This window comes from Dendropsophus ebraccatus, chromosome 2, assembly GCF_027789765.1.
Source record: "Dendropsophus ebraccatus isolate aDenEbr1 chromosome 2, aDenEbr1.pat, whole genome shotgun sequence".
Lineage (NCBI taxonomy): Eukaryota > Metazoa > Chordata > Amphibia > Anura > Hylidae > Dendropsophus > Dendropsophus ebraccatus.
Genome location: NC_091455.1, coordinates 6,066,104 through 6,137,886, shown reverse-complemented (window position 1 = coordinate 6,137,886; position 71,783 = coordinate 6,066,104). Strand labels below are relative to the sequence as shown.

At 50.3% G+C, this 71,783-nt stretch overlaps 2 protein-coding genes and 1 pseudogene across 3 annotated transcripts; 2 read left to right on the top strand and 1 right to left on the bottom strand.

Moving 5' to 3' along the window:
* Positions 1-14,836: 14,836 nt before the first annotated feature.
* On the bottom strand, positions 14,837-32,958 carry C2H8orf82 (chromosome 2 C8orf82 homolog). The gene is made up of 3 exons (XM_069956986.1): positions 32,542-32,958; positions 31,500-31,548; positions 14,837-15,965 (listed from the first exon to the last, which is right to left on the bottom strand). The coding sequence occupies exons 1-3, from the start codon at positions 32,707-32,709 to the stop codon at positions 15,532-15,534; spliced, it is 651 nt and encodes a 216-aa protein (XP_069813087.1). The 5' UTR covers positions 32,710-32,958; the 3' UTR covers positions 14,837-15,531.
* Positions 32,959-39,961: 7,003 nt separating this feature from the next.
* LOC138782943 (zinc finger protein ZFP2-like) lies at positions 39,962-62,357 on the top strand. 2 transcript variants are annotated; one of them, XM_069956959.1, is made up of 12 exons: positions 39,962-40,076; positions 42,716-42,880; positions 44,528-44,719; positions 47,567-47,690; positions 51,475-51,575; positions 52,178-52,256; positions 52,340-52,437; positions 52,590-52,746; positions 55,178-55,296; positions 55,562-55,703; positions 56,132-56,285; positions 56,373-57,046. In XM_069956959.1, the coding sequence occupies exons 2-12, from the start codon at positions 42,773-42,775 to the stop codon at positions 56,992-56,994; spliced, it is 1,896 nt and encodes a 631-aa protein (XP_069813060.1). In that variant the 5' UTR covers positions 39,962-40,076; positions 42,716-42,772; the 3' UTR covers positions 56,995-57,046. The 2 variants fall into 2 exon arrangements, with proteins under 2 accessions (XP_069813060.1, XP_069813059.1); XM_069956958.1 differs by lacking the exons at positions 55,178-55,296; positions 55,562-55,703; positions 56,132-56,285; positions 56,373-57,046 and adding an exon at positions 60,340-62,357.
* On the top strand, positions 47,845-48,017 carry LOC138784998 (U2 spliceosomal RNA; annotated as a pseudogene).
* Positions 62,358-71,783: the final 9,426 nt, after the last annotated feature.

Genomic DNA, 71,783 nt, shown 5'->3' with positions numbered 1-71,783 from the left:
TACTCCACCGACCAACCACCACAGTAGTGGAGTCACACTAAGAGTGGTGAGAAGTAAGCGATCAGTGTAAGGCCGGGGTCACACTGTCTAACATCAGGAAAGGTGAGAAGTAAGCGATCAGTGTAAGGCCGGGGTCACACTGTCTAACATCAAAAGCGCTGAGAAGTAGGTGATGAGTGTAAGGCCGGGGTCACACTGTCTGACATCAGGAGTGCTGAGAAGTAAGCGATCAGTGTAAGGCCGGGGTCACACTGTCTGACATCAGGAGTGCTGAGAAGTAAGCGATCAGTGTAAGGCCGGGGTCACACTGTCTGACATCAGCAGTGCTGAGAAGTAAGCGATCAGTGTAAGGCCGGGGTCACACTATCTGACATCAGGAGTGGTGAGAAGTAAGCGATCAGTGTAAGGCCGAGGTCACACTGTCTGACATCAGGAGTGGTGAGAAGTAAGCGATCAGTGTAAGGCCGGGGTCACACTGTCTGACATCAGGAGTGGTGAGAAGTAAGCGATCAGTGTAAGGCCGAGGTCACACTGTCTGACATCAGGAGTGCTGACAAGTAAGCGATGAGTGTAAGGCCGGGGTCACACTGTCTGACATCAGGAGTGCTGAGAAGTAAGCGATGAGTGTAAGGCCGGGGTCACACTGTCTGACATCAGGAGTGGTGAGAAGTAAGCGATCAGTGTAAGGCCGGGGTCACACTGTCTGACATCAGGAGTGCTGACAAGTAAGCGATGAGTGTAAGGCCGGGGTCACACTGTCTGACATCAGGAGTGGTGAGAAGTAAGTGATCAGTGTAAGGCCGGGGTCACACTGTCTGACATCAGGAGTGCTGAGAAGTAAGTGATCAGTGTAAGGCCGGGGTCACACTGTCTGACATCAGGAGTGCTGAGAAGTAAGCGATCAGTGTAAGGCCGGGGTCACACTGTCTGACATCAGGAGTGCTGAGAAGTAAGTGATCAGTGTAAGGCCGGGGTCACACTGTCTGACATCAGGAGTGCTGAGAAGTAAGCGATCAGTGTAAGGCCGGGGTCACACTGTCTGACATCAGGAGTGCTGAGAAGTAAGCGATCAGTGTAAGGCCGGGGTCACACTGTCTGTGTTAGGAACCGGACAGCAGGACAAGACAAGGCAGTAAGCCCTAAGCTCAGCCCCGCCCACTGTCCTCTACCTATTTACCACAATCCGCCCTAAGATGGCGGCGAGCAACTGGGCGGCAGTCCCTGCTCTGGCTAGGTGGGACACAAAGGCAAGACAGATAGACAAAACACAATGAAGAATAGTCGACAGTCCGGGTCACAACAATCGGGCAGCAAAAGTACAAAATCACAATCCAATAAGCAGAGTCAAAAAAAAAAGCAATATGGTCAGGGGCAGGCGGCTAGCAAAGATGGTCAGAACACAAGGCAGAAGGGTCAGAGAAACGACAGATAATAGCAGAACTCAAGCAGGCAGAGACTAAGTCAATAACCAGCCATGATATCCCAGACTGAGGAAGTTATATAGGAGGTCAGGGCTCTGATCCAGAACATCATTGGACCATTCCCCTGATCTCCAAGCACAGACAGCTGAGAACAAAACAGATCCACTGGCAGGAAGACCTGTCAGTCACAGCAGAACCAAAACAGAGATTAACCATGACATGGCCAGACAGAACTCAGCAGGTGAAGTCGGGTGTGTCTCTCAAGGTGAGCAAATAAACCAGTGTTCAGACACTACAAAACAAAACACAGAAAAAGAATGGCAAGAAAATCAGCGCCTTCTCGGCCGCACAGCACGAGCCGAGGGGCGCATAATGCTCCACAAAGATACAGTCCTGACAGTACCCCCCCTTTTATGAGGGGCCTCAGGACCCTCACAGGACTCAACCTCACTTAGAAAATTGCCATCTGACTCCCATTCATCAGAAGAAGAGTCCATGGCATGGAGAACAGGCTTACTGACAGGACGAGCAGAAGAACATGATAAATTCACATCAGATACAGGCAAATAAGGTACAGCAGAACTAGAAACATTTATTTCGCCGGAGGGTACCTGTGCGCCCAAGTGACCTTCCTGGGAGTCACCTGGACGCCGATGATCTGGGTGCAGGTTTTCTTGCCGCTTGGGACGCTTGTGGCAGAAACTGATGTAATGGCCGCTGTCACCACAGTAGTAACATAGACCATTGTGTCTCCGGTGTTCTCGCCTGGTCCTGGTGTCCAATTGTCCCAGCTGCATGGGCTCGTCCTCATGAATATCAGGGATAGCAACAGAGTTTTTGACAGAGCAGGGAACAGAGGTCTAAAGGCCCTATTCCACCAACAGATCTGATGACAGATTATCTGCCAAAGATTTGCAGCCAAACCCAGGAGTGGATTTGAAAAGAGGAGAAATCCAGTCTTTCCTTTATGACCTGTTCTCTGATTATAGTCCGTTCCTGGGTTTGGCTTCAAATCTTTGGCAGATAATCTGTCGTCAGATCTGTTGGTGGAATAGGGCCTTTAGAAGGGTCAGAGCCTACTCTCTCCCTATGTCTGTCACAGAGTCTACGGTCTATGCGAATAGCTAAATTCATGGCCTGCTTAAGGGTGGAGGGATCTGGGTGTCCTGTCCAGGCATCCTTAATGCCATCAGACAACCCCTGCTTAAACTTGCACCTAAGTGCAGGATCATTCCATCCGGATGGAACGCACCACTGGCGGAACTCAGCACAATACTCCTCCTCCGGTTGCTTGCCCTGTCTCAAAACTGTCAACTGCCTCTCAGCTGCTGCTGCCCTGTCAGGGTCATCATAGAGTAACTCCAATGCAGAGAAAAACTGATCCACAGAAGACAATTCCGTGGCATCTGGAGGCAAAGAAAAGGCCCACTCCTGCGGAGGTCCTTGTAAGAGTGACATAATAATACCCACTCCTGCGGAGGTCCTTGTAAGAGTGACATAATAATGCCCACTCCTGCGGAGGTCCTTGTAAGAGTGACATAATAATGCCTACTCTCTGGCTCTCATCCCCAGAGGACCGGGGACAAAGTCTGAAAAACAACTTACATCCCTCTCTGAAGATTCGAAAGGCCCTTCTCTCGCCTTTGAACCTATCAGGAAGCTGCACTGGAGGTTCTGGGGGAGCAGCAGCAGATAGCATGGCATTTTGGCACAGGAAAGACTCTACCTGCTGCACCCGTTGCGTAAGGTCCAGAACAAGCTGGTTGAGACTTTGCATTTGCTCAACCAGAGCTTTCATGGGGTCCATAGCAAGGTAGAGAAAAAAAAAAAGTAGGGCTGGTTATTCTGTTAGGAACCGGACAGCAGGACAAGACAAGGCAGTGAGCCCTAAGCTCAGCCCCGCCCACTGTCCTCTACCTACTTGCCACAATCTGCCCTAAGATGGCGGCGAGCAACTGGGCGGCAGTCCCTGCACTGGCTAGGTGGGACACAAAGGCAAGACAGACAGACAAAACACAATAAAGAATAGTCGACAGTCCGGGTCACAACAATCGGGCAGCAAAAGTACAAAATCACAATCTAATAAGCAGAGTCAAAAAAACAAGCAATATGGTCAGGGGCAGGCGGCTAGCAAGGATGGTCAGAACACAAGGCAGAAGGGTCAGAGAAAAGACAGATAATAGCAGAACTCAAGCGGGCAGAGACAAGTCAATAACCAGCCATGATATCCCAGACTGAGGAAGTTATATAGGAGGTCAGGGCTCTGATCCAGAACATCATTGGACCATTCCCCTGATCTCCAAGCACAGACACCTGAGAACAAAACAGATCCACTGGCAGGAAGACCTGTCAGTCACAGCAGAACCAAAACACAGATTAACCCTGACATGGCCAGACAGAACACAGCAGGTGAAGTCGGGTGTGTCTCTCAAGGTGAGCAAATAAACCCGAGTTCACACACAGCAAAACAAAACACAGAAACAGAATGGCAAGAAAATCAGCGCCTTCTCGGCTGCACGGCATGAGCCGAGGGGCGCATAATGCTCCGCAAAGATACAGTCCTGACAGTCTGACATCAGGAGTGGTGAGAAGTAAGCGATCAGTGTAAGGCCGGGGTCACACTGTCTGACATCAGGAGTGCTGAGAAGTAAGAGATCAGTGTAAGGCCGGGGTCACACTGTCTGACATGAGGAGTGCTGAGAAGTAAGCGATCAGTGTAAGGCCGGGGTCACACTGTCTGACATCAGGAGTGGTGAGAAGTAAGCGATGAGTGTAAGGCCGGGGTCACACTGTCTGACATCAGGAGTGCTGAGAAGTAAGCGATCAGTGTAAGGCCGGGGTCACACTGTCTGACATCAGGAGTGGTGAGAAGTAAGCGATGAGTGTAAGGCCGGGGTCACACTGTCTGACATCAGGAGTGGTGAGAAGTAAGCGATGAGTGTAAGGCCGGGGTCACACTGTCTGACATCAGGAGTGGTGAGAAGTAAGCGATGAGTGTAAGGCCGGGGTCACACTGTCTGACATCAGGAGTGCTGAGAAGTAAGCGATCAGTGTAAGGCCGGGGTCACACTGTCTGACATCAGGAGTGCTGAGAAGTAAGCGATCAGTGTAAGGCCGGGGTCACACTGTCTGACATCAGGAGTGGTGAGAAGTAAGCGATCAGTGTAAGGCTGGGGTCACACTGTCTGACATCAGGAGTGCTGAGAAGTAAGCGATCAGTGTAAGGCCGGGGTCACACTGTCTGACATCAGGAGTGGTGAGAAGTAAGCGATCAGTGTAAGGCTGGGGTCACACTGTCTGACATCAGGAGTGCTGAGAAGTAAGCGATCAGTGTAAGGCCGGGATCACACTGCGTCTTTGCAGTTCGTTTTATGAAAGTAAAAAAACTGAGATGCAAGTGTGTGGAATCTGTTTGGATCCGTCTTTCCGTTGACTTTCATTATAAAGAAAAACGGATCAAAACAGATTTTCTTCTTCTTTTTTAGTGTACGGACAAATGTGGTCGACCACGTACGTTAAAAGTAACCATTTAAAAACGTATACGTTAAAGGGACTGCAAAAACACAGTGTGCACCCGGCCTCAGCCACTTGGTCATGTCTGTGTTTTTTCTTTATGGAATTAGTTAGTATACTCTGTCCCCTTCTATTTTATTTTGCCTTGCCCGGGGCTCGTCCCACACCCAGATGTTAGATGTTCTATAAGATCTGTACCTAGCTCTATCCAGTCTCTTGGCTGAGAGCGTGGAGACCTATTCAATCTGCTACTGTTTAGTGCGGCGGCCATTGTGGTGGCTTATACACTTTGATAAATTGTCACTAACTCCTAATGTTATTAACATTGCTGAGAAGCAGATAATCAGTAATAGCCATTTACATCTGCAACCACGTCTGTTTTTCCTCTTTATGGAATTACATGTTAGTGGTTACTTCAAGTTACAAATGTTGCATTAAAGGACAACTCCCGTGAAAAGCTTTTTCCCAGTAACTGAAACATGTTACAAAGTTATATAACTCTGTAATACGCTTCAATCACCTATCTGCCCCTCTTCATTATCTTTTCCCACCTCAACCAGGAAGTGAAGTAAACTCATTCGTATCTGATGACTGTTGTCACCAGGCTGCTCCGTTGCAGCCATTTTGTGACAATGTCATCAAGAGGGAGGCTGGTATAAGCCCTGTTAGGCCAGCCTCCCTTGTCAGATGACTCAGCTTGCTTAGCTCTGATTGGCTGAGCAAGCTGCAAGCCATCTAACAGTTCTACAGAGTCAGTGAATCCTGTTATCTCCTCTTTCCTCGGTGCAGATAAGCTCTTCTCTCTCCCGGAGATCAGGCAGTGAGTCATTGCTCTTTCCTCTGTCACTGCTGCCTGTCTCCCCTCCTCTCTCCCTCAGCCCTGCAGCAGGGCCGTTTTAATACATTAGTGGGCCCAGTGCACAGCCCTCAAGAGTGGGCCCCCCCTTCCCTTTCGGCACATTGTATAATGTACTGAATTTGCCCCCACACTGTATCAAGAGCCCCAATACATACAGTAGTTACCTTATAACACTATTTCCACCATACAGTGATTACATATTACATAAAAACTGCACTAAACAAAACAGAAAGATATCACCAATGATACCATTACATAATACCGCCACATCATGACCCCTAACACTACAAGCCTATAACAGAGTGCAGTTACATCCAGTGACTCACCAGGGGCGTCTTCTCCGATCAGAGTCTGTCACCTTTTCTTTTTCTCTCCATCCAGCCTGGGCCACCTTGAAGTCTTCTCCTGGCTGTGAATCTTCTCTTCAGAATCTGCCAGACAAATATTTTAGGCTGAAACACATACAGTAGTTAGGTCCCTTGTACCCCTATACAGTAGTTACACCCCTCTGTACTCCTACATAGTTACACCCCTCTGTGCCTCCATAGTTTTAAGGTGTCCCTGTAGTATATAGCCCCTCATGTGCTCCTCCAGTTATATACAGCCCTCCTGTGCGCTCCCCCATTAGTATATAGCCCCCCTGTGCACTCTCCCCAGCAGTATATAGCCCCCCTGTGCTCTCCCACAATAGTATATAGCCCCCCTGTGCTCTCCCACAATAGTATATAGCCCCCCTGTGCTCTCCCCCATAGTATATAGCCCCCCTGTGCTCTCCAATAGTATATAGACCCCTATGCTCTCCCACAATAGTATATAGCCCCCCTGTGCTCTCCCCCAATAGTATATAGACCCCCTGTGCTCCCCCCCAATAGTATATAGCCCCCTGTGCTCTCCCCAATAGTATATAGCCCCCCTGTGCTCTCCATAATATATAGCCCCCCTGTGCTCTCCCCCATAGTATATAGCTCCCCTGTGCTCCCCAATAGTATATAGACACCTGTGCTCCCCAATAGTATATAGCTCCCCTGTGCTCCCCAATAGTATATAGCCCCCTGTGCTCCCCAATAGTATATAGCTCCCCTGTGCTCCCCCATAGTATATAGCCCCCTGTGCTCCCCCATAGTATATAGCCCCCTGTGCTCCCCCATAGTATATAGCTCCCCTGTGCTCCCCAGTAGTATATAGCCCCCTGTGCTCCCCAGTAGTATATAGCTCCCCTGTGCTCCCCAGTAGTATATAGCTCCCCTGTGCTTCCCCATAGTATATAGCTTCACTGTGCTCCCCATAGTATATAGACCCCTGTGCTCCCCAGTAGTATATAGTCCCCTGTGCTCCCCCATAGTATATAGCTCCCCTGTGCTCCCCCATAGTATATAGCCCCCTGTGCTCCCCCATAGTATATAGCCCCCTGTGCTCCCCAGTAGTATATAGCCCCCTGTGCTCCTCCATAGTTTATAGCCCCCTGTGCTCCCCCATAGTATATAGACCCCTGTGCTCCCCATAGTATATAGACCCCTGTGTTCCCCAGTAGTATATAGCCCTGTGCTCCCCCATAGTATATAGCCCCCTGTGCTACCCCACAGTATATAGCTCCCCTGTGCTCCCCCACAGTATATAGCTCCCCTGTGCTCCCCCATAGTATATAGCTCCCCTGTGCTCCCCCATAGTATATAGCTCCCCTGTGCTGCCCTATAGTATACAGCCCCCTGTGCTCCCCCATAGTCTATAGCTCCCCTGTGCTCCCCCATAGTATATAGCCCCCTGTGCTCCCCATTGTATATAGCTCCCCTGTGTTCCCCAGTAGTATATAGCCCCCTGTGCTCCCCCATAGTATATAGCCCCCTATCCTCCCCCATAGTATATAGCTTCCCTGTGCTCCCCAATAGTATATAGCTGTCCCCCCCCCAAAGTATATAGCTCCCCTGTGCTCCCCCATAGTATATAGCTCCCCTGTGCACCCCCATAGTATATAGCTCCCCTGTGCTCCCCCATAGTATATAGCCCCCTGTGCTCCCCCATAGTATATAGCCCCCTGTGCTCCCCCATAGTATATAGACCCCTGTGCTCCCCAGTAGTATATAGCCCCCTGTGCCCCCCCCATAGTATATAGCTCCCCTGTGCTCCCCCATAGTATATAGCCCCCTGTGCTCCCCAATAGTATATAGCCCTCTGTGCTCCCCCATAGTATATAGCTCCCCTGTGCCCCCCAATAGTATATAGCCCCCTGTGCCCCCCCATAGTATATAGCTCCCCTGTGCCCCCCCATAGTATATAGCCCCCTGTGCTCCCCAATAGTATATGCGCTCCCCCTCCCATATAACATTGAAAAAAACAAACACTGTTACTCACCTAGGTCCACGCGTTCCTCTTCTCTTCCCTCCTGTGGCCGCACTTCCTCCGGTCACAAGAGGCTGCACTCCCCTCACCCTCGCGCCGACGCTCCAGTGACGTCGGGCGCTAGAGGGAGAGTGCGGCCTCTTGTGACCGGAGGAAGTGCGGCCACAAGAGTGACTGACAGGGAGGGAGCCAATGGCTCTCTCTCTGTCAGTGTCGCTGCTGCTGCAGCGCTGAAGCGCCGCAGCAGCAGCGGGCGGGGGCAGCGGTGGACGGGGGGGCCCTGCAGGGGGCGCCATGGAGGGGTAAGTAGATTACCCATCCATGGCGCTCCCCCCTGACAGGCTGGTGGCCGGAGCCCTGTGCGACCGCATTGGTCGCACATAGCAACGGCTGGCCTGCTCGGGGGGGGCCCTTTAACCAGTGGGCCCGGTGCACGTGCACCATGTGCCCTCTGGTTAAAGCGGCCCTGCCCTGCAGCTCTGAGCTAATAGCTGTCAGGTTTCACTGTGTGTGTTTGTTGGGGAAGGGGTGGGGTGGTTGGGCACAGACATCACAGTAGACAAAGTGCATCATGGGAAAGCCCAAACACAGCAACTGGAGTTTCAGGGGCCTGCAAGCAGCGGGAAATTCAAACGGAGACAGACTCAGGAGGGATGGTAAGTGTGAAAACTATGTTTATGATTGATTTTGTTTTTTTTAATTAGCGCAGGAGTTGTCCTTTAAGTTCAATCTGCAATCTTCTTTCCTATTTGATGTCCAGCTTGCCGTCAGCCTCTAGTTTCTCTTGTGTGATTTGCCATCAATGTATTCTCTCCTCCTTATCTACAGACTATGAGCTGCCCTCCAAGTATGCTCTCCTCCTTATTTCCAGCCTGTGTGAGCTGCCCTCCATATATACTCTCCTCCCTATCTCCAGCCTGTGTGAGCTGCCCTCCATATATACTCTCCTCCCTATCTACAGCCTGTGTGAGCTGCCCTCCATATATACTCCCCTCATCTCCAGCCTGTGTGAGCTGCCCTACATACATACTCTCCTCATCTCCAGCCTGTGTGAGCTGCCCTACATATATACTCTCCTCCCTATCTCCAGCCTGTGTGAGCTGCCCTCCATATATACTCTCCTCCCTATCTCCAGCCTGTGTGAGCTGCCCTCCATACTCTCCTCATCTCCAGCCTGTGTGAGCTGCCCTACATATATACTCTCCTCCCTATCTCCAGCCTGTGTGAGCTGCCCTCCATATATACTCTCCTCCCTATCTCCAGCCTGTGTGAGCTGCCCTCCATATATACTCTCCTCCCTATCTCCAGCCTGTGTGAGCTGCCCTCCATATATACTCTCCTCATCTCCAGCCTGTGTGAGCTGCCCTTCATATATACTCTCCTCCCTATCTCCAGCCTGTGTGAGCTGCCCTACATATACTCTCCTCCCTATCTCCAGCCTGTTTGAGCTGCCCTACATATATACTCTCATCTCCAGCATGTGTAAGCTGCCCTCCGTAAATACTCTACTCATCTCCAGCATGTGTAAGCTGCCCTACATATATATTCGCCTTCCTATCCCCAGCATGTGAGCTTCCCTCCATATATACTCTCCTCCCTATCTCCAGCCCATGTGAGCTGCCCTCCATATATACTTTTCTCATCTCCAGCCCATGTGAGCTGCCCTCCATATATACTATCCTCTCTATCTACATCTTGTGAGCTGCCCTCCATATATACTCTCCTCTCTATCTCCAGCCTGTGTGAGCCGCCCTCCATATATACTCTCCTCCCTATCTCCAGCCTGTGTGAACTGCCCTCCATATATACTCTCCTCCCTATCTCCAGCTTGTGTGAGCTGCCCTCCATGTATATACTCTCCACCCTATCAACAGCCTGTAAGCTGCCCTCCATATACACTCTCCTCCCCATCTCCAGCCTATTTGAACTGGCTCCATATATATTCTCCTCCCTATCTCCAGCCTATGTGAACTGCCCTCCATATACTCTCCTGCTTTATCCAGCTTGTGTGAGCTGCCCTCCATATATACTCTCCTCCCTATCTACAGCCTGTGTGAGCTGCCCTTCATATGTACTCTCCTCCCTATCTACAGCCTGTGTGAGCTGCCCTTCATATGTACTCTCCTCCCTATCTACAGCCTGTGTGAGCTGCCCTCCAAATACTCTCCTGCTTTATCCAGCTTGTGTAACTTGCCCTCCATGAATGCTCTCCTCCCTATCTCCAGCTTGTGTAAGCTGCCCTCCATGTATGCCCTCCCCGCTCCGATTTGCTGTGTATATCCTCCTTCCTCTCCAACACTTAGAGAAGGGAAGGAGGAGCAATACTATATTAAATGACTGACGACTACTTATTAAGTTGCTTACTTGCAGGTAACAAATAAACAGCATTCAGTACCAAGGTGTCCATAGGGTTTTATGGTGCACATCCCTCATACACTGTGGAGCTCCGAAGCAAGCAGCAGCCCTGACACCACTGGAGCTGGCCGCTGGCTGTATACAGGAGCTATATCTGATACCACCGGAGCTGGCCGCTGGCTGTATACAGGAGCTATATCTGATGCCACCGGAGCTGGCCACTGGCTGTATACAGGAGCTATATCTGATACCACCGGAGCTGGCCGCTGGCTGTATACAGGAGCTATATCTGATGCCACCAGAACTGGCCGCTGGCTGTATACAGGAGCTATATCTGCACTGAGCTGGCCACTGGCTGTATACAGGAGCTATATCTGATACCACAGGAGCTGGCCGCTGGCTGTATACAGGAGCTATATCTGATACCACCGGAGCTGGCCGCTGGCTGTATACAGGAGCTATATCTGATACCACCGGAGCTGGCCGCTGGCTGTATACAGGGGCTATATCTGATACCACTGGAGCTGGCCGCTGGCTGTATACAGGAGCTATATCTGCACTGAGCTGGCCACTGGCTGTATACAGGAGCTATATCTGATACCACCGGAGCTGGCCGCTGGCTGTATACAGGAGCTATATCTGATACCACCGGAGCTGGCCGCTGGCTGTATACAGGGGCTATATCTGATACCACTGGAGCTGGCCGCTGGCTGTATACAGGAGCTATATCTGCACTGAGCTGGCCACTGGCTGTATACAGGAGCTATATCTGATACCACAGGAGCTGGCCGCTGGCTGTATACAGGAGCTATATCTGATACCACCGGAGCTGGCCGCTGGCTGTATACAGGAGCTATATCTGATACCACCGGAGCTGGCCGCTGGCTGTATACAGGGGCTATATCTGATACCACTGGAGCTGGCCGCTGGCTGTATACAGGAGCTATATCTGATACCACCGGAGCTGGCCATTGGCTGTATACAGGAGCTATATCTGCACTGAGCTGGCCCTGGCTGTATACAGGAGCTATATCTGATACCACCGGAGCTGGCCGCTGGCTGTATACAAGGGCTATATCTGCACTGAGCTGGCCATTGGCTGTATACAGGAGCTATATCTGATACCACCGGAGCTGGCCACTGGCTGTATACAGGGGCTATATCTGCACTGAGCAGGCCACTGGCTGTATACAGGAGCTGTATCTGATACCACCGGAGCTGGCCATTGGCTGTATACAGGAGCTATATCTGATACCACAGGAGCTGGCCATTGGCTGTATACAGGAGCTGTATCTGATACCACAGGAGCTGGCCATTGGCTGTATACAGGAGCTATATCTGATACCACGGAGCTGGCCGCTGGCTGTATACAAGGGCTATATCTGCACTGAGCTGGCCATTGGCTGTATACAGGAGCTATATCTGATACCACCGGAGCTGGCCACTGGCTGTATACAGGGGCTATATCTGCACTGAGCAGGCCACTGGCTGTATACAGGAGCTGTATCTGATACCACCGGAGCTGGCCATTGGCTGTATACAGGAGCTATATCTGATACCCCTGGAGCTGGCCATTGGCTGTATACAGGAGCTATATCTGCACTGAGCTGGCCATTGGCTGTATACAGGAGCTATATCTGATACCACCAGAGCTGGCCATTGGCTGTATACAGGAGCTATATCTGCACTGAGCTGGCCATTGGCTGTATACAGGGGCTATATCTGATACCACCGGAGCTGGCCACTGGCTGTATAAAGGAGCTATATCTGCACTGAGCTGGCCGCTGGCTGTATACAGGAGCTATATCTGATACCCCTGGAGCTGGCCATTGGCTGTATACAGGAGCTATATCTGCACTGAGCTGGCCACTGGCTGTATACAGGAGCTATATCTGATACCACCGGAGCTGGCCACTGGCTGTATAAAGGAGCTATATCTGCACTGAGCTGGCCGCTGGCTGTATACAGGAGCTATATCTGATACCCCTGGAGCTGGCCATTGGCTGTATACAGGAGCTATATCTGCACTGAGCTGGCCACTGGCTGTATACAGGAGCTATATCTGATACCACCGGAGCTGGCCACTGGCTGTATACAGGGGCTATATCTGCACTGAGCAGGCCACTGGCTGTATACAGGAGCTATATCTGATACCACCGGAGCTGGCCATTGGCTGTATACAGGAGCTATATCTGATACCACCGGAGCTGGCCATTGGCTGTATACAGGAGCTATATCTGATACCACCGGAGCTGGCCATTGGCTGTATACAGGAGCTATATCTGCACTGAGCTGGCCATTGGCTGTATACAGGAGCTATATCTGATACCACCGGAGCTGGCCATTGGCTGTATACAGGAGCTATATCTGATACCCCTGGAGCTGGCCATTGGCTGTATACAGGAGCTATATCTGACACCACCGGAGCTGGCCATTGGCTGTATACAGGAGCTATATCTGATACCACCGGAGCTGGCCATTGGCTGTATACAGGAGCTATATCTGATACCACCGGAGCTGGCCATTGGCTGTATACAGGAGCTATATCTGCACTGAGCTGGCCACTGGCTGTATACAGGGGCTATATCTGATACCACCGGAGCTGGCCACTGGCTGTATACAGGGGCTATATCTGCACTGAGCAGGCCACTGGCTGTATACAGGAGCTATATCTGATACCACCGGAGCTGGCCATTGGCTGTATACAGGAGCTATATCTGACACCACCGGAGCTGGCCATTGGCTGTATACAGGGGCTATATCTGCACTGAGCTGGCCATTGGCTGTATACAGGAGCTATATCTGATACCACCGGAGCTGGCCACTGGCTGTATACAGGGGCTATATCTGCACTGAGCAGGCCACTGGCTGTATACAGGAGCTATATCTGATACCACCGGAGCTGGCCATTGGCTGTATACAGGAGCTTTATCTGATACCACCGGAGCTGGCCACTGGCTGTATACAGGAGCTGTATCTGACACCACCGGAGCTGGCCATTGGCTGTATACAGGAGCTTTATCTGATACCACCGGAGCTGGCCATTGGCTGTATACAGGAGCTTTATCTGATACCACCGGAGCTGGCCATTGGCTGTATACAGGAGCTATATCTGCACTGAGCTGGCCACTGGCTGTATACAGGAGCTATATCTGATACCACCGGAGCTGGCCACTGGCTGTATACAAGGGCTATATCTGCACTGAGCTGGCCACTGGCTGTATACAGGAGCTATATCTGATACCACCGGAGCTGGCCACTGGCTGTATACAGGAGCTGTATCTATACTGAGCTGGGTCACATACGTCATCTGATGCTTCTATACACAGAACCTTTCTATATCCAGACCTGAAGGCCGGAAGCCTGTGCTCTCCGCAGTCTGTATGGTATTCCGTACCGGTGACACTAAGGGCTCGTTCCCACTGAGCAAAAGCAGCTGAATTTCTGCGCCGAATCAGCGCTGAAATTTCAGTCGTTAAAATAGGTGCAGAGCTAATTTCCATTGTGTTGAATGGAAATTCTGCTCTGCAGTTCACACAGTGGAATTTCCGCACTGAACTAATCCGCTTTCCGCCAGAAGAATGAACATGTTCATTCTTCCGCTAGCGGAAGCCTATACAAATCAATGGGGCTCTGATTTTCTGTTTCAGCGCGGATTCAGCGCGGAATACAAGCGTAATACAAGCGGAAATTACTCGCTGAATCAGCGCGGAAATGGGGAAAAGGGGGGGGAGGAGGATTCTAGTATATGTTCTGGTATAGTCTAGTTTACTCACCAAATACTCGCTGAATTTCAGCGCTGAATGCATGCGGATTCAGCGCGGATTCCTCGAGTATTCCGCGCTGAATTTGTCAAGAGCTGATTACGAGCTGAACACTTTCCTAGCAGAATACGCAGGGATTCTGCTTACATTCTGCTTATATTCTGCTCGGAATTCAGCGTCAGTTGATTTCAGGCGGAAATATTTCCTTGCGTAATCCGCTCCTTTTGCTCTGTGTGAACGTAGCCTAACATATATGACCTTCCCGCTCTTCTCTGGGGATCTGTGCAGCTGCACAATGTAAATGGGCCGGACTCTTCTATTACCATCAGATATGGATTCCCTGCCCCCAGTCCATCAGTTTTCATCATGGCGGCATCTTATTCTCACCGGGTCTGAATGACATGAGATTTATGTATGATCGCCTTCTATGTCCCCATCCACCATTACAGATAACGGTCCCACCCAGAACGCTTCATGACAGCCTGCTCTACCAGCAATTTATGGCAGGTCCGTCAATCATGGCTGACAGAGTCCCCTCCCTTGTGATACGCCGCTGAGGGCTCACAGACAAAGGAAGACGACAATAATATGGATGGATGTATATTTATTGTGAGAGCGCGGATATATCCAGCATAGAGCGGATGATGAAGCTGTGACCTCGCTGTTATCAGCCAAGGTCTAGAATGGCAGGACACATCCCATCTAATAACCGCGCGACAGACGGGAGCGCCCAGGACATCCATACGTCTCTGTCCTCCAGATATATTACACTGTACCAGGGACAGGACATTGCTGCGTGCGCTCATGAGCGTTGGGTGTTAACTCTTCACTGACTTTTTCTCAGCAGTCACTGCAGGAAAATGTAATTAAAAAAAAACCAAAAATACTCAAAACCAAACAAAGCAGTAAAGTGTGGGCATATCAATTATACTGTGGCAAATTACACTGGCGATAACGAGGAGTTAGGATGGCCCATAGATTGGGGTCGGGCTCTGCCGACTGCGCACCCCATCCCCAAGTGAGTCAATACAGGACCCAACACTAGAAGATAAACGGCTGAGGGTGCCAGACTGGGAGATCAGGGTGCAGGCGTCCCCGGGAAGAGATGCGGAGGTGACAGCCCCCATCATGAGGGTGCCACGATTCTAGATTCAGCCCCTCAGACAGTGGTCGTCACAGTTGCTCATAGGACACCATAAAAGCCTCGGCTCTCTCTTATTTCCTCTGACATCCGGGGAGAGTTTCATTCCTGATCCAGAAGAAATCTTAGGTTCTTGATGTCTCAGATGAGGGAAAGAAGTTCATTGGTAAGATCATATCGCTTCCCCTTCCAGTGAAAACAGATGGGAGGACCAGCATTGGATCCTGTGGAAAATTCAAAGCAAGGACTCAGCTCAAAGGCCAAGGACGACTTTACCAGTCCGACCCCTCCAGTTCTCTCGGGGGCCGGGTGATAGACTCGCCCGTTCTCTGGTAACATGACAAGTTTCTCAGGCTGGAAGGTGACCGTCAGCTTGTCCCCTCCACCGCAGTATGACAGGTGCTGGGCTCCCAGACTCTCATCGCTTAACAGGTGGGTGAAGACCACCGGGCGGTCATCACAACGAATGTAATTCCTCTCCCGGCCACAGGGGGAGATGTAAGGGAAGTCCTCTGTGTATCGACCGCTCTCGTTTCTCCGAACTTGTTTGAAGAAAAAGACGAGAAATTGTTTGTCTGAAAGATAAAAATTAAATAAAATAAAAATGTATTATTTGGAATTAGGAGATGAGAGAGGATTATGGGAGGGAGCACAAAGAGCAAATCACGAGGGCTAGAGGACAAGGATGGAGCGCAACAGCCAATAAAAACACAAGGAAGTCTGAATATTATATCGAATCTGCCATGAAGGTCACAAAAATAGAGGATCTGGGCAGCAGGGTACGTACCGGGCCCCCAGGGCGATCACACAGACACAGGGACAATATCTCACCAAGTATGGCACCACCAGAGGAAGAAAAGCCATTACAGGCTGCTTATTGAAAGCATCGCTATGTCCGGGTATAGATGTGCGGGGTCCTCCGGTGATACAAGCTGTTATCCCGATGGGGGTACCAGGGATCACACCGCTCACCTTGTATCAATGCCTGGCAGCCTGACAGAAGCCACATAACACCTATAATATATTCTGGGCTTATGTCTCCTAGGGCCAGGAGGCCATTCAGTAGTAACACTAAGGTACCCGGGACTATGAATACCGATACTGAGCTTGGCTCTAATACTCCTTCATCTTCCTAAGCCTTATACAGTCCGATTAAGACGTAATTTCCGTGTCGTCCTGGACATACTGGGTGTCGGGCTATTTACTGGGCGATAGCTCTGCATCCAGGGACGATTACTCTGCACGCACTATACATCTACATGGCTAAACCGGAAGAAACACAAGGATCTGGATCAGACACCATACCAATCAGCAGCTTCTGAAGCCATCATGGACTGGCGGGGTATAGAAGGGTTTGGAGTGATGTGGAGCTATGGAGACGGATGTGATATAAAACTTATAAGAGGTGTAAAGATCCTCAGATATAGGAAGAGACTGGCAGGATTATACATCGAGGGCAGGGATATTGTATACAGGTGTATCCTACACTCCAGTCTATGGACATGTTCCCGGTCTATAGGCACCTCACTCATATAGCCTAGGATACCAGGGCTCCAATCTGGACCTGACAGGACACCAGGGCTCCAAACTGGACCTGACAGGACACCAGGGCTCCAAACTGGACCTGACAGGACACCAGGGCTCCAAACTGGACCTGACAGGACACCAGGTCTACTAACTGGACCTGACAGGACACCAGGTCTACAAACTGGACCTGACAGGACACCGGGACTCCAAACTGGACCTGACAAGACACCAGGTCTCCAAACTGCACCTGACAGGACACCAGGTCTACAAACTGCACCTGACAGGACACCAAGGCTCCAAACTGGACCTGACAGGACACCATGGCTTCAAACTGAACCTGACAGGGCACCAGGGCTCCATATTGGACCTGACAGGACACCAGGGCTCCAAACTGGACCTGACAGGACACCATGGCTTCAAACTGAACCTGACAGGACACCAGGGCTCCATATTGGACCTGACAGGACACCAGGGCTCCAAACTGGACCTCACAGGACACCGGACAGGGACCTGGTATCGGAGGACATATGTAGAAATTAGTCCCCCCTCTCTATGTTTTTCCAGAAGAAGCATTAGCACGCTGCCCCCTTCAGCCCCATACATGTAGTGCACCCCCTGAGCCGCTCCAGTGCAGCCATGGAAATGTCTGCAGAATATAATGTGATGTATATGGCGGAAGCCGCCAGATGGTGAAGGCGATCAGCTGCCTAATGACACGATAAATGCAAAATTATACAAAATAATAAGCAATCCAATCTTGCTAATAACAGAAGTGTGAGAGCGGGAGGGAAGCGGATAAATCAGAAGGCGGACGTTCATCTCACACCAGGTGTTACCAGGACGGGGGAGCAGGGTCCACCTGAACATAAAGTGACTGTAGGGGGTGGATATGGCGGCACATAAGGGGCACTTTCACACCTGTATATAGGGGCCTGACCTGCCATCCATGACAGCGGAGGACCAGGGGCTGCACTACACATCGGTCAGTCCTCGGCCCTGATGAGGTTATACTGATGCTTCACACCGGGTTTCCTATTAGGTAATGTACGGTTGCATCCTCCGGCTATGAAACGCTTTCTCACATTAACTAAAGTGTTCTGCTAATATGCTGAGGTGCTAAACGGATCAGCAGAGAAGAGTAGGTGGGAGAGCTGCTAGGTAACATGTTCTGCGCGTGACACGCGGGCTGAGCAGGAAGCCACCGGGACAAATCCGAACCACCGCATAAATCCTCTGTGCTGCTGGGGGCCGACACTGTCGTCTCCCACATCCGCACACTCCTCTCCTGACATCCTCTGTGCTGCAGGAAGCTCCTGTACACCTGCACTACAATTGCTCTCCACCATTGCATTACCCTCACAGGCACAATCTGGGACCCAAAGGGTTACTGTGCATTAGATGAAGAGTCTGTGAGAAGCCCACCCGAGGGTCCTCATCTGTTCTCCACTCAGGAGGATGCAGACGCTTCACTCTCCATGGAAACTGAGGAGCCTGGAAAAAGGAGGATCAGCCTGAGAGAGAAGCGTGCTCAGCGTGATAGCACCACCTACACACCGTATATTACAGGAGGGGGTTCACAAACTGGTAACTCCACCAGCAGAATAGTGAGTGCAGCTCTGGGGTATAATACACGATGTAACTCAGGATCAGTAATGTAATGTATGTACACAGTGACCCCACCAGCAGAATAGTGAGTGCAGCTCTGGGGTATACTACAGGATGTAACTCAGGATCAGTAATGTATGTACACAGTGACCCCACCAGCAGAATAGTGAGTGCAGCTCTGGGGTATAATACAGGATGTAACTCAGGATCAGTAATGTGATGTATGTACACAGTGACCCCACCAGCAGAATAGTGAGTGCAGCTCTGGGGTATAATACAGGATGTAACTCAGGATCAGTAATGTAATGTATGTACACAGTGACCCCACCAGCAGAATAGTGAGTGCAGCTCTGGAGTATAATACAGGATGTAACTCAGGATCAGTAATGTATGTACACAGTGACCCCACCAGCAGAATAGTGAGTGCAGCTCTGGGGTATAATACAGGATGTAACTCAGGATCAGTAATGTAATGTATGTACGCAGTGACCCCACCAGCAGAATAGTGAGTGCAGCTCTGGGGTATAATACAGGATGTAACTCAGGATCAGTAATGTAATGTATGTACGCAGTGACCCCACCAGCAGAATAGTGGTGAATTCTGTCTCGGGTCCCATGTGTGTTACGGGAAGAGTCAGCAGAGCTGCAGTGCAGTTACAATGTTGTCTTCTATCTTACACAGTCACCATAGACATCCCCTCTGCTCCGGGCCCGCAGATCTGCCATCCTCCCAGAATCCTTTTCTCTCATGTGCTCCAAATAACTTCTTGCTTCACTAAACTTTATGGCCATATGACTGCATATAATATATCAGCAAAGACTTATACTACACAATCCGGGAGTGGAGATCACAGGCGGCATAAACCACGGAACACACCGAGCTTATCTACCGCAGCATACACAACAACACCTCCCCGCAGCATATACACCCCCCCCCCCTATAAGAAGGAGGAGGAGTCCTGACCATAGGAGCTTACACTCTATAAGGAGGAGGAGTCCTGACCATAGGAGCTTACACTCTATAAGGAGGAGGAGTCCTGACCATAGGAGCTTACACTCTATAAGGAGGAGGAGGAGGAGTCCTGACCATAGGAGCTTACACTCTATAAGGAGGAGGAGGAGTAGTCCTGACCATAGGAGCTTACACTCTATAAGGAGGAGGAGGAGTCCTGACCATAGGAGCTTACACTCTATAAGGAGGAGGAGGAGTCCTGACCATAGGAGCTTACACTCTATAAGGAGGAGGAGGAGTCCTGACCATAGGAGCTTACACTCTATAAGGAGGAGGAGGAGTCCTGACCATAGGAGCTTACACTCTATAAGGAGGAGGAGGAGTCCTGACCATAGGAGCTTACACTCTATAAGGAGGAGGAGGAGTCCTGACCATAGGAGCTTACACTCTATAAGGAGGAGGAGAAGTCCTGACCATAGGAGCTTACACTCTATAAGGAGGAGGGGGAGGAGTCCTGACCATAGGAGCTTACACTCTATAAGGAGGAGGAGTCCTGACCATAGGAGCTTACACTCTATAAGGAGGAGTCCTGACCATAGGAGCTTACACTCTATAAGGAGGAGGAGTCCTGACCATAGGAGCTTACACTCTATAAGGAGGAGGAGTCCTGACCATAGGAGCTTACACTCTATAAGGAGGAGGAGTCCTGACCATAGGAGCTTACACTCTATAAGGAGGAGGAGGAGTCCTGACCATAGGAGCTTACACTCTATAAGGAGGAGGAGGAGTCCTGACCATAGGAACTTACACTCTATAAGAGGAGGAGGAGTCCTGACCATAGGAGCTTACACTCTATAAGAGGAGGAGGAGTCCTGACCATAGGAACTTACACTCTATAAGAAGGAGGAGTCCTGACCATAGGAGCTTACACTCTATAAGGAGGAGGAGTCCTGACCATAGGAGCTTACACTCTATAAGGAGGAGTCCTGACCATAGGAGCTTACACTCTATAAGAGGAGGAGGAGTCCTGACCATAGGAGCTTACACTCTATAAGGAGGAGGAGGAGTCCTGACCATAGGAGCTTACACTCTATAAGGAGGAGGAGGAGTCCTGACCATAGGAGCTTACACTCTATAAGGAGGAGGAGGAGTCCTGACCATAGGAGCTTACACTCTATAAGGAGGAGGAGGAGGAGTCCTGACCATAGGAGCTTACATTCTATAAGGAGGAGGAGGAGTCCTGACCATAGGAGCTTACACTCCATAAGGAGGAGGAGTCCTGACCATAGGAGCTTACACTCTATAAGGAGGAGGAGGAGTCCTGACCATAGGAGCTTACACTCTATAAGGAGGAGGAGGAGTCCTGACCATAGGAGCTTACACTCTATAAGGAGGAGGAGTCCTGACCATAGGAGCTTACACTCCATAAGGAGGAGGAGTCCTGACCATAGGAGCTTACACTCAATGCCATACAGGTGACCCAGGGATCAGTAAGCTCTTCGACCTCTCTCTGTGGGTCTGAGGCCTCCATCTTTATAAATACCAGACATGGGGTCATACAGGGGGCACTATTCAGATTGTGTTTCTGTTTTGGGGTCCTCCATGCCCCTCCAGTTCGCGGCCTCTAATATGCGCAAAAGTTGCTCAGATTTTCTAGTATTTCTGGTCTTTTCATCCTTACATGAATATTTAATTTCCGAGGTGGATTAAGTCGTCCCCTCGCCGTTTCTGCCGCGCTCCGGAGACAGACAGGCCGAAGTTTCCTGACTTATAATTAATTCTCGCCTTCTCCTGCCCTTTTCATTGCAGCGTGCCGGGGACGCGTCCTGCATGCTGAGTGAGGTGACAGCGCCGCCCGGACGTCTCATTCCCAGAGACAGGATGAGAGCGCTGGAGCACAGATGCTGCCACCACTGCTGCCGCCATCTCACAGCTCAGAGAATGCACAAGAGTCGCCCAAAGAGAAAGATGGAGGTGACGGCCTCCTGCCCGGTCATGTCCTGCTGCCTCCAGTATATGTCAGCACTCCATCTAACGTGTTTGGAGGAAACCAACATGACCCTCTTCCTGCAGCCAAAGACTTACAGAACAATCATATTCTTAAAGGGCAAAACCTCCAGGATGATAAAAATACTGTAACAGGAAGATTTAACCCTCATAATGTGAAAGGAGTTACTGAGACTATGGTGCAAGCGTGGTATAGACCACCAGTATAACACCGATCCCAACACTTCCACCAATCAGCCGAGAATATAACTAGTATAATGCTGCCCCTATATACAAGGATATAACTACTATAATACTGCTCCTATATACAAGGATATAACTACTATAATACTGCTCCTATATACAGGAATATGACTACTATAATACTGCTCCTATATACAGGAATATAACTACTATAATACTGCTCCTATATACAGGAATATAACTACTATAATACTGCTCCTATATACAGGAATATAACTACTATAATACTGCTCCTATATACAGGAATATAACTACTATAATACTGCTCCTATATACAGGAATATAACTACTATAATACTGCTCCTATATACAGGGATATAACTACTATAATACTGCTCCTATATACAGGGATATAACTACTATAATACTGCTCCTATATACAGGAATATAACTACTATAATACTGCTCCCTATATACAGGAATATAACTACCATAATACTGCCCCCTATATACAGGAATATAACTACTATAATGCGGTTCAGGGAAGAAACAGAGTGCTGCACCTCACACCTATGGCTGATACTAGTGCCGCTAGGCTAAATAAAAAACACATCAGAATTTTGTGTATGAATTGATCAAGCCATACTGCCCCATGTACCTCGTGCCGGTATCTGATACACACGGGTCCCTACACTAAGTCCACACCGTGCCAGTCAGTGGCCACCAACCCCGCAGGCGCGCATAGCCAGGGATTGGGGGCCATGGGACGGCCCTGCGACCCCCATGCCACAGGACCAGACCCAAAAACACCACACCAGAACCCGTCCAGCACCGCCGGCGGAGAAGGTCGCCCCCAAACAGCACAAGTCTGGATGAGATATTGCGCTCACCATAGCTGCTGCAGACAGAATGGGAAAAGACAGGAGGGATTAAAACCATGTGCACTCAGGTGTCTCCTGCTAATTGCGGTCATGTGGGTCTCACCAGGAGGAGTGCAAAAACACTGAGAAAGAAAGAAAGCAAAATGCAATACAGGAGAGAAAAAAGCGCTGCACCTCACACCTATGGCTGATACTAGTACCTCTCGGCTGCATAAAAAACATCAGAATTTTGTGTATGAATTGATCAAGCCACACTGCCCCATGTACCGCGTGCCGGTATCTGATACACATGGGTCCCTACACTAAGTCCACACTGTGCCGGTCTATACTATAATACTGCCCCCTATATACAGGAATATAGCTACTATAATACTGCTCCTATATACAGGGATATAACTACTATAATACTGCTCCTATATACAGGAATATAACTACTATAATACTGCTCCTATATACAGGAATATAACTACTATAATACTGCTCCTATATACAGGAATATAACTACTATAATACTGCTCCTATATACAGGAATATAACTACTATAATACGACATGGAGAGAAAGGAGCAGCTACACATCACACCTATGGCTGGCACTAATGCCTCTCGGCTATATTTAAAAACCAACGCCAGGATGTTGGTATATAATTTGATCAAACCATATTGCCTCATGTACCACGTGCCGGTCTTCTGGCCCATGAGTCCCTACACTAAATCAACACTGTGTCGGTCAGCAGCCGCCAACCCTGCAAAGCAAGCGCAAGCAGGAAAGGGAGGCCATAGAATGGCCCTGCAACCCCACTGTCACAGGACCAATCCCCAAGGGCCCCCCACACAATATGGTTTGATCAAATTATATACCAACATCCTGGTGTTGGTTTTTAAATGTAGCTTAGAGGCATTAGTGTCAGCCATAGGTGTGATGTGCAACAGCTACTTTTTCTCTAGTTTTGTATAACTACTATAATACTGCTCCTATGCATCCCATAAGGACAGGGGGGCGGTAGCGGTGGTCTCCTTGGTCTGGGTCCTCACTATGAGGCGGTAGCGGTGTTCTCCTTGGTCTGGGTCCTCACTATGTGGCGGTAGCAGTGTTCTCCTTGGTCTGGGTCCTCACTATGTGGCGGTAGCAGTGTTCTCCTTGGTCTGGGTCCTCACTATGTGGCGGTAGCAGTGTTCTCCTTGGTCTGGGTCCTCACTATGTGGCGGTAGCAGTGGTCTCCTTGGTCTGGGTCCTCACTATGTGGCGGTAGCGGTGTTCTCCTTAGTCTGGGCCCTCACTATGTGGCAGTAGCGGTGTGCTCCTTGGTGTGGCTCCTCACTATGTGGCAGTAGCGATGTTCTGCTTGGTCTGGGTCCTCACTATCTGGGTCCTCACTATGTGGCAGTAGCGGTGTGCTCCTTGGTGTGGCTCCTCACTATGTGGCGGTAGCAGTGTTCTGCTTGGTCTGGGTCCTCACTATGTGGCAGTAGCGGTGGTCTCCTTGGTCTGGGTCCTCACTATGTGGCAGTAGCGGAGGTCTCCTTGGTCTGGGTCCTCACTATGTGGCAGTAGCGGTGGTCTGCTTGGTCTGAGTCCTCACTATGTGATGGTAGCGGTGTGCTCCTTGGTGTGGCTCCTCACTATGAGGGGGTAACGGTGTTCTGCTTGGTCTGGGTCCTCACTATGTGGTAGTAGCGGTGGTGTCCTTGGTCTGGGTCCTCACTATGTGGTAGTAGCGGTGGTCTCCTTGGTCTGGGTCCTCACTATGTGGTAGTAGCGGTGGTCTCCTTGGTCTGGGTCCTCACTATGTGGCAGTAGCGGTGGTCTTCTTGGTCTGGGTCCTCACTATGTGGCAGTAGCGGTGTTATGCTTGGTCTGGGTCCTCACTATGTGGCGGTAGAAGTGGTCTCTTTGGTCTGGGTCCTCACTATGTGGCGGTAGCGGTGTTCTCCTTAGTCTGGGTCCTCACTATGTGGCAGTAGCGGTGTGCTCCTTGATGTGGCTCCCCACTATGTGGCGGTAGCAGTGTTCTGCTTGGTCTGGGTCCTCACTATGTGGCAGTAGCGGTGGTCTCCTTGGTCTGGGTCCTCACTATGTGGCAGTAGCGGAGGTCTCCTTGGTCTGGGTCCTCACTATGTGGCAGTAGCGGTGGTCTGCTTGGTCTGGGTCCTCACTATGTGATGGTAGCGGTGTGCTCCTTGGAGTGGCTCCTCACTAAGAGGGGGTAACGGTGTTCTGCTTGGTCTGGGTCCTCACTATGTGGTAGTAGCGGTGGTCTCCTTGGTCTGGGTCCTCACTATGTGGCAGTAGCGGTGGTCTTCTTGGTCTGGGTCCTCACTATGTGGCAGTAGCAGTGTTCTCCTTGGTCTGGGTCCTCACTATGAGGCGGTATACTGAGGAGCTGTAATCGTGTGTGACATTCACATTTTGGATTTTTATGAACACATTTTCGCTCTCCTCGGCTCGGCAGTGAATCCGCTCTGTTAATTTGTCCTCGTAAAGCGCCCCATCCTCGGCGCTCGCCTGTTAATGTCTTCCTAATGCTGAGCAGCTGTTTGTAGAGGGAGCGCTGAGCGTACATCACATATATAACCCGCCGTGTGTTTACCGCTGACATCTTCAGAGCTTCAGTGCCAAATCCAGCTGAAGAGCAGCGACTGTGTGAGATGTAGCGGTGACAATGCACACTGCCAGCCAGGCGGGTGAGAAACAGACTGGCTGGGGAGAGGGGGAACACAGACTGGCAGGGGGAAGAGGGGGAACACAGACTGGCAGGGGGAAGAGGGGGAACACACAGACAGGCAGGGGGAAGAGGGGGAACACACAGACTGGCAGGGGAAGAGGGGAAACACATAGACTGGCGGGGGTACAGGGGGAACACACAGACTGGCGGGGGTACAGGGGGAACACACAGACTGGCGGGGGTACAGGGGGAACATACAGACTGGCGGGGGTACAGCGGGAACATACAGACTGGCGGGGGTACAGGGGGAACATACAGATCGGCGGGGGTACAGGGGGAACATACAGACTGGCGGGGGTACAGCGGGAACATACAGACTGGCGGGGGTACAGGGGGAACATACAGATTGGCGGGGGTACAGGGGGAACATACAGACTGGCGGGGGTACAGGGGGAACATACAGACGGGCGGGGGTACAGGGGGAACAGGCTGGCAGGGGTACAGGGGGAACACACAGACACAGGGGGAAGAGGGGGAACACAGACAGGCGGGGGTACAGAGGGAGAAAAGGGGGAAAATACAGACTGGCAGGGAGAGGGTGGAACACAGGCTGGCGGGGGAGGGGGGGAACACACATGCTGGTGGGGGTACAGGGAGAACACACAGGCAGGGGGAAGAGGGGGAAACACACAGACTGGCGGGGGTGGGGGGAACACAGACTGTCAGGGGGAGGGGGGGACACAGACTGGCCAGGGAGATGGGGAAACATACAGATTGGTGGGGGTACAGGGGGAACAGAGACTGGCAGGGGGACAAGGGGGACTGGGACTGGTGGAACGAGACAGAGGGTCCTATTACACTGAGCGATTAGTGAAAAAACGCAGAACTTGAGCGAACAAACGTGGAATTACAGCGAACGATTAGCGAACAATTAACGATAATTTTAGGTTCAGATCTAAATAAACGACAAACGAACAATTTTTCAAAAGTTGCCTGCAATTACACAGAACGATTATTGTTTAAATTCGAACGATTGAAAGATTTTTCGCACGATAAAATCGTCCCGTGTAATAGGGCCCTAACGGTGGGCGGGAAATAGACTGGCGGGGGGATGGGGGAACAAGGACTGATGGGGGACAAGGGAAACAGACTGGCGAGGGGGGAACACACAAACAATACAGACTGGCAGGGGGATATGATGTATAACAATGAGGAGTCCCTAATACCGGCAGAGCCCCCAGTACATCTCACACTGTGCAGCACACATATACAGGCCTGGGCTATAGACTGAGTGTCTGGTTTGTGGTTGGTGCCACATTGAAGCCCCCTGCTCCACAGCCGATAAATCTGCAGCTCACCCGCCAAGATACATAGGAATGAGGGGAAAATCATCAGATGGCTGCAGTTGCTCCATAGGAAGAGGAACAGAACCTTGGATAGTGTTCTGTGCCGCCAATCTACTGTAACTTTGGGTCACAAATCTTGGTAGTGCTGCACCGTCCCCTAACACACCCTGTAACCATCTCCTGGCAGCCACCATGTTGCTACTGGTGGGGACTCTTGAAAGGTGTTGAAGTGCTGACTGCTTTCTGACCTTTAGCCTGGATCCGTGGCGGTCACACAGTCTGTCAGTGACTGGACTTACCATCGGCAGGAGGGTGCATGCTATCGGGCGCGCCATCCTGACAGAAGAATTGCAAACACAAAAAACTAATTTCCTGGAAAGGGATTTCATTCCAAACTGATCATCCCATCTAGTGAGCAGGATTGTTTGTAGATGACGCTGAACACTCAATTGATAGTATCTGATTGTTCCCAAACGGGACGTGAATATCACCATCATATTGTTATATTCAGTGCTATATATACAATAACCTATATACAGGCACAGTGTGAATGTAAGAGTTGTCTTAGTGTTGTGCGCTTTCCCCTCTGATGGTCGGCGGTCACACGGGTGCTCATCTATCTCAGACAGCAGTAGCGGTAACTAGCACAGCTTGGTATCTATCTTATCTAGTTTTTCCTCTCTTTGTGGCAAGCAGATAGCCACAGTACGCTGCAATACACATCTTTCCTGGGGTTCTGACCGGCAGCGCTGATCTATATATTTTATCTTATATTTATATAATATATATATATTTATATAATATATAATATTTGATCTATATATTTTATCTTATGTGTTACATGATTGCTGATATTTTCCCCTTAATAGGGGCGTCCAGAGTTAGATAAAGGATCTGCTGTTTTATTGCCCTGCAACCGAGCATGGGATGAGCTGACACAACTATCCACAGAGGCCGAGCTTTCTTTCTGTAATCCCCGACAAGGCCTTTAGGGGCGCTCTTACACATGGCTGTGCACACACCTCTACAGCTCAGAAAGCAGAGACACGTTAGCACGGCTCTTCATGTGCTGAGTGACCTGTAGCGCCCCGACCAGGACTGCCTATGTCCAGGCTATACTGTACAGCCAGTGACCACAGCCTACTATAGAGGTCTGTTGGATTTTTTGCCATCCTCACAGATTACAAGGCTTTGGTGCCCCCTGGTGGCTGATGTTTGGTATTGCACAACCAGCATTTCCACACTATCATTCCTGCTTTCTTTGTACACAAGATACTGCGCTACAATGATGGAGGCGATACCATGGAGAGAAGTGACGAGAAGAGCAGCACAAATACGGAATGAATCAGCAGCAGTGGACAGTGGAGGCCGGGCTGCAGTCTATTACTCCCTGTTATCAGCAGCAGGGGACAGTGGAGGCCGGGCTGCAGTCTATTGCTCCCTGTTATCAGCAGCAGTGGACAGTGGAGGCCGGGCTGCAGTCTATTGCTCCCTGTTATCAGCAGCAGTGGACAGTGGAGGCCGGGCTGCAGTCTATTGCTCCCTGTTATCAGCAGCAGTGGACAGTAAAGGCCGGGCTGCAGTCTATTGCTCCCTGTTATCAGCAGCTGTGGACAGTAAAGGCCGGGCTGCAGTCTATTGCTCCCTGTTATCAGCATCTGTGGACAGTGGAGGCCGGGCTGCAGTCTATTGCTCCCAGTTATCAGCATCTGTGGACAGTGGAGGCCGGGCTGCAGTCTATTGCTCCCTGTTATCAGCAGCTGTGGACAGTAAAGGCCGGGCTGCAGTCTATTGCTCCCTGTTATCAGCAGCTGTGGACAGTGGAGGCCGGGCTGCAGTCTATTGCTCCCTGTTATCAGCAGCTGTGGACAGTGGAGACCGGGCTGCAGTGTATTGCTCCCTGTTATCAGCAGCAGCAGGGGACAGTGGAGGCCGGGCTGCAGTCTATTACTCCCTGTTATCAGCAGCTGTGGACAGTGGAGGCCGGGCTGCAGTCTATTGCTACCCGTTATCAGCAGCTGTGGACAGTGGAGGCTGGGCTGCAGTCTATTACTCCCTGTTATCAGCATCTGCGGACAGTGGAGGCCGGGCTGCAGTCTATTGCTCCCTGTTATCAGCAGCAGGGGACAGTGGAGGCCGGGCTGCAGTCTATTGCTCCCTGTTATCAGCAGCAATGGACAGTGGAGGCCGGGCTGCAGTCTATTACTCCCTGTTATCAGCAGCAGTGGACAGTAAAGGCCGGGCTGCAGTCTATTGCTCCCTGTTATCAGCAGCTGTGGACAGTAAAGGCCGGGCTGCAGTCTATTGCTCCCAGTTATCAGCATCTGTGGACAGTGGAGGCCGGGCTGCAGTCTATTGCTCCCTGTTATCAGCAGCTGTGGACAGTAAAGGCCGGGCTGCAGTCTATTGCTCCCTGTTATCAGCATCTGTGGACAGTGGAGGCCGGGCTGCAGTCTATTGCTCCCTGTTATCAGCAGCTGTGGACAGTGGAGACCGGGCTGCAGTGTATTGCTCCCTGTTATCAGCAGCAGCAGGGGACAGTGGAGGCCGGGCTGCAGTCTATTACTCCCTGTTATCAGCGTCTGCGGACAGTGGAGGCCGGGCTGCAGTCTATTGCTCCCTGTTATCAGCAGCAGGGGACAGTGGAGGCCGGGCTGCAGTCTATTGCTCCCTGTTATCAGCAGCAGTGGACAGTGGAGGCCGGGCTGCAGTCTATTGCTCCCTGTTATCAGCAGCAGTGGACAGTGGAGGCCGGGCTGCAGTCTATTACTCCCTGTTATCAGCAGCTGTGGACAGTGGAGGCCGGGCTGCAGTCTATTGCTCCCTGTTATCAGCAGCAGCAGGGGACAGTGGAGGCCGGGCTGCAGTCTATTGCTCCCTGTTATCAGCAGCTGTGGACAGTGGAGACCGGGCTGCAGTCTATTGCTCCCTGTTATCAGCAGCAGCAGGGGACAGTGGAGGCCGGGCTGTAGTCTATTGCTCCCTGTTATCAGCAGCAGGGGACAGTGGAGGCCGGGCTGCAGTCTATTGCTCCCTGTTATCAGCAGCAGTGGACAGTGGAGGCCGGGCTGCAGTCTATTACTCCCTGTTATCAGCAGCTGTGGACAGTGGAGGCCGGGCTGCAGTCTATTGCTCCCTGTTATCAGCAGCAGTGGACAGTGGAGGCCGGGCTGCAGTCTATTGCTCCCTGTTATCAGCAGCAGTGGACAGTGGAGGCCGGGCTGCAGTCTATTACTCCCTGTTATCAGCAGCTGTGGACAGTGGAGGCCGGGCTGCAGTCTATTGCTCCCTGTTATCAGCAGCAGCAGGGGACAGTGGAGGCCGGGCTGCAGTCTATTGCTCCCTGTTATCAGCAGCTGTGGACAGTGGAGACCGGGCTGCAGTCTATTGCTCCCTGTTATCAGCAGCAGCAGGGGACAGTGGAGGCCGGGCTGTAGTCTTTTGCTCCCTGTTATCAGCAGCTGTGGACAGTGGAGGCCAGGCTGCAGTCTATTGCTCCGTTATCAGCAGCTGTGGACAGTGGAGGCCGGGCTGCAGTCTATTACTCACTGTTATCAGCAGCTATGGACAGTGGAGGCCGGGCTGCAGTCTATTACTCACTGTTATCAGCATCTGTGGACAGTGGAGGCCGGGCTGCAGTCTATTACTCACTGTTATCAGCAGCTATGGACAGTGGAGGCCGGGCTGCAGTCTATTGCTCCGTTATCAGCATCTGTGGACAGTGGAGGCCGGGCTGCAGTCTATTACTCCCTGTTATCAGCAGCTGTGGACAGTGGAGGCCGGGCTGCAGTCTATTACTCACTGTTATCAGCAACAGTGGACAGTGGAGGCCGGGCTGCAGTCTATTACTCCCTGTTATCAGCAGACTCAGGCAGATTATAGGAGTCCTCTCTCTGCTGACACATGGGTCACGCTGAGCCTCAGCCGCTCACACACAGACTGGTTCTTGTGCACCTGACCCTTGTTTCATTGAAGAATCCAATGACTGGTCGGCCTCATCCCAACAGACGACTGGCTTCCTCCATACATGTGAGCGCCGTCTGTGTGTGCCGGAATATATAACATATTTATAGACCCCCAAAACCTGACAGGGGCCAAACCAGCACTATCTGTCCAGGGAGTATATCTGGGATATATATATATATGTGTGTCTGTGTGTGTGTCTGTGTGTGGCAGATGACGCTCCCTCAGACATATATACCAGGAGAATCCCCAATGTATACCCCAGATGGACACTATGAGCCTTACTAGGGACAATGGTTTGGGGGTTCTTTGCGGTGCAGCCATAGTGGCCCCTGGGTGAGCTGTATACTGAGGGGCCCCATCTCACTAAGTGTATGTCTATGGTCTTTAACCTGTGGCTCTATAGATGTTGTAAAACTACAACTCTCAGCATGCAGATGACTAGTGTATGTGACAACTATAGAAATCTGCTGCTGCTTTGCTGCCACCATGTGTCCAATAGAGGAATTACAGTGATGGCCAATGCGGGAGGTGCAGGGTTCTCATCCTCCTATATACTCCGATCTGCTCTGCACATCCATCTCACTGGAATCACTGATATATTCCCAAAATACCAAATGAAAATAGTGACTGATCTCATATCTGTGTCCGGGAACGATGATCCTAACACTCCGCAGAATATCTGCTTTACAGCTTTATAAAACAGGTCTGAACAGTAATCCTTAAAGGGGAACTCCAGTGGAATATTTTTTCTTTCAAATCAACAGCTTTTTTCCCCGCTGGTGTTACCTTTAAATCCTTCCCAATGCTACACTAATGCACTCAGCCTGTAGGTGGAGCCATTGCTCCATATACAGTTATTTACCTACTGACCCCTTATGAATCTCTCTCCATTAGCTGCAGCTGTAAACTCTGACGGTATTTCATCACTTTGGGTGATCACATGACCGCCCCCCCCCCCTATTACTCCTGGTACTTTACCTTTAAAGCAGGTGATGAAGTTCTTCACTTTGGCGTCATCAAGAAAGAGCTGAAAAGAGAGAGAGAGAGAGCGAGGTCACAGCCGCCATGTCACCAGAGAATAATACACATACATTATACACATTATACAGTGTGGCCCCTGACCTCCTTCATATAACATTATGGGGCCCTTGACTTCCTCCATATAACATTATGGGGCCCCTGACCTCTTCCATATAAAATTATGGGGCCCCTGACCTCTTCCATATAAAATTATGGGGCCCCTGACTTCCTCCATATAACACCATGGGGCCCCTGACCTCCTCCATATAACATCACGGGGCCCCTGACTTCCTCCATATAATATCATGGGGCCCCTGACCTCCTCCATATAACACCATGGGGCCCCTGACCTCCTCCATATAACACCATGGGGCCCCTGACTTCCTCCATATAATATCATGGTCATGGGGCCCCTGACCACCTCCATATAATATCATGGGGCCCCTGACCGCCTCCATATAACGCCATGGGGCCCCTGACCGCCTCCATATAACGCCATGGGGCCCCTGACCGCCTCCATATAACGCCATGGGGCCCCTGACTTCCTCCATATAATATCATGGGGCCCCTGACCGCCTCCATATAACGCCATGGGGCCCCTGACCTCCTCCATATAACACCATGGGGCCCCTGACTTCCTCCATATAATATCATGGGGCCCCTGACCGCCTCCATATAACGCCATGGGGCCCCTGACCGCCTCCATATAACGCCATGGGGCCCCTGACCGCCTCCATATAACACCATGGGGCCCCTGACTTCCTCCATATAATATCATGGGGCCCCTGACCGCCTCCATATAACGCCATGGGGCCCCTGACCACCTCCATATAACGCCATGGGGCCCCTGACCGCCTCCATATAACACCATGGGGCCTCTGACTTCCTCCATATAATATTATGGGGCCCCTGACCTCTGTATCAATCTGAATGTCTTCTACTCTGATGTCTCTAACACTGTGGCCCCCGCAGCTCTCTTCTGGGGCCCCTGTGGTCTCACCTGCCCCTGGTGGTCGATATAATAGAAGTATTCCCGGATCCGGGGCTCAGGGCTCTGTCCCTGTACATAGTGAACCCCCCTGTGGGGGCCCCGGGTGCCGGGGAGGGGGGACAGGAGGCTGCGGGGACCCCTGAGGGAGAGTCCTCGGAGCAGCGCCGGGCAGGCCATTGCTAGGAAAGACCGGGGACGGCTCAGCGCTGACAGGCCGCAATGTTACTATGGCAACCGGTCCAGTTATCTGCTTGCACCGGAGGAAACAAGAGCCCAGCAGAAAGGTTCCGGGTACATTCTGTCTGGTGTGTGTGTATCAGACCCTCCATGGGGTAAAGAACACGATATCAGGGGTATTACAGGCCTGGAGATTATACAGGAGCCCCAGACCGCTGCCAGGAAGAGGAAGACCTGCAGCCGCGGAGCTAACACTGTACGAATCAGCAGACGCTCAGGCCCCGCCCACAACCACGCTCAGGCCCCGCCCACAACCAAACACAGGCCCCGCCCACAGGTAGTGACCAATGGAAGCAGTTTTTGCCAGTATAACTGGGCCAATGGTATCCCCATTACTGGCTACTGGGGGCCGGTATGTGTCACTTAGTGTAATCTGAGGGCCCGGCCCGTAGCTCCGTAATCTGAGGACCCGGCCCGTAGCTCCGTAATCTGAGGGCCCGGCCCGTAGCTCCGTAATCTGAGGGCCCGGCCCGTAGCTCCGTAATCTGAGGGCCCGGCCCGTAGCTCCGTAATCCGAGGGCCCGGCCCGTAGCTCCGTAATCTGAGGGCCCGGCCCGTAGCTCCGTAATCTGAGGACCCGGCCCGTAGCTCCGTAATCTGAGGACCCAGCCTGTAGCTATATAATCTGAGGGCCCGGCCCGTAGCTCCGTAATCTGAGGGCCCGGCCCGTAGCTCCGTAATCTGAGGACCCGGCCCGTAGCTCCGTAATCTGAGGACCCAGCCTGTAGCTATATAATCTGAGGACCCGGCCCGTAGCTCCGTAATCTGAGGGCCCGGCCCGTAGCTCCGTAATCTGAGGGCCCGGCCCGTAGCTCCGTAATCTGAGGGCCCGGCCCGTAGCTCCGTAATCTGAGGGCCCAGCCTATAGCAGTTTCGGGGCCGGGGTGAGCGTCCAGCACAGACAGCCTCTATCACAGGCCGGAAGCTCACAGCTGCAGCCCCGCGGTGCCCGCACTCCTCTCCTCCTCGGTGCGATGACGTCATGTGTGCTGACAAGCAGCTGTGAGCTTCCCTAATAGGGGATAGGGGGAGATGGTTTTGTTCTGTCCCCTATTAGTGCTGTTCTGGGGTCACTTCCCTGCACTGAGCCCCCACAGATCTATGTATTCTGATCTGCCACAAAGCATCCAGGGCCCAACTACAACAACTGCAGGCACTACAACTCCCAGCATGTACTGACAGTCTGCAGCCCTCCGGATATGCTGGGAGTTGTAGTACAGTGTAGACAGATGTATTGCTGGACCTTCAGGGCTGATGGTTGTCACCCACAGATTGCAGCCACCAGGAGCCTTTGCACACAGTGATTATTATTACAGGGTTGTCCTCTCAGAGACTACAACTCCCAGCATACCCTGAGAGCTGAATAAATGTAGGGATTTGTCACAGATACAGATGAATCCAGGAAAGGACGGGGTCAGCATGTCGTGTCTCACTGGTTCTATATAGGTGGCCCCAAGGATCATTTCCTTTAGTGGGCCACAGGCACCCCAGTCCGACACTGGACAGAACCGGTCCCCGAACTAAGATGTCCCCGGCCCCCTTCCTTCCTCCATCACGTCTGTTTGATGAGAACAGCGGGCAACAAGCAGAGCGGCAAGTGCTAGGGTATACACCATGCATGTAACCGGGGGGGGGGGGGGGGGGGGGGGGGGGGGGCAAAGTGCCTAGGGCAGCATGAACTCCAAATACAGGCCTGCTCCCATCTGCAGCATGCCGAGGTGTGATCAGAGGACAGTGCAGGGATCGGGTATAAAGAGGACTACAACTCCCAGCATGTCCAGGCATTACAGAGATAAAATAAGAGTGGACTACAACGCCCAGCATGTCCAGGCATTACAGAGATAAAGTAAGAGTGGACTACAACTCCCAGTATGTCTGGGCATTACAGAGATAAAGTAAGAGTGGACTACAACTCCCAGCAAATCACTGACTCTCACTTGTCACAAGGTCATGTCTAAATCCCATACTGTAAAAGGACCTGCTGACATCACAAGATCACATGACTTCCTCAAGTCATGTGACTGTACAGCATTTGTGTGAGTTATTCAGTTTAGCATGGCTGGTCTACATGGCTGCCACAAGTTAGCTTCTCTCTGCAGGCTTAGTAGTGGAAGCTGTCTGATAGACGGCATCCATTACTAAGGGTGCGTTCACACCTACAGGATCCGCAGCAGATTTGATGGTGTGTTCAGTTATTTAAATAAAATCAGCTGCGGATCCGGTAAGTGTGAGCGTAACCTAAGGGTGGTATTACACGGGCTGATGGGAGCCCGATAATAACTATTACACGGCCCGATAATCGTTTAACAAGGGCTGCAGTGACATCGTTACCGATGTCCTTGTTTAAACTTTATACATTACCTGTCCAGGCTGCAGGGCTCCTCTTCCTCTGTGCTTCTCACCGGGTCCCGCGCGCCCCAGCTTCAGAGCGGCCGGTCAGCCGATCACGGCGGTCCCGGCCTGTGATTGACTGAGCGGCCTGTCAGCTAAGACAGCCCACCCTGAGGCGCGGGACCCACAGAGGAAGAGGAGCCCTGCAGCCTGCATAGGTATGTATTCCTCTTTGCATATCGTGGGCCGTGCACCGCTATTACAAGTAGCGGTGCGCGGTCGGCTCCCAACAATTATAGGTCAGAACCTATATCGACAATCAGCCGATGATCGTTGTCTTTATTATGCAGAACGATAATAGGCTGGATAGGGTCGATTATCGTTCCGTGTATTAGTACCCTAAGTCGGGGGTTAGTGTTAGTGATAAAATGGCTAACACTAACCCCCCCCCCCCCCAATATTTCCCCAGTATCCAGTGCCACCAGGGGTACTGAGAAGAGCCTAGTGCCAGCAGGCTGCTGCTTTTTTCATAACCAGCCAGGTTAAAAAAAAAAAACAAACAGCAGCAGCCTAGTAGTACCAGGGTGGGAAGGGCCATTTATTTTGGCCCTCCCCAGCCTAATAATACCAGCCTGCTACCGCCCAGTCCAGGAGAGCCAAATATGACGCTCCGGGACTAATGGCATCCGGCTCTTGCTTGGTAATATTAGGGGGGAAGCGGTAGCCATTTTATACTGACTAACTTTAAGCCCCGACTTTGTAATGGATGCCATCCACTACTAAGCCTGTAATGTAAAGAAAAAAAAACAAGACACAATTGATAATTATTTTTTATTTGTAAAAAAAACACCCCTAAAACCCTCATTGACCATTTTATAAAAAAAAACAACTAGTCATCAATATCGTCCATGGAATCCAACATAGTTCTAGAAATACCGGTGTCTAAAAACCCCTCAGGGGGTTAAAAGGGTACTTCGGCCATTGCCCCTTTTTTCAGAATGCCCTGGGGGGATGGGGCGGTGAAAAGAATAACACTCACTTACCTCACTGGCTGCTCTCCCTCCCCATTCAGTTGTATCCACAATTGCTGATACAACTGAATATACTGCTGGCAGGAGCTCCTTCTTCTGCCTCTGGGACTTCTGCCAGACCTGACAAGAGGAGACCAGAGCCCAAGAAGAAGAGCAGGAACCTGGACAGGTGAGCTTATCCCAAGAAATACAACCCCCATCATGCCCTGCTAAACAGTTCATGGTTTGAGTTGTAGTTTTGCAGCCTGTAGCTCTCCAGGTTGCAGAACTACAACCCCCATCATTCCCTGCTGGTAGCTCGTGATGGGAGTTGTAGTTTTGCAGTCTGTCTCTCTTCAGGTTGCAGAACTAAAACACCCATCATGTCCTGCTGGCAGTTTATAAGAGGAGTTGTCGTTTTCCAGCTGGAGAGTCAAAGATTGGGAAAAATTGATTAGACAGTCAGTCCATTAATTATAGGGGACAATGGCACAGTACACAAGGGGGACATAGTGGCACAATGCAAGAGGTGGAGGTTGTGCCACATTACATGAGGAGGACAGTGACAGTTCATTAGAACACGGTGACACATTAGAGGGTGTCACTTTAGGATGCATTCACACTATGGGATAACCCGCTGTGGATTGTGTTGCTCGCCCCCACTTGCGCGCATCTCCATTCTATGGTGAGGCAGATTCCGCCATCCCCCCAAAGAATTGACATGTCAATTCTTTAGACGGACGGGTGTCTGCGTCTTATTTTTCTGGCTCACTCTGTACTGAACCCTCCTGCAGCTTCATCACTCTGTACTGAACCCTCCTGCAGCTTCATCACTCTGTACTGAACCCTCCTGCAGCTTCATCAATCTGTACTGAACCCTCCTGCAGCTTCATCACTCTGTACTGAACCCTCCTGCAGCTTCATCACTCTGTACTGAACCCTCCTGCAGCTTCATCACTCCGTACTGAACCCTCCTGCAGCTTCATCACTCCGTACTGAACCCTCCTGCAGCTTCATCACTCTGTACTGAACCCTCCTGCAGCTTCATCACTCTGTACTGAACCCTCCTGCAGCTTCATCAATCTGTACTGAACCCTCCTGCAGCTTCATCACTCTGTACTGAACCCTCCTGCAGCTTCATCACTCTGTACTGAACCCTCCTGCAGCTTCATCACTCCGTACTGAACCCTCCTGCAGCTTTATCACTCCGTACTGAACCCTCCTGCAGCTTCATGACTCTGTACTGAACCCTCCTGCAGCTTCATCACTCCGTACTGAACCCTCCTGCAGCTTCATGACTCTGTACTGAACCCTCCTGCAGCTTCATCACTCTGTACTGAACCCTCCTGCAGCTTCATCACTCCGTACTGAACCCTCCTGCAGCTTTATCACTCCGTACTGAACCCTCCTGCAGCTTCATGACTCTGTACTGAACCCTCCTGCAGCTTCATCACTCCGTACTGAACCCTCCTGCAGCTTCATGACTCTGTACTGAACCCTCCTGCAGCTTCATCACTCTGTACTGAACCCTCCTGCAGCTTCATCACTCCGTACTGAACCCTCCTGCAGCTACAACAGATTGTGCAGGACCCTCCTGCATCTTAAGGCCCTATTCCACCAACAGATCTGACGACTGATTATCTGCCAAAGATTTGAAGCCAATCCCAGTCTTTCCTTTATGACCTGTTCTCTGATTATAGTCTGTTCCTGGGTTTGGCTTCAGATCTTTGGCAGATAATCTGTTATCAGATCTGTTGGTGGAATAGGACCTTAAATCACATTGTGCAGGACCCTGCTGCAGCTTCATCACATTGATTTCCAACTTCCAGCAGCTCTTTCTTATATGGATTTGTTTTATCTGTGTTACTTATCTGCTAATTCTTCTTTAGGATCCATTGTTTTCTCTTTTGGTGGCTTCAGAGACAATTACCAGTGATCAATAGAGCTAAGGGTCCATTACACAGGGCGACTCTAAGCGGTTTGTTAAAGGACAAGTGCCATGAAAAACTTTTTCTCAGTAATTGAAGTACATTACAAAGTTCTATAACTGTGTAATATGCTTCAATCACCTATCTGCCCCCCTTCCCTGTCTTTTCCCCCTCCACCCCTCACCAGGAAGTGTCCTGACTCACACAGACCTGATTACTGTCGTCACCGTCACCAAGTTCTTCTCTCAGCTCCTTCTCCTGTTACAGCAGCCCCCCCCCCCTCCCCTGCCTTGTCAGGTGACTCAGCTTGCTCAGCTCTCATTGGCTGAACAACTGCAAGCCATCACTTGGACTGGGGAGGGGGGGCTGCTGTAACAGGACCTAGAGCAGCCCTCCTGCTGATGACTCATCCTCATGGTGCGTTTACATGTAACAATCGTACGAATTTGCGCAATAACAATCGAATTCGAACAATAATCGTACGTGTAAACGCAGCGAACGATCAAACGACGAACGATACATCGCTCATTTTGATCTTTCAACATGTTATCAAATCGTCGTTCACAAAAAATTCGCAAATCGTTCCAAGTGAACAGTTGTTTGCCGATTTAACCAATGTTTGAGATAGGCTTAAGCGTTTGCAAAACGATCGCAAAACGAATTTTCTGTACGATATATCCGTACCGTCTAAACGCTGCTCGTTATGAAAAAAAAATCGTTACTCCGACATCGTTAATCGTACGATCGGGCCAATTATCGTTACGTGTAAACGCACCATCACAAGAAGGAGCTGCCTGGTGACGACAGTAATCAGGTCTGTGTGAGTTAGGACACTGCCTGGTGGGGGGTGGAGGGGGGAAAGACAGGGAAGGGAGGCAGATAGGTGATTGAAGCACATTACACAGTTATATAACTTTGTAATGTGCTTCAATTACTGGGAAAAGGTTTTTCATGGCACTTGTCCTTTAAGCCAAACACTGATAATCGGCCTATGTAATATCATCGTTTGGTTGCTTGGTTTTTACCGGGCATAAAATCCTCGTCCGTCGCTCATACATGTATTGTGTAATAGGGGAGCGATGGGTGATGAAAGTGAAGGGACGCACAAATAATCCAAATGATTGTTCGGGCAGCCACTTCCTCTGCCATCCGCACAATGTCTGAGCATCTAACAGCTCAGGGAAAACATACGGCAGCATCTGGTGCTGTAATACCATGACACACAATCATCTTCCTGGAACCATTTGATATTGTAACTTGAGGAACCGCTGTTTAATAGAGTGATGGCAATATCTGAAAGTGCGGCTGATATAACTACAACAGGGTCCTTCTGCAGTATGGGAAATAGCCATTACTATGTGAGGAGGCTAAATCCTATACAGGACCTCACCACTAGGGGGCAAACAGGTCCTTCTGCAGTATGGGAAATAGCCATTACTATGTAAGGAGGCTAAATCCTATACAGGACCTCACCACTAGGGGGCAAACAGGTCCTTCTGCAGTATGGGAAATAGCCATTACTATGTGAGGGGCTAAATCCTATACAGGACCTCACCACTAGGGGGCAAACAGGTCCTTACCAGTAATGGGGAATACACAGCTGCTATAGAGCCGTATATAACTGGGAGGCACCGGGTCCTCTTGCCGTATTAGTCACAACGTCACAAAGCAGCTTATCCCCGCTGGGCCCCGCCCCCTCACATCACATGAGCACTACTGGCTTTTCATTCAGCACTAATCCTCTGCAGTGCTCCGCCCCCTTATGTCACATGATCCCAGCCTCCCGTGTATCAGCCGACACTAATCCTCCGCACTGCTGGCCTCGCGCTCTCACGTGACTGATCACATGGCGGGATTATCGCAGGTCCTTTAGCCATTACTAATCCTCTCGGCGACGTGCCGATCACATGACCGTGACGTCATCACAGGTCCTTGTCCTGCCTCCATCAGGCGCTGGTCCCCGCTGTGTGGTGTATGGGGAGCCGCTCTGTTTCTCTCTGTTATCAGCCGCCAGGTCTCCCGTGATCACAGCCGTACGGTAAGCGGGTGCGGGGCTCTCCTGTATTATACATCGGCGGACATGTCATAGCTGTGATAGCGGAGCGGCAGGTCTGGGGGCAGTTCACACGGTGCGAGGGTTTAGCCGCTGCGGCATGAGAGGACTACACAGGGGGAGACCGAGCAGCGGTGCTGAGCCTCAGGCTGAGGGAGCTCATCTGCCATCCCGGGGAGGGGCGTGTCATTAGTGGTTATATATATATATATGGGGGAGGGGTGTGTTATATGGGGGAGGGGCCTGTCATTAGGGGTTATATATATATGGGGGAGGGGCCTGTCAGGGGCCTGTCATTAGGGGTTATATATATATATATGGGGGAGGGGCCTGTCATTAGGGGTTATATATATATAGGGGAGGGGCGTGTTATATGGGGGAGGGGCCTGTCATTAGGGGATAGATATATATGGGGGAGGGGCCTGTCATTAGGGGATAGATATATATATATATATATATATGGGGGAGGGGCCTGTCATTAGGGGTTATATATATATATATATATGGGGGAGGGGCGTGTTATATGGGGGAGGGGCCTGTCATTAGGGGTTTTATATATATATATATATATATATATATATATATATATATATATATGGGGGAGGGGCCTGTCATTAGGGGTTATATATATATGGGGGAGGGGCCTGTCATTAGGGGTTATATATATATGGGGGAGGGGCGTGTTATATGGGGGAGGGGCGTGTCATTAGTGGTTATATGTATGGGGGAGGGGCCTGTCATTAGGGCTTGTCTGTTTCACCAGAAAATGTTTCCTTTAAATCATCTGGTGCCAGAGATTTGTTAATTTTTCTATTTAAACATCGCCAGTCTTCCAGTACTTATCAGCTGCTGTAAGTCCCGCAGGAAGTGGTGTATTCTCTCCAGTCTGACACAGTGCTCTCTGCTGCCACCTCTGTCCATGTCAGGAACTGTCCAGAGCAGGAGAGGTTTTCTATGGGGATTTGCTGCTGCTCTGGACAGTTCCTGACATGGACAGAGGTGGCAGCAGAGAGCACTGTGTCAGACTGGAGAGAATACACCACTTCCTGCAGGACATACAGCAGCTGATAAATACTGGAAGGCTGGAGATTTTTAAATAGAAGTAAATTACAAATCTCTGATTTAAAAGAATATTTTCTTTATAAACTCCCCTTTAACCTACGGCTCACAGATCAGCTGGACATAGAGCTAAGCTGCTGCAGAACCTCTTGAGATGAGGAGCAGACTGTATAGTGTGGCCTCACCTGGATGTCGGGGTCCTGCAATGCTATCTCTGTGTACAGACCCTGAGGCTACGCTGCCGGATCCCGAGTGACGGACGTGCTGCGACACGAACCTCCACCATGTGCAGCAGCATCTCCCCGGGGGGAATTCTCACCTGGTGCCGCACCTCTCTCACCTCTCTCACCTGTCTCCATATAAGGGGGATAATGGCCGACACATAAATGTCTGATAGATGTACAGCCCCCCCAGCTCGCAGGAGGGACCCCGCTCTCTCCTTTCCCATGGTAACCATTGGCCCCTCGAGATCACATTACAGGTGGAGACATGTCTCCTCCCCCCGCATGACATAACCCCCGCCCATGGGGGTGGAGCTAAAATCAGATTCACAATTCACACTTGTGAGTGAAATGATTAATCACCCAGCCCACATAGGTGTGAGACCCCCCCCCCCCCGTAATGAACGTAGTTCTGTGTAGGTGTGGGACCCCCCTGTAATGGACATCGTTCTTTGTAGGTGTGAGACCCCCCTGTAATGGACGTCGTTCTTTGTAGGTGTGAGACCCCCCTGTAATGGAAGTGGTTCTTTGTAGGTGTGAGACCCCCCTGTAATGGACGTCGTTCTTTGTAGGTGTGAGACCCCCCTGTAATGGAAGTGGTTCTTTGTAGGTGTGAGACCCCCCTGTAATGGACGTCGTTCTGTGTAGGTGAGAGACCCCCCTGTAATGGACGTCGTTCTGTGTAGGTGAGAAACCCCCCTGTAATGGACGTTGCTCTGTGTAGGTGAGAGACCCCCCCCCCCCCTGTAATGGACGTCGTTCTGTGTAGGTGAGAGACCCCCCCCTGTAATGGACGTCGTTCTGTGTAGGTGAGAGACCCCCCTGTAATGGACGTCGTTCTGTGTAGGTGAGAGACCCCCCTGTAATGGACGTCGTTCTGTGTAGGTGAGAGACCCCCCTGTAATGGACGTCGTTCTGTGTAGGTGTGAGACCTCCCTGTAATGGACTTAGCTGGTGGGCGGACGTCCAGCATCAGGGACCCCCATTGGTCGCTTGTCCTGACTGTACAGGGGAGCACTGTGTATGATCGGCCACCCTCCTACTTACTGTCTGTAGGACATAGATGCGGTACAACCATCGGCAATGTTCAGGGCCCATAGAGAATGAATGGTGCGGTGGTCGGACATGGTGGCTGCTGTTCCTTGCTCTCTGGACAGATGACCTCGGCTCTTGGGATTGGTTGGGGTCCCAGTGGTATCTCCTATCCTCTCTGACTTTAAAGGGGTTGTCCCCAGATTATAAGTGGTTAACACTCCCAAGCACCTGTCTCTTAAGTAGTGCGGTCCGGTATGTCACATGATTTTGGCCCCTGGATGATTTAGGGCCCCTCATTCTCTCTTACAGGTAGCGGCAGTACTAGAAGCCTCCACCTGATCCTGGAGCCTCCTCTTCTCATCCACAATGGTTCTTCTTCTGAACGACCCCCCAAAGATGGACACAGACCGGAAGGAGATCACCAAGAGGATATTAAACTTCACCCTGGAGATCATCTACCTGCTGACGGGAGAGGTGACTGCACTGTGCGGCCAGGTTCACACATAGGATTTCCATCAGTCTTTTTCCAAACAAAACCAGGAGTGGGACGAAAACACATAAATAGCAATTCCTTCCGTTATAATTTTGCCCTGTCAGATCCACTCCTGATTTTGGTTGAAATAATACTGAACAAAAGCCTGACAGATATGCTATGTGTGAACGGAGCCCATGGCTCATCTGTATTGGTAATAACCTGGGAAAGGATACATATATATGTAATAGAAATAGTCTGGTGTCCTATATAAGAGGCTCAGCTATCGGCCACCAGTATAAAGAGGTATCATGGGAACCAATAGTATGAAGGTTATAGGGGTAAAACAGCAAGTAGGTGTAAGGTACCAAGGAAGAGAGGATCAGCTGGCCACAGGGTGCCTGGAGGAGAGGATCAGCTGGCCACAGGGTGCCTGGAGGAGAGGATCAGCTGGCCACAGGGTGCCTGGAGGAGAGGATCAGCTGGCCACAGGGTGCCTGGAGGAGAGGATGAGCTGAACACAGGGTGCCTGGAGGAGAGGATCAGCTGGCCACAGGGTGCCTGGAGGAGAGGATCAGCTGGTCACATGGTGCCTGGAGGAGAGGATCAGCTGGTCACATGGTGCCTGGAGGAGAGGATCAGCTGGTCACATGGTGCCTGGAGGAGAGGACCAGCTGGCCACAGGGTGCCTGGAGGAGAGGATGAGCTGAACACAGGGTGCCTGGAGGAGAGGATCAGCTGGTCACATGTTGCCTGGAGGAGAGGACCAGCTGGCCACAGGGTGCCTGGAGGAGAGGATGAGCTGAACACAGGGTGCCTGGAGGAGAGGATCAGCTGGCCACAGGGTGCCTGGAGGAGAGGACCAGCTGGCCACAGGGTGCCTGGAGGAGAGGATGAGCTGAACACAGGGTGCCTGGAGGAGAGGATCAGCTGGCCACATGGCGCCTGGAGAGGATGAGCTGGCCACATGGCGCCTGGAGGAGAGGATCAGCTGGCCACATCGCGCCTGGAGGAGAGGATCAGCTGGCCACATGGCGCCTGGAGGAGAGGATCAGCTGGCCACATGGCGCCTGGAGGAGAGGATCAGCTGGCCACATGGCGCCTGGAGGAGAGGATCAGCTGGCCACATGGCGCCTGGAGGAGAGGATCAGCTGGCCACGTGGCGCCTGGAGGAGAGGATCAGCTGGCGCCTGGAAGAGAGGATCAGCTGGCCACATGGCGCCTGGAGGAGAGGATCAGCTGGCCACGAGGCGCCTAGAGGAGAGGATCAGCTGGCTACATGGCGCCTGGAGGAGAGGATCAGCTGGCCACGTGGTGCCTGGAGGAGAGGATCAGCTGGCGCCTGGAGGAGAGGATCAGCTGGCCACGTGGCGCCTGGAGGAGAGGATCAGCTGGCCACATGGCGCCTGGAGGAGAGGATCAGCTGGCCACGTGGCGCCTGGAGGAGGGGGTCTCATTCTTATAGTCTGACATCTGTAGTGATGTTTATAAGGTAGCAGACTCATCCACCAGACCTGGGGCCATTCCTATAATGTATAAGTACACCCCCCATCGCAGCTCTCTGGATATGATGCTGGCCGGGTCTGTAAGATGTCTCAGGAGATGTACTGTGTGTATATAGTAATACTTACCAGTCTCTCTCTCTACAGGATTACGCAGTAGTGAAGAAGCCATCAGGTGACGGTGCGCCCCCCGGCAGCCATCTCCATAAATCAGGAGAATGGAGCAGGAGTCAGAGCCCCATCACCGAGCTTCCCCTCCACTCACTGATACCTGAGAGCAAGAACGAGAAGAAGATCCTGGAACTGAGCCACAAGATCACAGAGCTGCTGACTGGAGAGGTGACCCTGCTGGGACATTATACAGTAATACAGGAGGGGTGAGGGTGACTGGAGAGGTGACCCTGCTGGGACATTATACAGTAATACAGGAGGGGTGGGGGGTGACTGGAGAGGTGACACTGCTGGGACATTATACAGTAATACAGGAGGGGTGGGGGGGGGGTGACTGGAGAGGTGACACTGCTGGGACATTATACTGTAATACAGGAGGGGTGGGGGGTGACTGGAGAGGTGACCCTGCTGGGACATTATACAGTAATACAGGAGGAGTAGGGGGTGACTGGAGAGGTGACACTGCTGGGACATTATTCAGTAATACAGGAGGGGTGGGGGGTGACTGGAGAGGTGACACTGCTGGGACATTATACAGTAATACAGGAGGGGTGGAGAGGTGACACTGCTGGGACATTATACAGTAATACAGGAGGGGTGGTGAGGTGACACTGCTGGGAATGCTGGGACATTATACAGTAATACAGGTGGGGTGACTGGAGAGGTGAGAGGGCTGCTGGGACATTATACAGTAATACAGGAGGGGTGGGGGGGTGACACTGCTGGGAATGCTGGGACATTATACAGTAATACAGGAGGGGTGGGGGTGACTGGAGAGGCGACACTGCTGGGACATTATACAGTAATACAGGTGGGGTGACTGGAGAGGTGACACTGCTGGGACATTATACAGTAATACAGAAGGGGTGGGGGGGTGACTGGAGAGGTGACACTGCTGGGAATGCTGGGACATTATACAGTAATACAGGAGGGGTGGGGGGTGACTGGAGAGGTGACACTGCTGGGACATTATACAGTAATACAGGAGGGGTGGAGGGGGTTACTGGAGAGGTGACACTGCTGGGACATTATACAGTAATACAGGAGGGGTGGGGAGGTGACTGGAGAGGTGACACTGCTGGGACATTATACAGTTATACAGGAGGGAAGGGAGTGATGGCTGGAGAGGTGACACTGCTGGGACATTATACAGTAATACAGGAGGGTGGGGGGGTGACTGGAGAGGCGACACTGCTGGGACATTATACAGTAATACAGGAGGGGGGGTGACTGGAGAGGTGACACTGCTGGGACATTATACAGTAATACAGGAGGGGTGGAGGGGGTTACTGGAGAGGTGACACTGCTGGGACATTATACAGTAATACAGGAGGGGTGGGGAGGTGACTGGAGAGGTGACACTGCTGGGACATTATACAGTTATACAGGAGGGAAGGGAGTGATGGCTGGAGAGGTGACACTGCTGGGACATTATACAGGAGGGGTGGGGTGACTGGAGAGGCGACACTGCTGGGACATTATACAGTAATACAGGAGGGGTGACTGGAGAGGTGAGAGGGCTGCTGGGACATTATACAGTAATACAGGAGGGGTGGGGGGGGGGTGACTGGAGAGGTGACACTGCTGGGAATGCTGGGACATTATACAGTTATACAGGAGGGAAGGGAGTGATGGCTGGAGAGGTGACACTGCTGGGACATTATACAGTAATACAGGAGGGTGGGGGGGGGTGACTGGAGAGGTGACACTGCTGGGACATTATACAGTAATACAGGAGGGGGGTGACTGGAGAGGTGACACTGCTGGGAATGCTGGGAGATTATACAGTAATACAGGAGGGGAAGGGAGTGATGACTGGAGAGGTGACACTGCTGGGACATTATACAGAAATACAGGAGGGGTAGGGGGTGACTGGAGAGGTGACACTGCTGGGACATTATACAGTAATACAGGAGGGTGGGGGGGTGACTGGAGAGGTGACACTGCTGGGACATTATACAGTAATACAGGAGGGGTAGGGGGTTACTGGAGAGGTGACACTGCTGGGACATTATACAGTAATACAGGAGGGTGGGGGGGTGACTGGAGAGGTGACACTGCTGGGACATTATACAGTAATACAGGAGGGTGGGGGGGTGACTGGAGAGGTGACACTGCTGGGAATGCTGGGACATTATACAGTTATACAGGAGGGAAGGGAGTGATGGCTGGAGAGGTGACACTGCTGGGACATTATACAGTAATACAGGAGGGGTGGGGGGGGGGGGTGACTGGAGAGGTGACACTGCTGGGACATTATACAGTAATACAGGAGGGGGGGTGACTGGAGAGGTGACACTGCTGGGACATTATACAGTAATACAGGAGGTGGGGGTGACTGGAGAGGTGACACTGCTGGGACATTATACAGTAATACAGGAGGGGGGGGGGTGACTGGAGAGGTGACACTGCTGGGACATTATACAGTAATACAGGAGGGGTAGGGGGTTACTGGAGAGGCGACACTGCTGGGACATTATACAGTAATACAGGAGGTGTGGGGGGGTGACTGGAGAGGTGACACTGCTGGGACATTATACAGTAATACAGGAGGGGGGGGGGTGACTGGAAAGGTGACACTGCTGGGACATTATACAGTAATACAGGAGGGGGGGTGACTGGAGAGGTGACACTGCTGGGAATGCTGGGACATTTTACAGTAATACAGGAGCGGTGGGGGGGGGGGTGACTGGAGAGGTGACACTGCTGGGACATTATACAGTAATACAGGAGGGAAGGGAGTGATGACTGGAGAGGTGACACTGCTGGGACATTATACAGTAATACAGGAGGAGTAGGGGGTTACTGGAGAGGTGACACTGCTGGGACATTATACAGTAATACAGGAGGGGTGGGGGGGTTACTGGAGAGGTGACACTGCTGGGAATGCTGGGACATTATTCAGTAATACAGGAGGGTGGGGGGGGGGGTGACTGGAGAGGTGACACTGCTGGGACATTATACAGTAATACAGGAGGGTGAAGGTGATGACTGTGTGACCATTGTGTGTGTCAGGTTCCTATAAGGAGTCAGGACGTCACTGTGTATTTCTCCATGGAGGAGTGGGAGTACATAGAGGAGCACAAGGATCTGTATAAGAGCATCATGATGGAGGATCAGCGACCCCTCGTATCACATGGTAAGAAGATAAGTCTGCACAAAGGGCTCCATTCACGTAGTGGACAAGACAATGCTGGTCTATGATGTCACCAAACAAGGTATATAGGAAAGATATACTTCTCCCTGAGTAATGTTATGGCTGATCGGTGTGTGCACATAGAATTGTTTTCACCATATCTCTTCTCAAGCATAGTCTCTGTTCTTATCACTTTATTATCTGACACCTCCCCTATCTGGGGACCATATATTACGTGGATTTTTGGAACATGGAGATGGAGAAAGTGCTTGCCTTGTCCTCCCCAGGCATTGACCAGGTATTGCAGGGCTCCCAGGATCAGCAGGATCAGGCACCATAGCTTTGTCCTCTTCAGGTATTGCAGGGCTTTCAGGATCAGCAGGATCAGGCACCATAGCTTTGTCCTCTTCAGGTATTGCAGGGCTCCCAAGATCAGCAGGATCAGGCACCATAGCTTTGTCCTCTTCAGGTATTGCAGGGCTTCCAGGATCAGCAGGATCAGGCACCATAGCTTTGTCCTCTCCAGGTATTGCAGGGCTTCCAGGATCAGGCACCATAGCTTTGTCCTCTCCATGTATTGCAGGGCTTCCAGGATCAGCAGGATCGGGCACCATAGCTTTGTCCTCTCCAGGTATTGCAGGGCTTCCAGGATCAGGCACCATAGCTTTGTCCTCTCCAGGTATTGCAGGGCTTCCAGGATCAGGCACCATGGCTTTGTCTTCTCCAGGTATTGACCAGGTATTGCAGGGCTTGCAGGATCAGGCACCATAGCTTTGTCCTCTCCAGGTATTGCAGGGCTTCCAGGATCAGGCACCATAGCTTTGTCCTCTCCAGGTATTGCAGGGCTTGCAGGATCAGGCACCATAGCTTTGTCTTCTCCAGGTATTGCAGGGCTTCCAGGATCAGGCACCATAGCTTTGTCCTCTCCAGGTATTGCAGGGCTTCCAGGATCAGCAGGATTGGGCACCATAGCTTTGTCCTCTCCAGGTATTGACCAGGTATTGCAGGGCTTCCAGGATCAGGCACCATAGCTTTGTCCTCTCCAGGTATTGCAGGGCTTGCAGGATCAGGCACCATAGCTTTGTCTTCTCCAGGTATTGCAGGGCTTCCAGGATCAGGCACCATAGCTTTGTCCTCTCCAGGTATTGCAGGGCTTCCAGGATCAGGCACCATAGCTTTGTCTTCTCCAGGTATTGCAGGGCTTGCAGGATCAGGCACCATAGCTTTGTCTTCTCCAGGTATTGCAGGGCTTCCAGGATCAGACACCATAGCTTTGTCCTCTCCAGGTATTGCAGGGCTTCCAGGATCAGGCACCATAGCTTTGTCCTCTCCAGGTATTGCAGGGCTTCCAGGATCAGGCACCATGGCTTTGTCTTCTCCAGGTATTGACCAGGTATTGCAGGGCTTCCAGGATCAGCAGGATTGGGCACCATAGCTTTGTCCTCTCCAGGTATTGCAGGGCTTCCAGGATCAGGCACCATAGCTTTGTCCTCTCCAGGTATTGCAGGGCTTCCAGGATCAGGCACCATGGCTTTGTCTTCTCCAGGTATTGACCAGGTATTGCAGGGCTTCCAGGATCAGCAGGATTGGGCACCATAGCTTTGTCCTCTCCAGGTATTGCAGGGCTTCCAGGATCAGGCACCATAGCTTTGTCCTCTCCAGGTATTGCAGGGCTTGCAGGATCAGGCACCATAGCTTTGTCTTCTCCAGGTATTGCAGGGCTTCCAGGATCAGGCACCATAGCTTTGTCCTCTCCAGGTATTGCAGGGCTTCCAGGATCAGCAGGATTGGGCACCATAGCTTTGTCCTCTCCAGGTATTGACCAGGTATTGCAGGGCTTCCAGGATCAGGCACCATAGCTTTGTCCTCTCCAGGTATTGCAGGGCTTGCAGGATCAGGCACCATAGCTTTGTCTTCTCCAGGTATTGCAGGGCTTCCAGGATCAGGCACCATAGCTTTGTCCTCTCCAGGTATTGCAGGGCTTCCAGGATCAGGCACCATAGCTTTGTCTTCTCCAGGTATTGCAGGGCTTGCAGGATCAGGCACCATAGCTTTGTCTTCTCCAGGTATTGCAGGGCTTCCAGGATCAGGCACCATAGCTTTGTCCTCTCCAGGTATTGCAGGGCTTCCAGGATCAGGCACCGTAGCTTTGTCCTCTCCAGGTATTGCAGGGCTTCCAGGATCAGGCACCATGGCTTTGTCTTCTCCAGGTATTGACCAGGTATTGCAGGGCTTCCAGGATCAGCAGGATTGGGCACCATAGCTTTGTCCTCTCCAGGTATTGCAGGGCTTCCAGGATCAGGCACCATAGCTTTGTCCTCTCCAGGTATTGCAGGGCTTCCAGGATCAGGCACCATGGCTTTGTCTTCTCCAGGTATTGACCAGGTATTGCAGGGCTTCCAGGATCAGCAGGATTGGGCACCATAGCTTTGTCCTCTCCAGGTATTGACCAGGTATTGCAGGGCTTCCAGGATCAGGCACCATAGCTTTGTCCTCTCCAGGTATTGCAGGGCTTCCAGGATCAGCAGGATCAGGCACCATAGCTTTGTCTTCTCCAGGTATTGCAGGGCTTCCAGGATCAGGCACCATAGCATTGTCCTCTCCAGGTATTGCAGGGCTTCCAGGATCAGCAGGATCAGGCACCATAGCTTTGTCTTCTCCAGGTATTGCAGGGCTTCCAGGATCAGCAGGATCAGGCACCATAGCTTTGTCCTCTCCAGGTATTGCAGGGCTTCCAGGATCAGGCACCATAGCATTGTCCTCTCCAGGTATTGCAGGGCTTCCAGGATCAGCAGGATCAGGCACCATAGCTTTGTCTTCTCCAGGTATTGCAGGGCTTCCAGGATCAGCAGGATCAGGCACCATAGCTTTGTCCTCTCCAGGTATTGCAGGGCTTCCAGGATCAGCAGGATCAGGCACCATAGCTTTGTCTTCTCCAGGTATTGCAGGGCTTCCAGGATCAGCAGGATCAGGCACCATAGCTTTGTCTTCTCCAGGTATTGCAGGGCTTCCAGGATCAGCAGGATCGGGCACCATAGCTTTGTCTTCTCCAGGTATTGCAGGGTTTCCAGGATCAGCAGGATCAGGCACCATAGCTTTGTCCTCTCCAGGTATTGCAGGGCTTCCAGGATCAGGCACCATAGCTTTGTCCTCTCCAGGTTTTGCAGGGCTTCCAGGATCAGCAGGATCAGGCACCATAGCTTTGTCTTCTCCAGGTATTGCAGGGCTTCCAGGATCAGCAGGATCAGGCACCATAGCTTTGTCTTCTCCAGGTATTGCAGGGCTTCCAGGATCAGCAGGATCAGGCACCATAGCTTTGTCTTCTCCAGGTATTGCAGGGCTTCCAGGATCAGGACACAAAAAAACTAAAAAAAAAAAAATAATTGTTTTCACCATGACACCTTAGGGGTATTTGCCTTTTGAGTGATAGCATTTCGGGCCATATAGATGTAACCCACAGTCTTGTTCCTTGTGAGGAGATTCTTGGAATAGTCGTCTTTGAGTCATCTCAGATAGCTGGGGGTCTTCAGTGTGGCTCCCCTCTGCACATGTACAGTTATACACAGCGCACATCCCGCGTCTATACAGATGTGACTATTCCCACATATTCCCTGGAGTGCCTGTATGGAGCGGCAGCCCCGAGCCTGGGATCTGACCGTAATATCAGACGTCCGTGTACGAGAAGGACTGCTGAGGCCCCATAAATAAAATCAAGCCAAGTATATGAGATGTATAATATAGAGAGATTTCCTGCAGGTCTCTTATCCTGTCATTGTGTTTCCCACAGATGGACCCAGTATAAAGAAGAATCCACCAGAGAGATGTCCCACTCCTGTGTATACCAAGGACCGCCCGGAGAAAAAGCCCAAAGTCCCAAAGAAACGTCAGGTAGGGGGGTTATAGGGGCCCGTCCCATCTGTAATTAGGCGCTGATCTCGGTGATCGGCCTTCACAATGATCTCACGGCCCTATCAAACACGTGTCCCCTATTACACAGGGAGATGTGGTGCCAGGTGAGAGCGACTTGATCAGTAATTATCAGCTGCTGTATGTCCTGCAGGAAGTGGTGTATTCTCTCCAGTCTGACACAGTGCTCTCTGCTGCCACCTCTGTCCATGTCAGGAACTGTCCAGAGCAGCAGCAAATCCCCATAGAAAACCTCTCCTGCTCTGGACAGTTCCTGACATGGACAGAGGTGGCAGCAAAAGAGAATACACCACTTCCTGCAGGACATACAGCAGCTGATAAGTACTAGAAGACTGAAGATTTTTTAATAGAAGTGAATTACAATCTTTTTTTCGTGAACTGCCCTTTTAAGGGTGCGGTCACATGTACAGGATCCGCAGCAGATTCGATGGCCCAGATTTGCTTTGCTTTGAATCTGCACCATCAAATCTGCTGCAGATCCTGTACGTGTGAACGCACCCTAAGCCTCCCCAAAATCTGACCCTAAAGTCCAATGGTTATTTTACTCTCTTTTCTGTTTTTAGGCAGAAAATCTGATTGATATTAAGGTTGAAGTGATAGATGACACAGAAGAGGAGATGGATTTTAAAGGCGATCACTGGGGTAAGGTGGTGGAGACTCTCACCCATCATCTTATCTTCACATGTAACACACAGTCTGTACATGGCCATGTGTTATCTCTACAGATGGTCTCATCGATAGAAATCCACGACAGAGACGCCGCACTCCTCGCTATACCCAGGACTACCCAGAGGAAAAGCACCGCATCCGAAAGGGTCATCAGGTAAAGATGAGACCTACACCCGATCTATATGGGGGGGACATGGAGCTTCTTGGTCTTAATGTTGTCATAGATTTTGGGGTGTTTATGTTTTTCTGTTAGATTTTTCCTCCTGTCAGTCCTATTGACCTGAATTGTTACCTTTGTTACTTCAGGATGAATATCTGATTGACATAAAAGTGGAGGCTGACGAGGAAGAGGAGGAGGAGGAGGAGGAGGAGGAAGAAGAAGAAGAAGAAGAAGAGAGGATGAGGAACGATGAACTGTGTATGAGAGAAATGGAGGAGGACAGTCTAGTAGATGTTATTACAGGTAGGTTTTACACAGAGATGGTTTCTTAGGGTGAGGGTCCACCATGGTGCTATGATAACTAACCCTCCAGTGGGTGATACCCTGCACTATGTGTCCTGCTGGGCAGGAGGGGGATGTGACTGCACATACAGGATCTCTGGTGGTAGGAGTCTTATCATGTGTCAGGCTTAAAGGTAGACATACACATAACACAGTAATCGCTGAGCTCAGGAAGACCAGCGACAAAAAAAATCAAACGGAGTACTCACTGAAGAGTCTCCACTCATACATTGCCCCCTATAAATTTAAATATGCAAAAGAGAGGTCCGTGGAGACTCAGTTACGAGTCTCAAAACACAGGAATAGCCAGATATCCCTCCAGGGGAGGGAAACCTATTGCCAAGGGGGTGACTCCCAGTGGGGGGATCACCAAACCACCCTGATACGAAGCCCCTTAGGTCCCACTCGGTTGCGAGTATTGGAACATAAATAGGGAAAAACCAGGGTGGCCCCTCTTACGTCAAAGTCTAACAGTGTGGCGAGTATTGCGACATGACAAGGGTTTACTAAGACTAGGCATCCATCCACAGACGATCGTTTCGGGGTAGTTGCCCCTCGTCAGTGTGGAGTAGGATTCTGGCTAACGGGCAATGAAAAATAGACCAACAAAACACAGTAATCACTGATCTCAGGGAGACCAACACATAACCTGGATACTGGCCACATACTCATTTAGGCGACAGCTCACAATGAGTCGGCAGGTTAGACACCGGTGTAATTTGTATGGCCAGCCTAACACTAGGCATAGGGCGTAGAGCTGCAGTAAGAGCTCATTCACACTGCAGTGCACATCACCGTACCTTCCGCCTTTGTTCTGTATTGTCTTATAAGCTGGCTCATTTCCAGTCATATTTGCTCCATTTTTATTTAGTGGTTTACGGTTTTATTTTTTTTTTGTATTTTGATGAAATATAAATGTACTAACAAAAATCCAAAATCAGAATAGGCTAAAATGTTTGGTTGGAACATCCTGTGTTTTGGAAAAAGTAGCAAGTGTTTAAAACCCAGGAATGGGAATAAAGCCGTTTATATGTATTATAACAGGTGCTCAATTTAAAAACGACAAAACCGCACTGATCCAGGTGTGTAATAGAGAGGTGTGACTGAGCCCTGAGGGGCCGGGATCTGAGAGAACCCATATAACCTTAGGACAACCTACACTGGTGGCCACTTTATGAAAGCCCCCCATATCGTAGCGTGTGGGTCCGGCATTGGTCTTCAGAATGGCAGCAGTGACATTACTTCCACTAGGTCATGACCCCTCTGCTGGAATATCGGCCCACGTGGACTGGATCGCTTCTCGCAGTTGTTGTTGCACGTTCTACATGATCCAGAAATGTCCACAGGATTAATATGTGAAGACAGAGGAAGGAGGACTTGTTTCTGGAGCCATTCCAAGACTATACCACCCTGATAGATGGTGCATTGTCCTGCTGACCGTCTCCCTCTGCTGAGGGGGAAAAGCTGCCTGCTATAGAGGAATAAACTTACTGCCCTACTGTCCAAGCATCCACTCCCAGGTATCAGAGGAGGCAGGGTGCCCCCAGAAAATATTCCCACCATTACATCTCCTCCACCAGCTGGAACTGTTTACACCTGACAGGAAGGGCTTGTACCTAATTCTGCCCCTATTAGCATGGTGCCACAGAGATCTGGATCCATCTGGGTCCATAAGTTTCTCCATTGCTCAGTGATACAGTTTTCTCTTGTTGCCCCCTGGAGTCTTGCCTGTTTGCCTTAGATACATTGGCGCTGGGCTTGTCATCTGCTGTTATAGTCCATAGTGCATTGTATCCTCTGTATACACTTCACTGTTACACAGAGATTGTTGGCTGGGACAAGGCCTCATGACCAGGCCTCACCTACATCGCAGCGATCACTGGAGTTTCCGGGGTCACACGTCTACTGTCCATAGAGAGCAGTGAGATCTAATAAAGGGGCCATTTAGTGTAGATTGTGGTAACACCTTCTTTACCAAGCATCGGTGCTGAATGAACTCCATGTCTAGGATTTAGCCTCTGGGCCCTCCATCGAACACTCTTGTTTGTTGCCCCTCTCTCTTTTTCATGGTTAATTTAGACCGCATTGTTTTTGGCTGGTTAATATTGTCCTCTAAGGCCGTGTGCACACAGAGTTCCTTGATGTATATATGTCCCATTGCTTTCAGTGGGAATCCCGCCTCATTGTTCACGCAGATATTCTGTTACGGATTTAAACTCTGCGTCTAGAAGTGTCAAATCTTAAACTGGATTCTCCCCAAACTCTTCCCATGAAAGTCAATGGGACTTAAAAAATCCGCCCCAAACCGTACTTATTTGACGCACATTTTCTTGCGTTCAGATACAAAAGTTTTTTGTTTTTTTTTTCTTTTCGACTTGACGCATCCCAAAAGGGGTGTATACAGGAAATTCAGCTATATTGAAGACTCTGTCACGCAAGGGAACAATCAGCATGCCTGGCAGCGGCGACTACCGGAGGATGGGAATCGATGTCGGTGCGCTGATTGCTGAGGTAAGGGCATAGTAACATGGGGGGGGGGGGTTATTAGCAATTTACTCTCAGTGCAGGTTACATATAGCCCCATATGTGTATATGGCCAATGTGGACATTCTGCACGTAGGTGGAGCAGGGGTGTTGGCGAAGGTCTTCATGCACTTCTACTGGAGGGCAGAGTCAGAAAAATCTGAACATTTTCCGAGTTTTTTTTTTACATTCCTGTAGTTTAGGGATTATAGGAAGGTAAATAAGTGTAATAATAGTGTTTTGTGTTTTTCAGGTCCAGGCTCGTCCCTATCTGTGGGATAGCAGTGTGTCCGGGTACAGTGACCGCCGCCTGAGAGAACAGTCTTGGTTGGAGATAACACAGTCCCTGTACCCGGATTGGGGCAGGTATTCACAGTCCAAGCAGTGGAATATCCGTAAGTATTTGGCGGTGCGATACTTTGATATATATATGTCTCCCACCTAGTGGAGTCTGTCACTGAGGTTCAGATGACATCAGAGTAGTTACATCATACACATGGCCCGCTCTCTGTGGACTCTGGTCCAGATTTATTAATCTCTCAGAGTCAAAAATCCAACACCCTATTGTCTCAGACAGATGGCAACCAATCACAGCTCGGCGTTCTTTTCTCAGAATGTGCTGTGACTGGTCGCTGTCTGGTTTTCTGATTTTTGTCGGGGACTGGTTGATAAATCTGAGCTACTGTGTTTGTATGGAAAGATTGCTTTTGTGTGCCGGACACCTCTTTGGGTTTATTAATAAAGTGTGTGTGTATGTATATATATATATAATTTTTTTTGTTATTTAATGTTAATTAACCTCTTTACCGATTTTTCCTTCTAGTCAAAGACATCAAGACCAGGTGGAAGTCAGTGCGGGACCGCTTCCTGAAAGAGGAACGCAATGCTGAGAGAAGCGGCTCCACTGACCCCCGCCGCAGGAAATGCCCGTTCCATGATGAACTAATGTTCCTCTTGCCCATCAGGAAACCTCGCAAGTATGTATAAAAATGTATAGGTTCTGTTTCTCACTGCTACATGTAATGTATGCTAAATGTTTTTTGTTTTGTTTTTAATATTCACAGATTACGTGGTAATTATCGAGAACATCAGAGTCGGACAGAGTCTGGTGATGACGATGAGGGACAGCAGCCCACTCCCTCCACATCTACACCAGCACCTCCGGACGTGGAGGGGGAGACCGATGAACTGGCGGGACCCTCATGGGTGAGCCAACCATCATCACCGGGTGAAGAAATGTCGTCATCGGCCACCAGTGCCGCAGCAGCCCCAGTAACAAAAGTAACGGCGGCCACTGTTGTCCCCCCAGTGCTAACCCAACCAGCACATCCTGGCCCCCACACCCGTGCTGCTTCCATACGCCGGCAGAGCCAAAGGATTTTTCGTTCAGCAGAGAGGCAGCTGGAGGTTGAGAGTCAAGCCCTTTCCCCCATCAGGAGGGTCGATAGTGAAGATGAGTACGATATCTTTGGATACAGGATAGCGTCTCGCTGTCGGCAGATGCGTCCTGATGTCAGAGATACTTTCATAGCTTATGTCGGAGTGGCAGCCACAGTCTTTGAGTCTGCCTACCCTCTGCCCAAGCTGGGAGACCTGATCAATCACCTCCGATCGATCACTGGTCTCAGTGACGTGCCGCCACCTCCTCGCATCCCTAGGGCTGGCCTACAGTCTTCTTCCACCTAGATTGACTCTATTTCTTTTTAGAAAATTTTATGAAATAAGAAGGGGGGCGGGGGGATTGAAAAAAGTATATTTAAATTATTTATTTTTGTAATAAATTTTATTTCAAAATTTGCAAAAAATTATGTTGGCGCTTTTCTTTTGTAGTTTATTTTCAAGTCCGCCTAATGAATGGGGAGCTTTGCTTTGGGTTTCCAGGCATGATGGGAATTGTAGTTTTGCAACCGCTTGAGGTTCCCGGTCCCTGCTTTAGATCATTGTGTAGATTACACCGCGCTGTACGCACTTTCACGTTATTGGATATTAGACACACACTGGTTCCCATGTAATATCCAGGTGGTGACTATTAAAGGGTTCATTATTGGGTGTAACGGGGACAATTGAGGGTAAAAATGGATTACAAATTAAAAAACAATGCCAGGACATGGGTGGGATACGGCTAAGGCACCTTTGGGACTTAAGAAATGGTAGACGAATGTTGGACGGTGGACCTAAGCTCTAGCTGATGGGAAGGTCATGGAAAGCTGCCTGTAACTTCTCTTTTATGTTAGAGCTGTCAGTATCCAAGACCTAGTTGTACAAAACACAACACCCCATTTGATGACAAAATGCATTGCACTGGTGAAGTCCATCTACTTACTAGTTATGATCCCTTCATAAAAAGTTGTGTCCAGCTTAGCCTTGCATTTAAGGCTGTCTTTGGGAAATTTGGCCAAGTGGTTATTAGTGGAAAGGCTCTATCTGATCCTATAATGGGCGGGATGCAGAAGAGTTGGGGTGCAGAAGAGTTGGGGGGATGATGAGTCAGCTGGTCTTTCAGTACTTGCTCCCACATCCCAGTGTCCTATATTCCCCACATACCTATAATTGGCATCTAGAGCTCTGATCTCAGTGGCTGCTGCACACGCATGTTCTTACCATCGATAGTGTCTGTGCAATCAGGAACCTCGGCTACATGTTGAATTACTTTTATTTAATGCTATATTCTAAGTTAAGTATAAAGACTGTAAAGATGGCGTCTCTCTCAGAAGACGTTGTGTGTCTGAGATGACAGGATTCAGTCTGTAAAGATGGCATCTCTCTCAGAAGACATGTTGTTTCTGAGGATGACTGGGATCTTTCCTGTTTCTGTACAGATGTCCGCTCTCAGAAGGCATGTTGTGTCTGTGGATGGCGTTTCTCAGAAGACTTGTTGTGTCGGAAAATAACGGGATTTAGCCTGTAAAGATGTCCTCTCTCAGAAGACGTGTTGTGTCTGTGGATGACTGGGATTTTTCCTGTTTCTGTAAAGATGGGGTCTCTCTCAGAAGATGTGTTGTGTCCGAGGATGGCGTCTCTCTCAGAAGACGTGTTGTGTCGGAAAATGACAGGATTTAGCCTGTAAAGACGGCACCTCTCTCAGAAGACGTCTTGTGTCTGAGATGACGGGATTCTGTCTGTAAAGATGGCGCCTCTCTCAGAAGACGTCTTGTGTCTGTGGATGACTGGATTTAGCCTGTAAAGACGGCACCTCTCTCAGAAGACGTGTTGTGTCTGTGGATGACTGGGATTTTTCCTGTTTCTGTAAAGATGGGGTCTCTCTCAGAAGATGTGTTGTGTCCGAGGATGGCGTCTCTCTCAGAAGACGTGTTGTGTCGGAAAATGACAGGATTTAGCCTGTAAAGACGGCACCTCTCTCAGAAGACGTCTTGTGTCTGAGATGACGGGATTCTGTCTGTAAAGATGGCGCCTCTCTCAGAAGACGTCTTGTGTCTGTGGATGACTGGATTTAGCCTGTAAAGACGGCACCTCTCTCAGAAGACGTCTTGTGTCTGTGGATGACTGGGATTTTTCCTGTTTCTGTAAAGATTGGGTCACTCTCAGAAGACGTGTTGTGTCCGAGGATGGCGTCTCTCTCAGAAGGCGTGTTGTGTCGGAAAATGACGGGATTTAGCCTGTAAAGATGGCGCCTCTCTCAGAAGACGTGATGTGTCTGTGAATGACTGGATTCAGCCTGTAATTTATATAGGTTCAGTGGAAAAAACCTGACAATGACAGAATAACAAAAAAACATAAACGCGTTTTAGGTCAGCTGTCAATACTTGCTGCCGTCTACACGCTGATGTATCACCCGGCTATCACGTGGCTCTGCATTTCACACCTGCTCGCTCGGACACCCGGCGCTCTTACACTTGTAGCCCAGGGCTGAGATGATCTATTGACTTTTTTTTCATTATTTTAAATAGGGGGGGGGGATGCTGGCCATACACATTACACATGGGGTATACAAGGGGGGGGGGATGCAGGCCATACACATTACACATGGTGTATAATGGGGGGGGGGGACAAATCATTGCAAATCATTGCAAATAAAACAATATATGCAACAAGCTACATGACCACAGTATAGCAGGAGCCGACTTGTAGCAACAAAGATACTGGTGCTGAGGCATTGGCTGTATGAGCAGAGGAGAGAAGACTGAGATGAGCTTCACTCTGCCCCCACATCCTGTGTTCTGTCTTGGTATTTCTGTTATGAAAGACAAACTGAGCATAGCAACAGACAGTGAACAGTAAAATGCTGGAAATTAGACCCCAGGGGCTAAAGCTTTAGGGTATAAACCCACACACCGTATATGCAGCGTATTTACTGCTGCGATACGCAGCAAATACGCAGCAGATAAGATCAAAATAACTGAACACAGCATCAAATCTGTACCAACAAATCTGCTGCGTATTTGTTGCGTATCTGCTGTGTATACGGTGTGTGGGTTTGTACCCAAAGAGACATTTTTATAAGATAAAAATCCATCATTTTTAAAGCTTGGTTAGCAATTTGCATCCGCTATCTGATGAGCACATGTTGTGTGAGCTGTGATAAGGTTTTATAGGCCTGTATATATACTGTATATAAAGGACTTCTGCCTCTCCTTCAAAAACTGCAAAACAATCTGTGTGTGAATCCAGCCTACAGGGAAGGTTATTATTATGCTGCTGGGGCTTTGCAAAACTAGGGGAAAAAATAGGATAAAATCTATACACACTTACCTAGCTCCAGTCCCTGGCAGCCTCCATTCAGCTCTGTCTGGTCCTCGGGTTTACTGTCTGCTTCTGAGATGACCACTGGGGGGCAGGAGCTGCGACCTCAGCCAATCAGGAGGAGACAGGACACTGCTGCAGCCTGTGATTGGCTGCGCTGTGGGATCCTGCTCTGACCACATAGATTGGAGGATAGAACAGAGGCTAACGAGCTGCGCTGGATCGGGGCTAGGGAAGGTTTTTATTGTACGGTCCCTGTTCTGAGTGCTTTTCATTGTTTAAAAAAAAATACAAAAAGAAAATCATAAAATCTATTTTTAATCCTAACAGAAAATCCCAGTGAGGAATCTGAGGAAAACTTCGTGTTCTCTCTAAACTATGAGCTGAAAGATGAAGATGTCCTGCAGTGCTCCTCAGAAGAAAACGACAATGTCCTTAATGTACATCCAGGACTTCAGCGTGCACATCTGTCCTATAATCCCCCCAATCTAGAGGAGCCGCCCCCTGGCCCCTCACAGACTGGTACTACAAGTACAGATGGGGGGGAAAGCATTCAGTGTGGTGAATGTGGAAAAGAGTTTACCAACAACTCAGGTCTTTCTGCACACAGAAGAATTCACACTGGTGAGAAGCCATACTCCTGTTCAGAATGCGGGAAATGCTTTACCCATAAATCAAGCCTTATTCAGCATGTAAGAAGTCACGCAGGAGAGAAGCCATATTCATGTCCGCTATGTGGGAAGTGCTTTTTAGAAAAATCAAATCTTGTTAAACATGAGAGAATTCACACAGGGGAGAAGCCTTACTCCTGTTCAGAATGTGGGAAATGTTTTACAGATAAGTCAAGTCTTGTTGCACATGAAAGGATTCACACAGGAGAGAAGCCGTACTCATGTTCGCTATGTGGAAAGTGTTATCCGAATAAATCAAATCTTGTTGCGCATCAGAGAAGTCACACTGGAGAGAAGCCATTTCCATGTTCAGTGTGCGGGAAATGTTTTATAAGAAAGTCAAATCTTGTTAAGCACAAGCGGGTTCACACAGGAGAAAAGCCGCACTCGTGTTCGCTTTGTGGGAAATGCTTTACAGATAAATCTAGTCTTGCTGCACATGATAGAATTCACAAAGGGGAGAAACCATATTCATGTTCTGAATGTGGAAAATGCTTTACAGGAAAATCGAATCTTATTACACATGAGAGAATCCACACGGGAGAGAAGCCATACTCATGCTCACTATGTGGGAAATGTTTTAAGGATAAATCAAATCTTGTTAAACACCAGAGAAGTCACACAGGAGAGAAGCCATTTTCATGTTCGCTGTGTGGGAAATGCTTTACAGGTAAAACAAATCTTATTATACATGAAAGAATTCACACAGGGGAGAAGCCGTTCTCATGTTCAGTGTGTGGTAAATGCTTTACCGATAAATCTAGTCTTGTTATACATGAAAGAGTCCACACAGGAGAGAAGCCGTACTCATGTTTACTATGTGGGAAGTGTTTTCCGAAAAAATCCAATCTTGTTAAACATCAGAGAATTCACACAGGGGAGAAGCCATACTCATGTTCACAGTGTGGGAAATGCTTTGCAGATAAATCTAATCTTCTTATACATGAGAGAATTCACACAGCAATGAAATCGTCTTGATGTTCTGATTGTTTGAAATGTTTTACCAGGAAATCAAATTCTGAAACTCATTGAAGAATTAATTTAGAGGAAGATAGGAAAACTGTTAGTATGCATATAGAGAAGGATGGGAAAACTGTAAGTATACATATAAATGAAGATGGGAAAATTGTAAGTATACATATGAAGGAAGATGGAAAAACTAAGTATACATATAGAGGAAGATGAGAAAACTGTAAGTATACATATAGAGGAAGATGAGAAAACTAAGTATACATATAGAGGAAGATGAGAAAACTGTAAGTATACATATAGAGGAAGATGGGAAAACTAAGTATACATATAGAGGAAGATGAGAATACTGTAAGTATACATATAGAGGAAGATGGGAATACTGTAAGTTTACATATAGAGGAAGATGGGAATACTGTAAGTATACATATAGAGGAAGATGGGAAAACTAAGTATACATATAGATGGGAAAACTGTAAAATACTCTCTTTATTCACTGACATTGACACTATAAATTATATTTGAGTGACTGTGATTTATGGAGGAAAAGTTTTGTGGAATAAATGTCCGTTACTCTTTAAATCCGCGACACTGAAATCCCGCACAGAACTTTATTTCTTTATACTGAGTCCATAAGGTGACTAAGGACAACCCATGTCATTTTTTTAACATGTGGACGTTGTAATAATATTCATGTGCTGTATACCAATAAAGCTGATGAAATTGAGAAAAAAAATTAGGCGGCATTTCCTTCTATGGCCGAAATACCTTAAACCGCCCCAAATCCTCCTCCAGCATTGTAGCATTGCCTTACATAGTGCAGACATGTTATCCCCACTCCCAGTGTCAGCCGTGTGCTGAGCAGCTTGGTGGCTGGATAAGGGGTGCGATAGTCTGCGCCCACATCACTCATTGCTGGGGTGGGCACTAGGGGGCGGATTCTTACTGTTGGATGATTATCGGCCTCCAGGCCCCGGGTGGCAGGATTTCTGACACTGCGCAGGTGGATCTCTTCTCCGCTGCTCTGGGGATAGTGTACGGTGAGAGGAGAAATGGCACCATTGTGAATAAGAGATATGGAGACTGCAGAACACAAGCTGGGGGGGGGGGGCAGTGATATGGGGGGGGGGGGGTGATATGGTGAGGGGGGGGGGTAGTGATATGGTGAGGGGGGGCAGTGATATGGGGGGGATGTTCTTTGTGGTCTTAGCTGATCTGGCTATGAATCAATCTTGCTGATCACGTACACCCACACATACTGATTGTCTCCTCGGGGGCAGATGGGATCTTCCAGCAAGACAATACGACGGCTAGAATGTCACACGGCTAGAAATGCCAGACATTGGTGCTGGCTCTTTGCATTTGTGGGACCCCCTGGATGGTGGTGTTGGCTCTATGGACCCTCCAGAAGCTGTGGGACCCCCTGGATGGTGGTGTTAGCTCTATAGACCCTCCAGCAGCTGTAGGACCCCCTGGATGGTGGTGTTGGCTCTATAGACCCTCCAGCAGCTGTGGGACCACCTAGATGGTGGTGTTGGCTCTATGGACCCTCCAGCAGCTGTGGGACCCCCTGGATGGTGGTGTTGGCTCTAAGGACCCTCCAGCAGCTGTGGGACCCCCTGGATGGTGGTGTTGGCTCTATGGACCCTCCAGAAGCTATGGGACCCCCTGGATGGTGGTGTTGGCTCTATAGACCCTCCAGCAGCAGTGGGACCCCCTGGATGGTGGTGTTGGCTCTATAGACCCTCCAGCAGCTGTGGGACCCCCTAGATGGTGGTGTTGGCTCTATGGACCCTCCAGCAGCTGTGGGACCCCCTGGATGGTGGTGTTGGCTCTATGGACCCTCCAGCAGCTGTGGGACCCCCTGGATGGTGGTGTTGGCTCTATGGACCCTCCAGCAGCTGTGGGACCCCCTGGATGGTGGTGTTGGCTCTAAGGACCCTCCAGCAGCTGTGGGACCCCCTGGATGGTGGTGTTGGCTCTATGGACCCTCCAGCAGCTGTGGGACCCCCTGGATGGTGGTGTTGGCTCTGTGGACCCTCCAGCAGCTGTGGGACCCCCTAGATGGTGGTGTTGGCTCTATGGACCCTCCAGCAGCTGTGGGACCCCCTGGATAGTGGTGTTGGCTCTAAGGACCCTCCAGCACCTGTGGGACCCCCTGGATGGTGGTGTTGGCTCTATGGACCCTTCAGCAGCGGTGGGACGCCCTGGATAGTGGTGTTGGCTCTATGGACCCTCCAGCAGCTGTGGGACCCCCTGGATGCTGGTGTTGGCTCTATGGACCCTCCAGCAGCTGTGGGACCCCCTGGATGGTGGTGTTGGCTCTATGGACCCTCCTGCAGCTGTGGGAACCCCTGGATGCTGGTGTTTGCTCTATGGACCCTTCAGCAGCGGTGGGACGCCCTGGATGGTGGTGTTGGCTCTATGGACCCTTCAGCAGCTGTGGGAACCCCTGGATGGTGGTGTTGGCTCTATGGACCCTCCAGAAGCTGTGGGACCCCCTGGATGGTGGTGTTGGCTCTATGGACCCTCCAGCAGCTGTGGGACCCCCTGGATGGTGGTGTTGGCTCTAAGGACCCTCCAGCAGCTGTGGGACCCCCTGGATGGTGGTGTTGGCTCTATGGACCCTCCAGCAGCTGTGGGACCCCCTGGATGGTGGTGTTGGCTCTATGGACCCTTCAGCAGCGGTGGGACGCCCTGGATAGTGGTGTTGGCTCTATGGACCCTTCAGCAGCTGTGGGACCCCCTGGATGGTGGTGTTGGCTCTAAGGACCCTCCAGCAGCTGTGGGACCCCCTGGATGGTGGTGTTGGCTCTAAGGACCCTCCAGCAGCTGTGGGACCCCCTGGATGGTGGTGTTGGCTCTATGGACCCTTCAGCAGCGGTGGGACGCCCTGGATAGTGGTGTTGGCTCTATGGACCCTTCAGCAGCTGTGGGACCCCCTGGATGGTGGTGTTGGCTCTATGGACCCTCCAGCAGCTGTGGGATCCCCTGGATGGTGGTGTTGGCTCTATGGACCCTCCAGCAGCTGTGGGACCCCCTGGATGGTGGTGTTGGCTCTATGGATCCTGTAGCAGCGGTGGGACCCCCTGGATGGTGGTGTTGGGTCTATAGACCCTCCAGCAGCTGTGGGACCCCCTGGATAGTGGTGTTGGCTCTATGGACCCTCCAGCAGCTGTGGGACCCCCTGGATGGTGGTGTTGGCTCTAAGGACCCTCCAGCAGCTGTGGGACCCCCTGGATGGTGGTGTTGGCTCTATGGACCCTTCAGCAGGGGTGGGACGCCCTGGATAGTGGTGTTGGCTCTATGGACCCTTCAGCAGCTGTGGGACCCCCTCGATGGTGGTGTTGGCTCTATGGACCCTCCAGCAGCTGTGGGATCCCCTGGATGGTGGTGTTGGCTCTATGGACCCTCCAGCAGCGGTGGGACGCCCTGGATAGTGGTGTTGGCTCTATGGACCCTGCAGCAGCTGTGGGACCCCACAAATATGTTTCAAGTCAAAACCATAGACAACGCCACAGATCCCATTATAAGTCACTGGGTTCACTGGGCGCTCTTACATGACTTAAGAGTCAGACTTCTATGAATTTCCAGCCAATCCCTGGTAAGTTTAAGGATCTGTATTGGGTCATTGTGTCACTAGGCTGCAGAACAAGACGTCACCTATTACAGCCGCCTTCTGGGTTTCTAATAATGGCTTCCTGTACTCAGAAGCCCCCAGGACTTATGGGTAGAGCAGGATAGAAAGACCCACCAGTAAACTTACAAGGAATGAATACGGGCACATATCAAGTCAGGAGCAGTAGATGGGAGTAATAGTACCTGCAGGATGGTAGAGCAGCCGCTCACTTAGCACGGCTGCAGCAGGCAACTACATGTGATCCACAACATGCAGGAATCCTGCTGTATAGAGATCTAGTGACATCAAATCTGTAATACTGTGTCCAGTTCTGGAGACCTCACCTAAACAAGGATACTGATAAAATAGAACGGGTCCAAACACAAAAATGGCGGTGTGAGGCATAAACCATATCAGGGAAGACTGATAGGAAGAAGGGAAAGGGAGGACATGATGGAAACCTTTATATATATATTACAGGAGAAAGATGGGAAAGGAAGGACATGATGGAAACCTTTATATATGTTACAGGAGGAAGAAAGGAAGGAGATGATGGAAACCTTTATATATGTTACAGGAGGAGGAAGGGAAAGGGAGGACATGATGGAAACCTTTATATATGTTATAGGAGGAAGATGGGAAAGGGAGGACATGATGGAAACCTTTATATATGTTACAAGAGGAAGATGGGAAAGGGAGGACATGATGGAAACCTTTATATATGTTACAGGAGGAAGAAGGGAAAGGGGGGACATGATGGAAACCTTTATATATGTTACAGGAGGAAGAAGGGAAAGGGAGGACATGATGGAAACCTTTATATATGTTACAGGAGGAAGAAGGGAAAGGGAGGACATGATGGAAACCTTTATATATGTTACAAGAGGAAGATGGGAAAGGGAGAACATGATGGAAACCTTTATATATGTTACAGGAGGAAGGGAAAGGGAGGGCATGATGGAAACCTTTATATATATTACAGGAGGAAGAAAGGAAAGGGGGGACATGATGGAAACCTTTATATATGTCAAAGGAATAGAAATGGGTCAGGAGGGACATGATGGAAACCTTTATATATGTCAAAGGAATAGAAATGGGTCAGGAGGGAAGTGTTTTTAGAAAAAAAAACTGAGCTCAAGAAAAGGAGACAGTGAGAGGTTAGTTGGGGAAAAACCAGAAGAAACATGAGAAAATGTTACTGTACCGAAAGAGTAGTATATGCTTGGAGGAAACTTCCAGCAGATGTGGTTGGTAAATCTACAATAACAGACTGTAACCTTTCTGGTATTTCCGAAAATTAGATTATATAAAACCAACTGAAAAAAAAAAATGTTTTTAACACAGAAATGTCGACCAAATGAAAAGTTTGTACAGTAAATGCCCTCAATACTTGGTCAGGGCACCTTTTGCATGAATGACGGCATCAATGCGGCAATGTGGCATGGAGGCGATCAGCTGATGGCCCTGCAGAGGGGTTAGTGAAGCCCAGGTTGCTTTGATAGCGGCCTTCAACTCGTCTGCATTGTTGGCTCTGGTGTCTTTCATCTTCCTCTTGACAATACACCATAAATTCTCTATGGGGTTAAGGTCTAGCAAGTTTGCTGGCCAATCAAGCCCAGTGATACTTTGGTTAGTAAACCAGGGATTGGGACTTTTGGCCGTGTGGACAGGTGCCAAATCCTGCTGCAAGATGAACATTCCATCTCCAAAAATCTTTCCAGCATAGGAAAGCATGAAGGGCTCTAAGACGTCCTGGTAGACGGCAGCGGTGACTTTGGTGTTGATGAAACCCAGTGAACCTCCACCAGCAGATGACAGGGCTCCCTAAACCATCACTGACTGTGGAAACATCACATAAGACCTCCAGCAGCTTGGATTGTGCCTCTCCAATCTTCCTCCAGCAGCTTGGATTGTGCCTCTCCAATCTTCCTCCAGCAGCTTGGATTGGGCCTCTCCAATCTTCCTCCAGCAGCTTGGATTGGGCTTCTCCACTCTTCCTCCAGCAGCTTGGATTGGGCCTCTCCAATCTTCCTCCAGCAGCTTGGATTGGGCCTCTCCCTCTTCCTCCAGCAGCTTGGATTGGGCCTCTCCACTCTTCCTCCAGCAGCTTGGATTGGGCCTCTCCCTCTTCCTCCAGCAGCTTGGATTGGGCCTCTCCACTCTTCCTCCAGCAGCTTGGATTGGGCCTCTCCCTCTTCCTCCAGCAGCTTGGATTGGGCCTCTCCACTCTTCCTCCAGCAGCTTGGATTGTGCCTCTCCACTCTTCCTCCAGCAGCTTGGATTGGGCTTCTCCACTCTTCCTCCAGCAGCTTGGATTGTGCCTCTCCACTCTTCCTCCAGCAGCTTGGATTATGCCTCTCCACTCTTCCTCCAGCAGCTTGGATTATGCCTCTCCACTCTTCCTCCAGACTCTGCGACCGAGATTTCCTAATGAAATGCAACATTTACTTCCATCTGAAATCAGCCCCTTGGACCACTGATCAGCAGTCCAGCTCCTCTTCTCCTTGGCCCAGATAAGAGGCTTCTGGCCTTGTTTCTTGTTCAGGAGTGACACATGGGATGCAACACTTGTAGCCCATGTGCTGCAGACGTCTGGACGTGGTGGCGACGGCTTTTGAAGCCCAGACTCCAGCAGCAGGCCACTCTTTGTGAATCTCTCCCAAATTTTTGAATGGCATTTTGGTTACAATCCTGTAAGACTGCGGTTCTCCTGGTTGCTTGTGCACCTTTTTCTACCACACTTTTTCCTTCCACTCAACTTACCATTAATCTGCTTTGATCCAGCACTCTGAGAACAGCCAGCTTCTTTAGCAATGAACTTTTGTGGCTTACCCTCCTTGTGGAGTGTGTGAATGACGGCCTTCTGGACATCTGTCAGGTCAGCAGTCTTCCCCATGATTGTGTTGCATACTGAACCTGACTAATGCTGCGTTTACACGGAGCGATAATTCGCCCAATCGATCGTTTAACGATTTTGAAGCAACAATTTGGTATGTATAACGATCAGCATTTAGACCAGGGGTGGGGAACCTTTTCCATGTCGAGGGCCGGTCGGGCATTAATAAAATCATTCGAGGGCCGCATACGTGCGGCAGTTAGTAGCGTGGGTTTGCAGCACCCAGGGCAAGGCAAAGTATTGTTCCCCTGCTATTGTAGTTAACCCCCCAGTGATGCCCCTTGTAGTCTAGTTAACCCCCATCAGGCATGTCCCTGGTAGCCTAGTTAACCCCCCCAGTGATGCCTCTGGTAGGCCTAGTTAACCCCCATCAGGCATGTCCCAGGTGGCCTAGTTAACTCCCATCAGTCATGTCCCAGGTGGCCTAGTTAACCCCCATCAGGCATGTCCCAGGTGACCTAGTTAACCCCCATCAGGCATGTCCCTGGTGGCCTAGTTAACCCCCATCAGGCATGTCCCTGGTGGCCTAGTTAACCCCTATCAGGCATGTCCCTGGTGGCCTAGTTAACCCCCATCAGGCATGTCCCTGGTGGCCTAGTTAACCCCCATCAGGCATGTCCCTGGTGGCCTAGTTAACCCCCATCAGACATGTCCCTGGTGGCTTATTTAATCCTCCATCAGGCATGTCCCTGGTGGCCTAGATAACCCCCATCAGGCATGTCCCTGGTGGCCTAGTTAACCCCCATCAGGCATGTCCCTGGTGGCCTAGTTAACCCCCATCAGGCATGTCCCTGGTGGCTTATTTAATCCTCCATCAGGCATATCCCTGGTGGCCTAGTTAACCCCCATCAGGCATGTCCCTGGTGGCCTAGTTAACCCCCATCAGGCATGTCCCTGGTGGCTTATTTAATCCTCCATCAGGCATACCCCTGGTGGCCTAGTTAACCCCCATCAGGCATATCCCTGGTGGCCTAGTTAACCCCCATCAGGCATGTCCCGGGTGGCCTAGTTAACCCCCATCAGGCATGTCCCTGGTGGCCTAGTTAACCCCCATCAGGCATGTCCCTGGTGGCCTAGTTAACCCCCATCAGGCATGTCCCTGGTGGCCTAGTTAACCCCCATCAGGCATGTCCCTGGTGGCCTAGTTAACCCCCAAATAAAAAAAAAATAAACATCCCACTCACCTTACCTCCGTTCCCACGCTGCCCATGTCCTCTTCTGTCCCAGGTCCTCTGTGCCGGTCTTCTCCTGCAGGCGGCGCGCGATGAAATGACGTCATCGCGCGCGGCCCGCAGGAGACTGAAGACACGCACCGCTCTGCTGGGGAAGAAGCCGGCATAGACCGCATCCTCCTGTGTCCGGCAGCTGTCACAGACACCGGAGGATGCTGTGTATGACGGCTCCTTCCTCCTCCAGAGCGGCGCGCATCACAGGGGGGAGGTTCCCCACCCCTGATTTAGACGAATAAATTGTTAAAAAAATCGTTATTCCGATCGTTTTTAAGATCGCTTAAGCCTTCTTTTACATAGGGTAAATCGTTGAAAGACTGTTCTGCAATCTGCAAATTTTCAGCGAACGAAAATTTAAGAACATGTTAAAAGATCAAAATAAACGATTTCTCGCTCGTCGTTTGCTGTGTTTACACGGTACAATTATCGCTCAAATGCGATCGTTTATGTGAAAATTTGAACGATAATCGTTGCATGTAAGCGCAGCATAAGGGACCTTTTATAACACTTAGAATAATTAACCCAAAACCCCTGCAGTGGCTTCCTAATTTTCTGAAATACTCACTTTTGGGTATTTCTTGGCTGTAATCCATAATCATCAACTTTAACAGAAATAAACGCTTGAAAAAATTCATTTTGTATGTAATGACTCTATAGAATATATGAGGTCACTTTTTGAAATGAATTACTGAAAAAATAAAAAATTTTTTGTTGATATTCTAATTTATTGCAAACCACTGTATATCTATCCTAAGGTAATAAGAAGGGAAATACTAAAGGGCAGACTAGATGGAGCAGGTGATCTTCGACAATCTTCTAGATTTCTATGGCGGTCCAGGCATGATGGGAATTGTAGTTTTGCAACAGCTGGAGAGCGGAAGGTTCCCCATCCCTGTACCAAACCATCTGACATAATCCTCATGCCGTCTCTGGTACAATGGATTGTGTGAGGATGAGCTGGCCGCACCTCATGTGGTGATGTCCCAGGCTGTGGCACTTACATTGCTGCACTCCTGTCAGTGGTCACTAGGGGCAGCACTAAGGTCAGTGTCCTTTCTATAATGGCCCTGACACTGAGATACTTACTGTTAGGTTACATGATATGCACATTTTTACTATGGACATGACTGGATCTGATACACCCGACAGCTATGGGTTGGGCCAGGCCAGGCCTTGTGTCCATATAAATAATATAAATGTTGCAGCGCCGCGCCCACACAATAAGCTTCTCCGAGGTATTGCCACATTGTCAGACAGATACAAACATCTATGCAGATTGCAGTGGGCACCAGGCCTTAGTTCCTACAGATGTAACATCCTTAGGCTCAGTGCTCAGTAGAATATCTGGGCACAGCTGTAGTTCCTCCTCGGTGCCACTAGATGGCCCTGATGTTATATAAACCCATGTGAGACCATCTGTCTGGGAAGGATATTTTAGGAGAATTCGTGTTGCGAGCAGCGAGATCAGAAGCTAGGGCCAGTTACATACTGTGTGCGGCTGTGTCTGACCTATGTGCACATACAGAAACCTATGACATCATACGGACACGCCCATGGTAAAATACAGTACAACGTACAGTATAATTTGTAAAGGGAATAGAAGGGAGGTCCGCGCTATTTCATCCACCAAACATTGCATACATCCCAGAGGCCAAAATGACGCTTATAACCACCACTGGCTCATGGGCCATTGTAGTCGTACATGTGATGGGCCTGACGGGTGTCCGCTTACATCATATAGCACAATGTGTGAGACTCGGGGAGATGCTAGGACTACTGCACCATGGATTAGTAGCAGCAGCATCCAGAGGTCAGAGAGGTCGCTGTACGCCGCGCTGATCTGACCTGTAAGGATCTTATAGCCGGAGTCATGTACATCCACCCTCTGAGTTAGGATATATCATTAGGATCATTAGGTCAGGACAGGCAGCGATAAGTGTTACAGAGCAGTGTTTCTCACACATGTTGTGGGCTCAGGCGGTGTGTCTGCCTCACCAGGATGGAGATTCAGCATAAAGCTGCGGAATCGTCACATCTATGGGCTGCTTTATGTCATACAAATGCAGGAGATGTAGTGTCAGTGCACCGGGCTAGTGGGACCAGGGAGCAGTGAGGAGGGAAGTTTCATATGTTATAAAGGAGGCACTGTGCTGGCTACAGGGGGCAAAGATACCGGTCACAGGGGGAGGTGTTACCGGCTACAGGGGGAGGTGTTACCGTCTACAGGGTGAGGTGTTACCGGCTACAGGGGGAGGTGTTACCGGCTACAGGGGGAGGTGTTACCGGCTACAGGGGGAGGTGTTACCGGCTACAGGGGGAGGTGTTACCGGCTACAGGGGGAGGTGTTACCGGCTACAAGGGGGAGGTGTTACCGGCTACAGGGGGAGGTG

Excerpts from the sequence above, each read along its gene's own strand:
- C2H8orf82 (XM_069956986.1), bottom strand. The coding sequence starts at position 32,709 with ATGGCCTGCCCGGCGCTGCTCCGAGGACTCTCCCTCAGGGGTCCCCGC. Across the intron at positions 31,549-32,541 it reads ATATCGACCACCAGGGGCAG|CTCTTTCTTGATGACGCCAA; the intron begins GTGAGACCACAG and ends CTCTCTTTTCAG. Across the intron at positions 15,966-31,499 it reads CTTCATCACCTGCTTTAAAG|ACAAACAATTTCTCGTCTTT; the intron begins GTAAAGTACCAG and ends TTTATCTTTCAG.
- LOC138782943 (XM_069956958.1), top strand. The coding sequence starts at position 42,773 with ATGGTTCTTCTTCTGAACGACCCCCCAAAGATGGACACAGACCGGAAG. Across the intron at positions 42,881-44,527 it reads TCTACCTGCTGACGGGAGAG|GATTACGCAGTAGTGAAGAA; the intron begins GTGACTGCACTG and ends CTCTCTCTACAG. Across the intron at positions 51,576-52,177 it reads AAGTCCCAAAGAAACGTCAG|GCAGAAAATCTGATTGATAT; the intron begins GTAGGGGGGTTA and ends TTCTGTTTTTAG.